At 34.5% G+C, this 72,089-nt stretch overlaps 3 protein-coding genes across 3 annotated transcripts; all 3 read right to left on the bottom strand.

Moving 5' to 3' along the window:
• Positions 1–42,744: 42,744 nt before the first annotated feature.
• On the bottom strand, positions 42,745–47,111 carry LOC129804651 (uncharacterized). Its single transcript, XM_055852179.1, has 4 exons — positions 46,890–47,111; positions 46,601–46,808; positions 46,200–46,527; positions 42,745–44,032 (listed from the first exon to the last, which is right to left on the bottom strand). The coding sequence occupies exons 1-4, from the start codon at positions 47,010–47,012 to the stop codon at positions 43,066–43,068; spliced, it is 1,626 nt and encodes a 541-aa protein (XP_055708154.1). The 5' UTR covers positions 47,013–47,111; the 3' UTR covers positions 42,745–43,065.
• A 3,299-nt stretch (positions 47,112–50,410) lies between these two features.
• Positions 50,411–53,279, bottom strand: LOC129804652 (uncharacterized). The gene is made up of 4 exons (XM_055852181.1): positions 53,082–53,279; positions 52,794–53,001; positions 52,392–52,719; positions 50,411–51,451 (listed from the first exon to the last, which is right to left on the bottom strand). The coding sequence occupies exons 1-4, from the start codon at positions 53,202–53,204 to the stop codon at positions 50,497–50,499; spliced, it is 1,614 nt and encodes a 537-aa protein (XP_055708156.1). The 5' UTR covers positions 53,205–53,279; the 3' UTR covers positions 50,411–50,496.
• Positions 53,280–57,209: 3,930 nt separating this feature from the next.
• LOC129801060 (uncharacterized) lies at positions 57,210–58,686 on the bottom strand. Its single transcript, XM_055845819.1, has 2 exons — positions 58,364–58,686; positions 57,210–58,167 (listed from the first exon to the last, which is right to left on the bottom strand). Exons 1-2 carry the CDS (start codon positions 58,684–58,686, stop codon positions 57,210–57,212), a joined length of 1,281 nt encoding a protein of 426 aa, XP_055701794.1.
• Between the last annotated feature and the right edge of the window lie 13,403 nt (positions 58,687–72,089).

The raw sequence follows: 72,089 nt of genomic DNA, 5'->3' as shown, positions 1-72,089 counted from the left end.
CAAATACAATCTGGTTAGGTTCAAGTACTCTCCCTTTAGCAAAGTAGCCCGACCCAAAAGCTAAAATATTTGCTTTCAAAATGGTACTTATTGATTTTAATTTATTATAAGTAAACTTAAAATAAATTAAATTCAAATAAAATTCCCATTTTGTTGTATTAAAGCTTGGGCGACTTTAATATAGCGATGAAATAGAGTTGCTTGAATCATCCAGATCGTGAGAAATTTTACCCTGGAAAGAAAAAAAAACAAAGATATTTTAAAGTTTGATTATCTTTGACTATAAATAACTTACCTTTAAAATAATTCACATAGTGAAGAAAATTAAAAATCAAACCCAACAATAAAATCAAACCAGCAATGACATCAAACCAGAAATAAAATACTTTTTAGTATTTTTTGTTTTTATATTATTTTATTTATATAAAAATAAATTTATAAAGGTTTCAAAATATTTGTCAGTACTTAATTCTAATGTATTTCTTATAGTTGTTTAACATATATACATGAAGTGGAAATGTGGAAATTTCATCGACATCAATTACTATATTTTCTGTTGTTTTCTCTACTTCATGAGATTGGAACTTATTACAAAAAGTAGTTTTCCACTTGGTGCAAATACAAAAGCATTTTTTATCTATACTGAATATTTCTATTATTTCGAAAATATCTCTACTATTTTGGATACCACAATAAAAACCGATTTCGTAAGTATTTCCCTTGTAGCACACATTCTTATGAGTATTTAAAATTGAAGATAAACTTCCTTTTAGTGCTTCATAATATGGCTTTGCAGTAACATCCGTTGGTATTCCATCTCCAAATTCAATTTTGTGATTAAAGAAGTCCTGGGCAACTAAATGATTTGCAAAGAATAAATTATTTTTAATACATAATGTATGACATATATTAACCCGTGAAGTAATGTTTCTAGCATATGTTTTATACTGCTGATGCACAGCTTCGTATCTGAAGCACCATAAAAACTTTAAAGGACCGCAACGTCTTATAATACGCGGATAGTGACAAAGATTATGATGTTTGGGTTTAAGAGTATCGCAAAAAAGTTTGGTGTATTCTCTATTGTGCTTGGCAATCAGGCCCTCGAGTTCATCAATTTTTTCTTCAGTAAATGATGGCAATAACGCGATATCTAAAATTTTAATCAATGTTACTAAAAACTGATATACTCGATCATTCTCTGGTATAAGATCCCCAATCATAAGTAATATGAAATGCATAAACATTTTCATTTCAGCACTTGTCATTTTAAATTTTCCATTCTGTATGTGATGCCGTTCAATGGGTGGACTTACGTTGGCAATCTCACTCTTTCCACAATTGAACATTTGCTTACGATAATTCAGTGTGTCCAGAGAGAAAAATTTTTTTTCGTATATAAAATAGTTCAATATCTTGGCAAGATCATATCTGCAAACACCAGCATACATATCGTGCATCAGATCACATGCGATATTTTCTACAACATGGAATGATGGAATGTCATTAAAGACTGATTTACAAACTATACCAGTGTCTGTAGTATTTTGAATTTGTAAATGAGAGTTATAGTTTTCTTTCGTCCTGATCCATTCTTTATACTCCATACAATCATGTTGAGTTTGAGATTTATTTCGGATACACATTCGACAAAAATGGTTAGCATTGAATGCCGTCGTGTACCCAAGAATTTGGTTTAAGCCCAGATTATCTCCTAATATCTGGCCGAGTACGAAATGAACATGATACGTAGTGTTATTTGCAGTTATGGTAGTGCCTTCTTGTTCAATTTTCACGAGTATTTCTACTATTTTCTACTATTTCTGCTATATCACTTTTTCGGTTTTACTCTCAGCTCTGTTGTTATTTCCGAATCAGTTTTGCCTCAGTTTCCACAGATAAAGACTCCTTAAAAGACAATGATTGTCTTTTGCTCAGGGAATGGATGCAACGGTTACTACGAAGAAAGAACAATTATATGAATAAAATTAAAAGATTCAACGCTAGCTTTCACAAAGTGCAAAATTCTTATTACATTGTTAAAAAAATCAATTTTCTTACCTTAATACTGTCTCGTTCTCTCCTATATGGAATTTTTGAAGATAAATAGTTTAAGAGACATGTTCAATTGCGATAATTGCCAGTTTCTGCCCCCGTACGCTTCCAGTCGACAGTCACTTCTATCAGGATGATGGATTGGACTTAAAAAATATTAAACAATAACTTATTTTTAGTAATGTATTTAATAACAATAGAGCATATGAATATATTTTATAACAGCGCTTAAAATTTCATTATGGTAAAGTATTCTTTTTTATATATAGCGTACACATCCCTTAATTTTGATATAAAGAAAGATTTAAGTAAATATTTGGTCAATCTTTAGCCTTAAGTGAATCTTCGTTACTAAATTCATTTAATGTAAAAATTAAAGAATTACGATTCTCAGTTGAAAGTTAATATTCTACAATTCCTCGAATACAATTTCTCGAATATTCTACATTTAAAAGTTGAAATTTTTTAACCAACTTTTATCTACCAAATGGTATTAAGAATTATCAGAACTTTAAATCCAAAAAGAATTGTAAAATTGGCAACAAATTTAATGACAAGGTTCAAAGACTTTGATTGCTTATTAATGTTGATCTTTATCAAGCGAATTTGAAATAAAATAAAAATATAAATGAATATAAAAGTTCCTCATAATGCAACAACATGAACAGCGAGATTAATTATAATTGAATATCTTGGCAATTAATTGTAAAAATTCTAGGTAAATATTTGAATAAAATGACTTTACTTTTAATGCAAATGTTTAAATGCTTAAATATTTAAAAATCTTGATTTTTGAATCAAAATCGGCCTGATTGAAAATAAAAATATTTTATTCAAAATAGAAAACTTTGTATTCAAAATTTGTATTTAAAATTTTACTCAAAATCTTTGAAAAGATTTAATAGAACATTTTAGAGCATTTTACAGTCCTACTGTTCTTTTATAAAAAAAAAGTGGGTTTATAGGCAAAATTAAATAATGTATTTAACTATTAAAGAATAAGATAAATACGTTTCTAGCGAACTTTTTTCTTACTTACCAATAAAACGATTTTCTTTTTATAAAATCACTTTGTCAATCACTTGATGTCTTTAACCACTTTATATATTTACTTTCACAATAACTTTAGAATATTAGTCTTTATCACTTAAAAAATGGAAATAATGTATTTGATGACTTGTTAACACAGCGGCGGCTTCTTCAAGAATGACTCGTTTCAAGCTTTAACACGTATCTCAATATTGGTGGATTCAATGGTAGATCTGAATACAAATACCTTTTTTTTAAATACTCATGCCATTGATTTAAAAAAATGTATTAGATTTAATTTTTTTTCATTCTAAATGATTGTAAATTTCCTTTAAATTCAATGTTATAACTAGTGCAAATACAAACTAATAATATTTTTTATGTGAATCATTTGAAGCATACAATTTGTCAAGTGGTAAAGTACTTGTTCTATGATGCAAATATCCCGACTAAACTGGCATACAAGAAGTTTGAAATGTATCCAGCAAACTTCATTAAACTTAATTATTATTAATCATTTCAATTAAATTTGATGATTTCACAGGACTTGCGTTTTATAAATCCATTCCTACATAAGAAAATATAGTAATACACATCTGAAGATCAAAAAAATAAACGCATATTTCACTTAATGGTAAATGCTTTTATGATAAATGATTGATATTTGTATCAAATGTGGATTTATTTGATTTAAATTTACTGGAAATCAAAGTAAGAACAACGTATTTCAATCAATGGTAAATGCTATTGAAATAAATTTATTGCAATTTATATCAAATGTGAATTTATTTGATTTACAAGAGAAAGTATTTCGGTTATCAATTGTGCAGTTATTTTTGTCAAATTAATAAATAGTCCGAGGTAATTGTGCGATTAGTATCTATGGTGATTTTGATCAAGTGAGAAGTTCAAGTGAAAGTGAAAGCGAAAAAGACCCAGCAAGTAAAATTATTTCTCGAGATGTCGGATATTAATTGCTCATTTTTGGAAGAAGATATCGCAGATGCAGATCTCGTATTATCTCAAAATATTGATTTCCTTAAACGTAACAATTCAGTAATGGGCCCAAGCGCCGTAGAATCCCAAGACGTTATTTTATTAAACGTGGGTGCTAGTGCCATGGATCCCCTCAGCAGCCCGTCTTTGGAATCACCACAAAAAAGTGCGCTAAGGGAATTATTTTTAAACTGGCAATTGAGTGATAAGACAATTAAGAGATTACTTGGGATGATGACAATGGACGTTCTAATCCAAATGAACTCCCGTGATGTAGAACGCCTGTTCAGCAAAGACGAGGAATTTGCCGATTCTGTGCACTTTCGTTATCACCATGAGAAGTGGAGACTGTCCCAAGGGGTAAGAAAACGTAATTAAAATATAGTTCAATACTGTTCTTCAATTTTTAGGTGTGATCCTTAGCAAATCACATCTATTGTAATGGGCAATTTTGACGATTTGCTAATATCGCTAATATCGTAATATCGTATATTATATATTGTTAATTCTCTCTCTTTTAGGTTCCATTGAGCGGCTGCAGTCAAATCGACATTGCTAATGAATCTAAGGAAATTAAAATTCCCTCTTTACAACATACAGGGACTTTTTGCAAGAATACTTGTATGAAATTAAATCGGTGGACTCAGTGCCTAAAATTTCCCAACTCATACATGCTCTCAAATAAATTAAGTAAAATTAATGAAATAAGAAATAAACGCTGAAATCGTACATGAATATTGCTTTTTCTTTTTAATCCCTACCCTTTCTAATAAGTAAACACTATCGCGCAAAAATTTTATTTACATTTAAATTAAATGGGTATTTTAAACCCAAAAGTATCGTACAATTTAATTGAATATTTGGTCATTTAATGTTTAGATAGAAAAAAACATCATTTGAAATAAAATTTTGAAACAATTGTTTAAAAAGTCTTCTTCATTTAAAATAAATACAGATAATATTGACATGGTTACAAAAAAGTCAATATTTGATTTTACCCATAAAATTAATGTTTGTTGCATTTGATTATCTAAAGCACTGCTTTTAAACCAAAAGCAAAATTTTATTTTTAACAACACAACGTTGCACTTTCAGTTTAAATGTATAATTATTCATTTACACAAAATAATTTTTATTTGTACTACATAATCCCTTTAATTCAAAAGCATAAGTATTAGGTGAGATTCTTAACAATCTCACCTACTATAATCCTAACAAAATTTCATGTCCTCCGATCGCGCTCAAACTTGGCCAAAATGTGTTTCGCCACTTCCTGATCACGAATATATGGGGGGCTAAGTTACGTTCCCGGCCGGCCGGCCGGCCGGCCGGCCGGCCGGCCGTCCGGCCGCTCTTTGGAGCTTAATAGCTCCTAAACTAAAAAAGATATCGACTTGCGGTTTTCGGCAAAGGTTAAATATCATATGAAAATTGCAACATGGTGCATTGACCCCCCACCCCCCACCCCTCCTTCCGCCATTTTGAAGACCCCCCTTTTTTTGTTTTCTCAATAGCTCCGGCCCTATGGCATCGAGCGGGCTCAAATTTTAGTATGTTATAGCTGGGCCTTAGAGCTTTCCATCAATACCAAACTTAAGGTCCCCCGACCCCCCTGACCCAAGCTATAAGGGTCCAAAAAAAAATTCTTAAAATGGCCATAACTCCGGTTCTAATTGTCAGAATTTAAAAAATGAGGACTTTTCGGAAAGCTCTCGTGAAATGCCACTTCCTCTTCTTACATCGCAAGTTCATAAAACCACCGCTAGGGGCGCTATTATTAAAAAGAAAATTTTTAAATCTTAAAAGTTAAATAACTCAAAAATTCCTTATGCAATCGGGCTGAAATTTTAGTATGTTGTAGCCGTTGATTATACCTATCAAACAAAAAAAACCTTAAGTCGATCCATAACCTCTGACCCGAGCTATAAGGGGTCAAAGTTCGAACATTGACCGGCCTCTATCTCCGGTTCTAATTAACATATCGACATAAATTTTACCTTTTTGGTTTCGTCTCGATGAGCACTTTCAGATGGAAGTTCAAAAAGTCACCACAGGTGGCGCTGTGATAGCGTCAAAATTCATCGAAATTCAAAGACATTTTTCTCAAAAACGGCATTGTGCAAGTTAATGAAATTTTAGTATGTTGTAGTCCGGTCTAGGACGTTTCCAAAATGGTGCGTATGTGCGCTGTGGTTTCAATAGAACCGGAGATATGAGGGGTCAAAGTTCACGAAATTCAAAAAATCATATCTTCGGTTCTATGTGACCGATTTTGATGAATGAGGGCTTAAACGAAAGATCTCACCAAATGCTACAACTTTCTAGAATATTTGAACTTCGTGGGACCAACACCAGGGGCGCCACAGTCGAAAAACCAATTTCAATATCACATAACCTCAATTATCTCGACTGTCGCTAAACCGATTTTGATGATTACTTCGACAAAATTGTAGAGCACATTTGTCTCTACATTTCGTCCATACATCATTTTCCGCTCAGACTACGCTATCACTCCGATTTTGCCGTTTAAGTGTGAAAAAATTGATTTTTCCCATATTAACGCTTTGAAATCACTCAGATGCCAATTTGACTGCCTCTACTCCATCAAGACACCTAAAATAGGGTTTTAAATGGAAAGTCCCACAAAATACAACAATTCTTTGATATAGTTGAAGTTCAACAAATGACTACTTGGGGCACTCTGGATGAAAGAACGAGTTAAGAAACAAAAAACCTCGATTATCTTGGCTTCTGAGTAATCGATGAGATCATGTTCTATGGAAAAATTATAGAGAACATTCTGGTCTACATTTCACCCATATAACACTTTTCTGTCAGTTCATCCAAATCCTTGATATTTTGGTTTAAATACAAAATTTGTATAATTTCACGAATTTGATTCAAGATAACTGAATGGCGACTCACAATTTCAGCTCTAAATCGAATTTGCATGCATTTCGAGTTAGCTCACGTTAAGAATCTCACCTACATAAGCCGGTTAGGATTATCTGTCCCTTTATTTCAAATATCTACACATTCACGTTAAAAATAAAAATATTTATTCTTCGTTTGAATGCAAAAATATTTGAAATTATGGTGATTACTTTTAAAACTAAAATTATTTCGTTTATATTTAAAGGAAAGTCATTTGATTCGAATATTTACCCAGAATTTTTAACAATAAATACCAAATATTTAATTTAAATAAATTCCATTTTTCTCATTGTGATCGGGCTCATTGGGTATAAACACAAGTAGATTTTGATTCTCCAATAGTGTCTTGGATAAAAGGTAAATGGAACTCTATGGGAGCATCTAAACGGGGGGATTTTAATTCGAAACCGCCATTTTGAAACAGAATTCCCCCACTGAGCTTTAGACCGGTGCATTTTTGCCTATCTTCTAGCACTTAAAACCTCCCTCTTCGAAAGCTCCATTTGTTTATGTTCGAATACTTTGACATTTTAAGCGATTTTAAATCACTTTTTTTCAAGAGATATTTCTCTCGTAAACTATTTTTAAAGTTATCAAGAGTCGAAAAGCAGGTGAAATAGGGACGCGTTATGGATCACTCTTCTGAATGCATCGTTTAATCTTTATTAGAATATGGTCGAATTGTTAAATAGACATCCTTAAATAGAATAAAGTTGATTTATAGAAAAATAAAAACTTAGGATATTTTCTTAATTTAGCAACAATATTAGCATAATATCTTGCGGTAGGACTGTTTTGATATAGAGGAAGGGTGCCCCATCTCTTCTTCCTTATAAAGTGTTTGTCACCAGACATAAATATTAACTTTACTACTCTTTAACAAATTCTTTTATTGTAAAACACTGTGTGATTGACGTTTGAAACGTTTCGAAATAAAATAGAAAGTCTTCCAGACTATTTATTAGGTGAGATTCTTAACAATCTCACCTACTATAATCCTAACAAAATTTCATGTCGTCCGATCGACCTCAAACTTGGCCAAAATGTATTTCGCCACTTCCTGATCACGAATATATATGTGGCTATTTTACGTTCCCGGCCGCTCTTTGGAGCTTAATAGCTCCTAAACTAAAAAAGATATCGACTTGCGGTTTTCGGCAAAGGTTATATATCGGGTGAAAATTGCAACTTGGTGCATTGACCCCCCACCCCCCACCCCTCCTTCCGCCATTTTGAAGACCCCCCTTTTTTTGTTTTCTCAATAGCTCCGCCCCTATGGCATCGAGCGGGCTCAAATTTTAGTATGTTATAGCTGGGCCTTAGAGCTTTCCATCAATACCAAACTTAAGGTCCCCCGACCCCCCTGACCCGAGCTATAAGGGTCCAAAAAAAATTTCTTAAAATGGCCATAACTCTGGTTCTAATTGTCAGAATTTAAAAAGTGAGGGCTTTTTGGAAAGCTCTCGTGAAATGCCACTTCCCCTTCTAACATCGCAAGTTCATAAAACCACCGCTAGGGGCGCTATTATTAAAAAGAAAATTTTTAAATCTTATAAGTTAAATAACTCAAAAATTCCATTGTGCATTGGGCTGAAATTTTAGTATGTTGTAGCCGTTGATTATACCTATCAAATAAAAAAAAAACCTTAAGTCGATCTAAAACCCCTGACCCGAGCTATAAGGGGTCAAAGTTTGAACATTGACCGGCCTCTATCTCCGGTTCTAACTAACATAGCGACATAAATTTTACCTTTTTGGTTTCGTCTCGATGAGCACTTTCAGATGGAAGTTCAAAAAGTCACCACAGGTGGCGCTGTGATAGCATCAAAATTCATCGAAATTCAAAGTCACTTTTCTCAAAAACGGCATTGTGCAAGTTAATGAAATTTTAGTATGTTGTAGTCCAGTCTAGGACGTTTCCAAAATGGTGCGTATGCGCGCTGTGGTTTCAATAGAACCGGAGACATGAGGGGTCAAAGTTCACGAAATTCAAAAAATCATATCTCCGGTTCTATGTGACCGATTTTGATGAATGAGGGCTTAAACGAAAGATCTCACCAAATGCTACAACTTTCTAGAATATTTGAACTTCGTGGGACCAACACCAGGGGCGCCACAGTCGAAAAACCAATTTCAATATCACATAACCTCAATTATCTCGACTGTCGCTGAACCGATTTTGATGATTACTTCAACATAATTGTAGAGCACATTTGTCTCTACATTTCGTCCATACATCATTTTCCGCTCAGACTACGCTATCACTCCGATTTTGCCGTTTAAGTCTGAAAAAATTGATTTTTCCCATAATAACGCTTTGAAATCACTCAGATGCCAATTTGACTGCCTCTACTCCACCAAGACACTTAAAATAGGGGTTTAAATGGAAAGTCCCGCAAAATACAACAATTCTTTGATTTAGTTGAAGTTCAACAAATGACTACTTGGAGCACTCTGGATGAAAAAACGAGTTAAGAAACAAAAAACCTCGCTTATCTTGGCTTTTGAGTAATCGATGAGTTCAAGTTCTACGGCAAAATTATAGAGAACATTCTGGTCTACATTTCACTCATATAACACTTTTCTGTCAGTTCATCCAAATCCTTGATATTTTGGTTTAAATACAAAATTTGTATAATTTCACGAATTTGATTCAAGATAACTGAATGGCGTCTCCCAACTTCAGCTCCAAATCGAATTTGCATGCACTCCGAGTTAGCTCACGTTAAGAATCTCACCTACATAAGCCGGTTAGGATTATCTGTCCCTTTTAGTTAGAGCACACTTGGAGAATTTATAACGGAGGGTGGAGAAAATTTATCTTAGGAATAAACCACTAGGGGAGATTTCCCGAGACTCACCGGTGCATAGCACAGTAGGGTGCATTTCGAAATCCCCCCGTATAGAAGACGCCTATTTGTCCAAAAAGTCGTTGATGTTCGAAGAATTCAAATTCAATTTCGAATTTCCATACTAAATTTTCGAACATGGGGAAAATTTATCAAATATCACACTAAAAAGCTGGTAAAAAAGTTACTCAGTGATTATGGTGTGATTAAATAATAGGACTAAAACAGTAAGCGTCGTTATTCTGTTTTTTTCCCTCACAACAATGTGAAAACCGTCACATTTTGACATTTGAGCACTTCGAAATTCGAATAGGATAGGAAGTCTATTTTTTGGCTTTTCAAATAGACTTTCGAATTTTTCAAGATCTATTTGTGGATGGTAAGATTGGGTAACTATTAAAAAACATTTGTCAATTTTCCGAGAAACGCTTCGTGAAATCCGAAAGAATTTAAAAAAATTGCATCGCAAATCCCAATAATTAGAATTTTGAGATATAGATAGTAGCAGTGAATTTAGATTTCATGCATAAAACACATTCTAAAGGAATCGAAATTTCATTCAGATATCAGATTCAATTGTTACAAATAATTAAAAAAAACCAAATTAAAGCGATTGATAGCGGACTGCTAATCAATATGATGGTTGGTTTTGCCTGATGGCATGTGCTTCACAGTTTCGTGGCTAGAGGCATTTCTCGCTATAACAAAAATGATCATAAAAGTCTATTCCGGTTATTAAGAAAAGCAAACTTTATAAAAAATAACTTTAAATATTAATTAATAATATTACTATTTTTCCCTTTATCAATCGCACGACTGTTTTTAACATTAAAGAATTAAAAAATCGTAATTGAGTATTTTACTGACCAATTTTATTAAAATTACTCTTCAACACGTTTTACTTAAAAAAAAAGTTGTTAAGTCTACGAATCCATATCTTAAATTCAACTTGATTTTTTTCTGAGTGAATTTGTAAACAACGGTCTTTCTCAGATTTTCAATTAAATCCTGCCACAAATGTTCACTAAAGCTCATTTGGCACTCCTTGAAACCTGAAGCACCCGTTGCACTCGACTTTCCACCTTCAACACCCTCGAACACATGTTCCCCCCCATATGAGTTTTTAAGCCCATTACCTCCTCCTAACACAGAACATCAAGCCAAGAAGACAAGAACAAAGAAGCAAAATCACTTTCCATGCAATTTCAATGACGGTTGGATCAATAAATTCCGCAAAACATTCGAAGAAGCTGCAGATTCTGATTTTGATTGATGGGCAAAACTGTAAGGAATCCCAGGTGGACACTAATGAATTTCTCTTCTATGTGCGTTCAGATTCCGAAGAAGTGAGAAGATCTTTTTTCCACTTGATCCTGGGCACACTGTGACACGACAAAGAGTGGTAGATCGTACTTAAAGAGACACTCAAGAGCCTCTTCAAGAAGGCCAACTGTCTGATTGACGTACTTAAACGAAGAATGTGAGATTCCCTGTACAAAATTCCGTCAGACTCAAGAGGTCATTGAGAACTTCTTACAATGTGCCAACACTTTTCTTATCGTCAACCCTCAAAGACTTATACCTTCTGTCTAAGGATAGATGTCCAATTGAGACAATAAATTAAGAGGGAATATCGAGTTAATGATATAAAACGCATTGACACATTTATGTCTTGTTTAGAGTGTGAGGAATTTTACGCACAGGAACTTGAACTATTCTCTAATTGACCCTTATTGAAGCTTCAAAGTGATGTATGAAAAGACAGAAGCAGATGAAGTATAAATAATAAGGATAAATTCAATGCATTTTATAAATTCGAATTTTAAATAATAATGATATCTATAGTAGATTCTCATATATTTAAAGGTCTTTGAATAATGAAATTAATTAATCATCTACTCTACATAGTCAAGTGATTATTCTTTAAGAAATCCACTATAAGTTTAGAAACTAAAAAAACTTATCTGAGATTCTTTACAATCTGAGTTCTTGTGATTTGAGGTCAAATCCAACCTCGTTAGATCGGGTTCGAATTATGGATTTACATGTCATAGATCTCGAATATAATAAGCGCTAAAAACGATTTTCGTGGCCGTCCGTTCGTCCGTCGTATAACCATTTCTGGAGATGAAACGGAAAGAGATATCGACAAGTGGTTTTCAGCAAAGGTTAAAAATCGTTGGACGGCTACAAATTGATAATTGCAGATTTACCACTCCCCACCCCCCACCCACGTTCGCCATTTTCGAATACTCCAAAATTTTGTTTTCTCAATAACTCAGCCCATATGGCATCGATCGCTCTTTTATTTTATTATGTTATAGCTGAGCCTAAGACCTTTTGAATAAGAAAATTAAGGCCTTGACCCGAGCTAGAAGAGGTTAAAAATTTAATTTTAATATTAAAACTTTGTTCTAATTGCCAGAATTTGAAAATTTTTATTGTTTTGGAAAGCTCTCGTGAAACACTAAGACTCTCATGACACCCCATTTTAATATGATCTAATCAACGCGATTAGTCAATCATGGGGACCGATAAGTGCGATCAGTTGATCATAAAGACTGATCACCGCTATCAGGTGGTCTTAAAGACTGTGGTACCACTCACAGTATAGGGGAAACTGGGGTAAAAAGTCACAAATCGAAAATTTTCAAAATTCAATATCTTCGAAGAGAGCGGCTTAAAATTTTTACCACGGATAGCTTCCATTCGATGTTGTATGTTTCTTAGAATTCGAACAAAGAATTTAGAAAAAATCAAAATTTTTAGTCCTATTTTTGAAATATTTTCCTTGAAGAATATATCAATTATTACCTACTTATTATTCAAAATTTATGCACTAATAATTATTTCCTAAATGAGTTGGATTCTTTGAATACGAAGCCGCTATCTATTTTAGAATTTTACAAAGACTCTTCTTTCAAGAAATCTTTTTATTAAAAACGACTACTTGGGGTAAAAAGTAACAAAAGATATGAAACAAAAAGTAAGAAAAATCGAAACAATTTATGATGTCTCACGGCAAAAAAACGTCCATGCCATGTGTCGCCGCTTGTTGTTTGCTGCATTGGTCAAACGATTTGCAGTCTTTTGTGTGTTTTTTTCTAAAATAACTTGAAAAGCGTTTCTATCATTCTGTTAGAAGAAATGGTGTTTTACAAAGGTGTAGAGGAATAAATTTCCTATGAAAATATGTTATCTAGGTATTTTTCTAAAATTGCGGAATCCCGTAATAAAGCCAATCAAAATATGATAATATCCTATGCCTGATACTATTTGCCCCAGAATTTTTGAGAATGGTCCCAAAATTACCTTTTAGAAAACGGCTCGATAAACGTATTTCCTTACAATTAGAGAAAAATTACTTTCACAAAGTTGTAAAGAGGTAAATTTCCCAGAATACTGTGCTAATTAAAAATTTCTGAAGCGCCTGAGTAGCTTGTAAAAAAATAAAATATCCGTTTTGTGACTTTTTGCCCCAGTCTCCCCTACTGTGTGACTATATATTTGTTTACCCCTGATTTAAGGTAATAAGCAACGATAAATTGGAGATGGTTGCAAAAGAAGGATAGGTACTCAATTTTGATCAATACATGAAGGTACGATTAATCGAAAAATCGATTTTCAAAAATTCGAATATTATTTAGAAAACTAGACGATGCTTCTCACTTTGGCCATACTGTCCAAACCTTTTCTTCAGACTAGTGATTCCCAGTTCATAATGCGATCTTACATTTTGGGCATTCTAGGGTTAACAAAACCATTATTTATTTACTAGTACAAAGAAATTAGTTGACGCACCAGTTCATCTCTATTCTTCAAGACTTATGACAAAGAACCTCTTCACTTCATAATGCTCATTTCATTGAAAGGCTGGAATTGAATTTTGGACAAGAGAATGGAGACTCTATAAAAGCATCCTCACATGTGTCCTTCATTCTATGCCATGCCTTTCTTTGAAATATGAGAGACTATTTTCATTTTACGATCTTCGACTATTTATAAGAAGCAAAATAGCTAAAAACTCCAGGTAAAAGTGATGCCATTCAATTGCTCAGGGGTTGATACAAGTCGATGGTAAAAAAGAATGTGGTTCCCTTTTTGAATGTTGGGAGGGAATAAATGGTTTAAGGAGGAAATAATGAGAATTTATTTAAAATGCCAAACAGATGGTGAAGCACTTTTGAGTGTTGGAAGTACTTGGAAGGAATGGTCCAGAATTGAGCCATCAATCGACAATTCGTCCCACATGCGATGTTAACAGTTTTTTGATTCACTTTTGATTCGACCCGCATTTTCCTCATTTTTCTCCCCTTCAGACTCTTCGAGGGTGTAAAAAATCTATTTACATACCAAAAAAAAAACTAATACACCGCTTCCCTTGCTCTAAATCCCGCTGAATTAGATGATGCTCAAAAGGACGAAAGAACAGACTAATTTATTGTAATTAAGCCTTGACATCAATCACAATTTAGAGATACGAGTGATATGCTTTCTCTTTGGTGGCGCTTTTCCCCAAGTAACAATAAAAAATTATTAATAATTTCTGAAGGAGAAAAACTGTTCTTGTCTAGAGGAGAAAAGAACGTCTCTTAATTATAATCCGTCTCATTTTTCTGCATGATTTTCTTCCATTATGAACTCAAAAAAGCCATTCGACAGAATCACCCGCGATATTTTTTGTGGACCAAAAGAAGCCGCAAGAAAGAATGAAAATTGTCGGTGGAGAAGGAAAAAAAAAGAATGAAAATGTACCAAAATGACGAAATTTCGGGTGCGTAATAATAGAGAAGGGCAGATGATCATTCAACGCACACGCATTTTACTGCTTGATGATGATGGCGGGAATTTTTATGAGAATACCATAATGAGTAGAGGGTGAGTTTTAATACATGTTATTATAAATTATTGCAAAGAGGCACGAATTCATTTTATTACCGCGCGGTTACTATATTATTTATCTTCCACCCCACAAAAACATTCTTTTTCCTGAGACGAAAACCAAAGACCGCATTTACCGACTGATGATTCTTTTTCCTGGCAATTTTTTCTGAATGAATCACATCTCACAGGCAAGTGTGAAATTTCAAGAGGAAGTTGTGAGTTGAGGAAGATCATTGCTTTTGGGAAGTTTGGGAACCCTTCTAATTGTAAGAAGTCCGCTATCTTCATTTCAAAGAATGACATTACAATATTTCAAAACATACTTGCAGAGGAATTTTTGGATTTTGTATAATTTACCCCAGCGGCTCTTCTTTCCAAAATTTTAATAATCTAAAAGTGCTATTTTTCGATTGTACGACAGTTACTGACATGACAGAATTTTTGCCATTCCGTTATGCCCTAGACAGACTTAGGACTTAAGCCGAGAGACAGCTTAACGTAATTATAATCAGAAGGATACTTTGACTAAATTTCCATCAGTTTCACACTAAGCAGCTTCCCGGCTTAAGACGAAAGCCGGATTACTCAGAAACCGATGGAAATATAATCTGATAATTATTTTGATTATAATTACGTTAAGTCGTCTTTCGGCTTAAGTCGTAAGTGTGTCTAGGGCATTACACAAGCACCCCTATTAACGTTATTTTGACTAAATAAGAGTTTGATCTTTAAACACTGTGTAAAATTAAACCATACTAAGTTCTAATATAACTTTAAATTAAAGTACTTAAACTGTAAAACATTGAACCTACGCAAAGTCGGTTTCGAAATTTTTTTCGGTCATAGGCATTATACAGGGTCAGCTAATTGAACATTGGATTCAACTGTTCGGGATAGCATGCTCATATTTCGCATGAGCTATTTTAATAAAGCAATTTTCACATAAGGGATTAATATAAACGAGGCTAATTCGAAATCATTCTACACTTCAAGTTATAAAGAAGGCTTATTTGGGTCTTGATAACATCACCTAATAGTTCCTTTCCAAGCTAAAATACCCTTTCTTCCCATTCACAGCTGGAGTTTCCAGTAGTGTCTTGGTTAAACGGTAAATGAAATGTTTGCTGCTCAAATTCGAATTTCCAAAATTAATTTTCGAACAAGGTAGGGTAAAGTGATACAAGTTGGACATAGTGTTACAAGTTGGACAATTCGCCGGTACAAGTTGGACAGGGATTTTTTCTTGATAAATGCAGTACTATTTTTTTAAGCACAGGGAACCAAATTATAAAACTAAAACATTAAAAATATACAAATTAAAATGAAGTACTAAATTTATCAAGAAAAAAGCCCTGTCCAACTTGTACCATTGACCAACTTGTAACATGGTTTAACTTGTACCACTTTACCCTATTGGGAAATTTGTGAATTTCGTATGGAGAAGCTATTCAAAGAATAACTAAATGCTTACGAGAGTAATTATAATAGCCGTACTCACTATGGGGTTGTTATCTCGTAATCTCCGTAATCTCTTATCTTGTTATAATTTTTCAGTTATAAAATACATTACGAGAACATAACGAGATAACGAGATAACGATATTACAAGATAACAGCGCCATAGTGAGTACGGCTAATGTTTCAAGAATATTATAAGCATAATTCTTATGTATTATCTCAAAACAAAGTCAAAACTGACATTAGAGACACTTCGAAATTCGAATAAGGAGCATTTCAGCCACAATGCGTACAAAACGAGAAGAAAGTGTCTTTTTTTGGCTTTCGAAAACTATTTTCGAATTTTTAAACTCTAGTTGTAAATGAAGCATGTCTGTCTCATGTAATCCATCTTATAAGACTTATGCCGAAAATAGACCCAGGCTGATCCTAGAGAATACTCAACTCGAAAAATTTGGCGGTAAAGGATCAGCCCAAACTATCATACACTGAGGATTTAGGATTAAGGATTAGCGTCTTCAGCGTAAATTTCTATTAAATGTGCACACTTTGATGAAGACTTCCTAAGTGCAATATCAAGAGTTTTTTCGTACAGAAAAGCGCACTCTGACCTTCCCATTACTTCAATCTTAATGCATTTTTAGATTTTGCAACATTCCTCTCGTTCAGTAATAACCTTCCCGATTTGAGAACTCTCTCCGGTAGAGGTTTTTCCTTTACCGATTCGAAGGTATATCAGAGAGAACTTACCTAAAAACCCGTTGGAAGTTCGAACGTTTAAACCGACGAGTTACACAAAAATGAGCAAGTTCCTAAAAAGGACATCTCTTTGAGTGAAAGTCCAATTAAGACGTTCTGCCATCTTGAAATTCCACAAAAATTCACTTTTTGCAGCAAACTTTGCACACTGTTGTTGACATTGTTGACGATTGAAGTGTCAAGAATATCGAAATTCGAAATGGCAGAACAATCAGTGCTAAAGCGGCGAGTACGTGAACTTGCACTTTAGGCTTCCGGTAGAATTTCGAATAGGTTTGGCTTGGCTTTGGAGTGGCTTTGGAGTGGCTTTGTCTCTTCGAAAGGTTATTACTGATCGAAGCCATTGCGTATCATTACTCTCCATGTTTATTTGACCCAATTTACATTTCGAAAAGTACCCAAAAACACCCAAAGCGAAGCTTTTTATTATCAGCACTGGCGTTGATGTCGCTAAATCCCCGTAATTTCACTAGATCTCATAAATTTAGAAGATCAGCCTTATTCTCCAAATTATGGGCTGATCCGTGAATGTATCGACACCAATCCTTACTTTTCGGACTGATCCCTATGCCGATCCCTGTGTCTATTTTCGGCTTTAGTGTGTCTCGACTAAAAAAGTCATTTAAATGTTTCAATCCTTCTCTTGTTTTCTGTCATTTTAATCCATTTGTTGAATTATCAAAACTAATGAATGGATAACTGAAACTATATTTAAATTCCACACTCCTGGTAAAAATAAAAGGATCAAATTGATCCAAATTTGATCCTTTTGTAAAGATGGATTAAATTTCGAACTTTGAATGCACATTCATCATAATAGAACATGTTAATTTGATCCATCCTTTACAAAAGGATCAATTTTATCCATTTATTTTAACCAATGCATAAGTTAGTCAGAATTGAATTTTACATACAATATTGCAGTGTGAATGTAAAAAATCACATAAGTGGTGCAGTGTATAAGCTAATTCATGGGTCGTTGGTGTGAGTCTGGGCTCACAGTGAGAACAAAAGCGACTATCTCTATAATTTTTTAACTTTTAGTAGGGGGTTAAAAGGAAAAATGTGTTTGAAACAGAACTCATATTTGGTTTCCCGCCTTTTCTTTAAAAATAAACCTCATATTTTCAGCAATACATTCCCTATCTACTGGTAAGATAAGTCTTCTTCTACTAAAACCCTCAACATTCACCCCATTTAGGGGATCTTTTTGTGCCCATCTTTTTATCTAGGAAGGAGCGCATTAAATTTGAGGCAAGTCTCATGCTCATTTGCACAGCATTCACGTGGTACCAAGAGGTGGCATGTAACATAATATTTTTGCTATCTAACACTTTACAGCTCAGTGGGCAACATATTATCGTAGCTACGAATTGCAGAAGCAACCCTCGAGACGGAAGAGGGCACATTTTGCGTGTTTCCCTTCACCTTTTTTGGCACAATAACAGCCAAAGAAAAATATCAACTTTTTTTTTAAGATTTCCTTGTTTGCTTGGTGGTTGGTAAAATAAAATCCACAATCGTTCCCTTAAAATCCTGTCGAAGGGACAAAATATTCATCAGTGTGTTTTTTATCCTGATTTACAGCATTTAACTTTTTTAATCAAGAAAAGAGCTACCAAAGAAATTGGGAAGAGAGGCAAAAATTAATAGAATGTGAAATTAGATGAAATAATTTACTTCTTGAGACCAAGCTGGTGAAATTTTCAGCAATTTACTACGGTTGCTTGAGGCAGATGGTGGCACTTTTTTTTCGTCAATCTTTTGGGTCCTTGAGGAGTCCTCTCGAACCCTTCTTTGTGTCTTATAGGGCTCATTGAGGCTTAAATGTAATCTTGATTAAGGCAGAAAAATATCTCTTGGAATTGTCGGTGTAACGAATTCACAGCAAGGGGTTTTCATCGTGGTTTGAAAAAGGGGTTAGATGATACGCGTTTCGGAGATAATTAACGTTCATGGTATTTTAGAGAGGATTTGAGGCGTTTGGAGAAAATTTATAATTTACACGCGATGGAATTTCCAAAAAAGGATTTTCCACTCTGTCGATTTTAATTTACGGTCTCAAATCATATGGATTTCGAGGCCAAAAGAAATGGATCTGTAGTGATTTTAATTTACACGATATTTAAATTACACGTTCTATTGTCCTGGAGTATATAATAAATAAAATTGTAATATTAATATAACACAGTTTTGAATTTTTAAATTTCGATGATCGGTTTCGAAAGCCAAACGAAACGATTACGAAACGACTTACTAAAATTATCCTACGAAATTGTTCATACCTCTTATATGCTAAAGATCTGCAAAGGACAATGGGCAAAAGTGGTCTATGGTGCGACCACCTAAGAGACCTATATACAGTGGCGGCCAAAATAATAGAATCACCTCCGCAAAGACTATTATTTTACCTTTAGCATTTTTGTTTAATCCAATTCGTTTAAATAATTTTGATATAGAAATGTTCAAATAATTACCTTACGTCAAATAAGTATTGTTTTGGCCGCTAGAGGTCTCTATTTTTAACAGACTAGATCAATAGTGAAATTTTGTTTGAAAAACATGATAGGACCACTTTCATTTAATTGAAAGAATGTCGTCTATAAATCGGATAAGTTTAAATAAAGCTATATTTAGAAACCATAAATGACAGTTTTAAAATTTTTTTGGCCAAACTGAATATCACTATTGACGTATTCTGTAAAATAGATACCTCTATCGGCTAAAACAACCCATATTCCACGATTCTAATGATTTGGAGATTTCTACTTCAGAATTATATCAACAAATTGGGAAAAAATACAAAAGTTAAAAAAAAATTTAAGCTTTGCAAAGTGATTCTATTATTTTGGCCGCTACTGTATATCATTGAATATGTCATGGTATAGGTAACAACTTTTGTTCCGGGACCAAAATTCTAAACCATGGAGGAAAAGTTCTAGAGCATAAAAACTGTTTTAAAATAGTGCGTTTTTTTTAAGGAAATACATAAATTGCAATATAAAATGTATTAAATGACTGCATATGTTCGAAATAGACATAAAATCATATGTCTTTAGAATTTATAACATGCGTAGGAGGACATTGAAACATAAGGGCTCTAAGTCAAAACTTGAAACCTTATATCTCAGAGATTTATGAACGGAATTTAATCAATGAATACTCAATCAAAAGGTCTCGAAAAATCCTACAAAATGGCTGCAGATAAGTTCGCAAGTCAACCGCAAGGGGCGCTACAGGTTATCAAGGTTTCCAAATAATAAGAAAAGTTTTAAGTTTCGAAACTATTCTCAACCGATTTTAATGGTCTTATGTATGTATGATATTTTGATGTGTTATAGAGAGATATGACCTCTTCGTATTCATCGATTTCAGTAGAATCATTATATATTTTGACTTATTTTTGTAATTGTTGTAAGCCCTGATGGGGCTCACTGAAGTAATATAAACTTATTAAGGGAAAATGGGGAACTGAAGGTGCCACCCATCTTTCAACTTCCTCGGAGTGAACCGTCCACGGCGACTGATGCTCACTCACTGAAGTGCAGGGACAGCTGACATGAACAAAAGCCCCAGCAACCTTCAGCACCCGCCTAGGGATGTTGGGTGGGGTGTGTTATAGGAATGAAGGATTGGGATTGGTGGGTTTGGCCGTCGACTGGGTTAACAATTGTCGAATGGGCCATACACTCTACATTGTGATTTATTTATTTATTTTTTTTAAAATCGTTATCAGATTTCATATAACTGAATAGCCTTCCATAACCTTGTTTCCATGCCGAGTTTCAGCTTTCTATCTGTTCTCAAAGAGGAGTTATAGTGGAAAAATCCTCATTTTGTATGGGGACTGCTGGAAGGAGTGGTGGGGGGAAACATTATACGTACACGGGTTAAAGAGTTTTCCATTGCCCTTGATTCTACGCCAAGTTACTGATTCCTTCTTTCCACAGAGGGGTTATAGCCGAAAAAGGCATTATTTTGTATGGGGGCTACAAGAAGGAGTGGAGGAGGGAAGAGCCTATATATATGGTTATAAAGCCTTTCATAAACTTTGACCTTATTCCAAGTTTCAGTTTTCTACTTCTTTTCAGAGAAAAGTTATAATAAGAAAACTCCACATTTTGTATGGGAACTACTGGAAGGAGGGGTGGGGCGAGGGGGTAGTATACATGGGGAAATAGCTTGAGTCATACGTTGACTCCATACCGAATTTTATGATGATCCCTTTAGCTAATGTTGAGTAATTCGACGTTAAAATAGTATTTTTTCGAAAGGATAAAATCGTTTTTACAAGGACTCCCGGCGAATATCGTCCTGGGTTTCGGTAGTTTTTCATCCTACACCATTATCTATAAAATGCGCCTAGTCCCCATCTGTGGTCGCTACATAGACCAATTCCCATACATTTTTGCCCAATGTCCTTTACGTTGAAGGTGAATCTTCTGACCCATCCTCTGCCATTAAGCTCATGAATGAAACTTGGCGCAAGTCAAGCAATGGTTCGTTTAAAATGGTTTAATCTTAAATCCCAAAAAGTCGCAAGCTATTATCATAGGCAAAAAGACAACCAACATCACTCCCTACCCTCTAGTCTAGTCCTTTAGCACGACGAGGTTATTCCTTTTGTGGAGCAGGTGAGAAACATAGGTATTGTCTTTAACAAGACGTTATCTTGGTCTGACCATCATTTGCCGCAAGGTGAATTTTTCTCTCTATACTCTTAGACGCTTCTAGGACATCACGCCTCATAATACTCGCTTACTACTAGCCCGAGCACTGTTACTTCCTTTCTTACTTCCTGTCGGGTAGTGACAAAATTCGCCGGCTTTCAGTTGCCGTCTACAATTGTCTGAGATACATTTGTAAGCTGCGGACCTCGCGACCATATCTCATCCCATGGAAATGTTATTGTAGGATGTGATCTCCTATCGCTACTTTAAATGCGTGCCCTCATCTTTCTTAATCGGCCGATTATGTTGGGATGTCCTGAGTATGTGAGTATCCTGGTCTGGTCTCTCTCTTGACTCCTGATGGGTCGGCTAGCGTCGGTGGACTGATTGTTCCTAAATCACACCATGAGTCCTTCAGGCGAAGTCTATTTTTTCAAAGGGGTTTCTATGTACAACTCTATTTCCCCTCAGAAGCGTAGATCGCCTGACACTATTCGGGATTACTCCCGGAATAGAACTCATTATTTTTTTTCACTTTTTTTTAAATCAAATTCTTAATTTCTTTTTGCTTTATTAACTATGTTTTACTTCATTTTCCTTATTTATTTTTTTTTTGGTAGAAAATTGTAAGAGGGAAGTACCCTATGTTTAGTGAGTTAGACGGGGATGGGGCAAATTGTCCCATACCCCATGGAATCAAGAACGAGTCTTCTGAACATCACAGGATAGATGCAATTCGAACATTGTATCATAAAGTGAGTGTTCTATCACTTAATTCATTGAGTACCAGTAGTGTAAATTAATTAATTTTGAGACAACATGATCCTTATCGTCACGGTATTGTAAAGCATAAACCAAAACATTTGGAACCATTGCAAAATTATTGCAATGGTAGATACCTTTCTATTCATTTTCATGAGAAAAACTGTACTTCTTTAGAATGATTTTCGTGAGCATTATACTCAATAGGATCGGGGGAACACTCCTGTTCGGCAGGAAATACCTATTGGTAATCTTATCAATACATTGATATTTATTTAATCTATCTCATAAAATGCAAGTAATATGATGTTTTTCAAAAAAAAAAGAAGAAGATATCCACGTTTCATATCAGAAATGGTACATAGCAGAGTGCCAATAGGTTATGACACAAGTTCTTGAATTACCAATAGGAGTTCCTTCAATCATATACTACTTTAATAACATGAAGGTTCTAAATCAAGGGGTAGGAAAAAAATGAAAAAAAATACTGTCCCTACCTGAATCTGCCCTACCTCTCCTTACCCTAAACCATACTTGTACGTTGTACCTATAGGAATATTCATTTTTTACATACGGGTAGAAATTTGATTATACGGGTAATATACTTGACCATACCTATAGCAATGGTGAACCCTATTAAGATGAAATATAACACCCCAATTTATGAATTCCTGTCATGCCGCTCCACCTCTTGACCTTTTCCCGAATAACCACTTCTTTTCGATAAATAATAAAATTGATAAATCCTTGGCCGTGATATTTCCATTTCAGAAATAGGAGGATCTCCTTGACAACTGGGATTCGAAGATGCGGACAAAGAAAATAGCCCGAGATGGAGGAAAAAAGTCTTCTGCTCCGATGACTTCTTAATGAGCTATGAATAGTGTATTGACAATGGATTGAATTCCTAGCTAGGATGCACCAACAATACATATTCAATGCTCTACAATGGCTGCAGGACAATGAAATTTGAAGAGGGATTGAAGGGAAAAAAGTTCATGGTTCACCCTAGAAAATAGTAAAAACCGAAAAAAAACGAGAAGATGGACAAAGTCATAACAAGACAATCCGATTTTCTGCCTTTTCACAGAACCCTGTCCTCGAGGATTCCTTTCGTCAATTCACCGACAGAAGGATGAAGAATAGAGGCCACGAGGCAGGAGGGAATCCTCTTCAGAATTCTCCTGCATTTAATCTTCAGTACATTGAGAGCGGCTCTTTGATGAGCTCCCAACCACATCTTATCCACCCACTGCATATGTTCACATTTGTCAAAGCTTAAGTGCAGTGAAACTTCAAACTATGCTCTCTATGTGGCCTCTTTAACAACTTCCACAGGAATTTAATTGCACCTTATTAATACGCAATCTGTAAAAGCTTTCAAGGATTCATACCAAATTGTTTTATCCCGAAACATTTCCCTGAAGCGCGAATCACGGTTTTGAAACTTATAACTAAATCCCAGGCAATTTCTAAATTAATTTCATTATCTAGCTCCCATTTGAAAATTGCGTGTTTCGATTTCGATCACGTTCCCCAAACGCAATAATATCAAGTAATTTCCAAAAGGTATCCAGGGAGTACCTATCAAAGTTTTCCATTGGGAGAAGTATCCCTTGTTTTCTCTTGAAATTTCCCAGGATATTTGTGAGAGCCAAATTGCCGCCATTGAATCCTCGGTGTTTATGTGTAAATTGTCTTTCTGTGATTAAGAACATCTCTCTAACCCAGGCACTTAAACAGCTATTCATTGGCATTATCTCATTTTCACAGCCAAGTACATCCCATTAATTCTAGGGAGAGCCTTTGATGTTCCCTCAGAAAACCCATCTTCCTCACGTATAAACACATTCCGATGCTGAAGATTGGAAGTGCATTTCCCAGTGTTCTTTTTCCTCTATTTTTGTTCACATTCTGGTGTCAGTCGTGTCAGTCACACCTGGATGGACTCATCAGAATCTCAGAGAGACAATTGCTACCTCTGTGTCGAATAGAGAACTTTGAAAGTGATTCAAATACTGTTAAGCACTTGTGGAATCGACGTATAAATTACAGAATCTGCATAAGAATGCAATGGAAAACAATTTGCATGAGAGGATAATCATCTAAATGCAGGTAATCACCTAAATGGATCATCTAAGTGTAATTTAATTTAATTTTAAAGTAACAATTTCATGTAATAAAAATTTTGCCATTAGAACTCAGAATATATGAAAACAATTGTCCAGGTTAATTTTCCCAAGACACACACCAATAATTAAACGACAATAAAATTTTCCTTAAAAAATCTATACAATTAAATTAATTTAAAAACATATTATTTAAACATTCATTGTAGAAAAAATATACTACTCATAAATATTTTATTATAGTAATTCAAAATTAAATTTAACCAAGACACAATCCTATTTTGAGACAACTCAAACGAAATTGCTCTGCCTTGAAACCTACTCAATTTAACAATTATATGAGGTAATCCAAACAAAACGTAATATTTACAATTTTAAAACATATTCAGATTTTTAAAATCTGAACCTTAAGAAAACTTATCCCAAGACACAAACCATTTTGTAATACTCCGTAAAATTTATATTTGTAAAAATCTGTTCAATTTAAATCGAATTAAAAAAAGAAATCATTCAATTAAATTAGAAAGAGAAAAGGCGCTTCTTTACAATTTTTTAATTATTTATTAAAAATGCAGCCTAAAATTATATTAATCCTTAACGCAATAAAATGGTGTGTTTAGATAGATTGTTTAGAATTAAAACCCGTTATTGCGCCAAAACTAACTGATCTATTATCTCTGATCACCCGTTCAATTTAATATTTCTTAGACAGTTTGAAAAAATTGAGGAAAATAACATTGATTTTTCAACATTGAAATATTAATGAACACTAAAGCCACATAAATGTATTCAAAGACACAAACCACTTCGTCACAATCTCTAAAAATCCATATTTATAAAAATCAGTTTAGTTTCAAATAGTTAAAAGATATATTTAATTATATATTAAACTGAAAAACATAAATATTAAAATAGTAGATTAAAGCTAAATTTAGCAAAGACACACACCAAATTTTTAATTATAAAAATCTTTAAGCTGCAAAACACATTTTTAATCTAACACATTTTAGGTCATTTAAAATAAAAATAGAAAAAAATTGTTTATGTGAAACTGTAATGCAAAATTATTAATCTTGTCCCAAGACACAAATCAAATTATCAGGGTGTAAATAAGTATGATCAGCAAGTGTATCGTGAGTGGCAGATCGGCAGATCGCGCGATCAGTCAACGAGATCGCACTGATCGCGCGATCAGTCTCTAAGATCGCACTGATTGCAGCAATCAGTCTCCAAGCTCGCGCTGATCGCACTCAAAGTGTAGGGGAAACTGCCCATGCTTGATACCATTGGAAGCTTCGTAATGACTAAATTTTTCCTATGTTTCTCAATAAACATGACTCCGCAATATATTTTAAAAACTGGCCCCTTTTCCATAGTTTTTAAAATATGTTTGCAATGAGTCACATATATATTGTGGAACATAGAAAATTTAGTCATTACGAAGCTTCCAATGGTGTCAAGCATGGGCACTTTCCTCTACCGTGAGTGGCAGACTTATTCACCCCCTGCAAATTATTTATATGCTTTAAAGTTGTTAGATAAAGTCATTATAAATTATTATTTCTATTGTACAGTTTTCAGTATTTAAATAAAAGATTATATTGTTTTAGAAGATTGTTAGTATTAATGTATTTTATAACATGGTCTGAAGAAAACACTTCCACAAATGCTTTATCCATGAATTGAACCTATTTTGTAACTTTCTAAAAGATTTTGAAAGTAAAACGACTTAATATTTTACGTGACCAGTATAAGAAATTTCTGTAATTGTAATTTTTTCAAGGTTTTTGTAAGTTTTTAATAGAATAATGACAACTAAAAATAGTGAAGTATTTCCGTTATTTAATTCCGTTATTCACCGTAGGGCTGCTCTTATTTAGAACATTTAAACCATTTGCAAAGCTAATATCTGTTTTTCTCTTATTTAAGTTTTCTTTTATTTTAATAGTAAAAGAAAGATTTTTTTTACAAAATATAACCAGTAAAATAATGATTGGCATTAAAATGCAAAGAAAGTTTATCCAAGACACAAACTAATTTTGTAACACTTTCCATATTTAGGCATCTTTAGTGAAATATTGGTTTTAAATAAGTTTTGAATACATTAGAAGATGACTTTTTAAGTAACAAACCCATTTTAAAGCCCTGTATTAAGCTGCTTTAAACCAAAACCTCAATAATTTCATTTAATTGATAAGGAATTTCTGTAAATATTCCTTTTTCTGAAAACCAAAATAGAGTAATCTTCTGCATGGATCCAGTTTAAAAACTAATCACAATTTTGAAAAATACTTTGTATTATTCTCTGTATTACTCAAACCCAATTTTTGGAGTTCATTAAACTTTTGACATGACATTTAAATCACGGAATATTAAAAATGACAGTTGACTTTGACATCTTGCCATTTTAATTTCAATTTCTTATCAGACACCCCTACATATCTCTCAAGACTTTGCTGGAGACCGGGAAATTAATTGTGAAAAAGATGATTTTAATTTACCTTGGTCAAATCCTCATGGTGCTTCACTGTTGTAGATTTTAATTTCTTGTACGAGAGTAATCTCCTCATTTTTAGCATAAAGCACAATTTCACTGGCATTTGATTGGATTCCCAAGTTGGTAAGCAGTGTGAGTAAAAACCAATTAAATTTTCAATGTTTGCTAAAACTGATATAAATCTAATTTAATGGATTCTTTTACATCTCAATTAGCTTCTGTCGGCTTTGGAGAGATATCCCACCAGTAACTTCATTAAACTCCCATTATGGCACTTTTTTTTACTTCACTGGAGAACCACTCTTGTTCACCGCTGGCACTTCTTTAATTAAATTCACGATTGAAACTACGTGATTTTCTTGCACTAATTGTATGCACACAGGAGATTGGATTCAGAACGACAAGAAGAAATGGGATTGAAACTGAGGGATAACCGAAGTGTTCACCGTTTGAAATCCTATTTCGAACTGAAGGGCCGTTTGCCTCATCTCTTCCTCCTTGGGCCAAAATCCTCCCTACTATATGTATTTTTGTGGCGGTATGAGATAATAATTTCTCATGTGTGTTTGCCTCTTGTGTGTTTGATGCACTTCACGGGGTTTGTGTGTTGGAATTGAGTGCAGTGGGTGAAAGTACACTGAGAAAAATTTATATAGCATTTTACACAATACATATTCTGGATTTTTATTTATAAAAATCTGTCAAAAAGGTACAAAGAATTGATAATTCTTTCAAATAATCGCTATTCAAAGCTGTAAGGCGTCTAAAGAATTCATATATACCTATTTACGATACAGATAATAAAATTAACCATAATATTAGTAAAACAGAAAAGAAAGTAGTAGTTTTTTTTGATATATCGGACTTTAATTGATATTTATTCATTATTTTGCAATGGGCAGGGCTAGAATTCACAGCTGTTACAGTCAACTTAAGGATCACACAGTTCGAGAGCCGAACGCTCTTACCAATTCCGCCACCGACGTTATCTTTATAAAATTCCGTGACCATCTTTATTGCACGAGCTCGCCTCCTTAAATATCGAGAGAGCGGCTATTGTCGTCGCCGACTTCTAGATTAGGCTTGGAATTGTCATGGTCTTTGCTCCTTACTTTGGTGAACAAGTTCAGCAAATCATTACCAGAAAGAGTATCGAGGTGTTTGCCCCTCTTGATGACCTAGAATGGGAGTCAAGACCGTTCTCCCTCCTGGTCACCGTCTACTGCTAAGCTCGCTTCTTCCAATACCGTGATTACATCTGTGATTAGATTACAGATTACAGTGGGGGCGGTTCCTCGCGGAACCGCTGCACCCAGGCCTCCTTTTGGACCCATTATGCATCTCACATCTGTGATACTTTTACTTTCTCGGAGTTGGAATCTTTTTTTCGTGGATACCAATACTTAGTCAACTGAGACCATTTCCGAGTTTATCGTCCAGATCAGTCAACAGATCCACTTGGTCGTAGCCGCTGCGCATCTATCAAGAGAGTGTCAAGGCCTTTGCCCCCTCCCCTGAATGACAAGTCTGGCTAATTCTCTTCAGCAAGAGAGACGGGACTTCTGCCTCCTCTGCCTGGTGGTAGGGCTAACATCTTAATTCTTGGAAAATGTTGAGGCCATTGTTGCCTTCTCTGGTTGTTAGGGTAACACAATTTTCGCGTGACCATAAGATGTCTTAGTCGGGCTATAAGACTAATTTCGCACTATACACGCGTTCTTCTACAACGGGAAACCAAGTCCGACGAATGATGAACCTTACTGTCCTGACTCCTACAGCGAAGACAAGATGCCTCAAGATAAAGGGTGCCCTCGAAAAGCAGCTCTACCCTATAAGGAAAATTACCAAGTGCCAGGATTGTCCCTTGAGCCAAAATTCGAAGATAATAAATCGTAAACTTTTAACCCTCTAACAGTGTTTAATAAAGTCGAAAAAACCATCCATTCTTCATTATCTCTTTTAGTTTAGTTAAAAATATAAAAAAAATTTGAAACTCTTTTTACTTCTAAAATTCACATTTTTAGTTTTTTCAATTTTTTTAAATAAAATATACAAAGTAGAATGACATATCTTTTATTAAAAAATAAATTTATTTTAGTCAGATAACTTTAAGTCGGTATTTTTATGGAAATTGGAAATGAGCTTTTTTGCACAAATATATTTTGTTGCTTTTTCTCTGACCTGTCACACAAAACTGGGAAGAGCAACTAAACGAAGAATCAAAATGAGTTCAAACTTTCAAGAGATGTTTATAAGACTATTACCGAGGACACTATAGCACTTTTAAATAAATAAAACCTTTATTGTCGCTGTAAATGTGATTTTTGTGAAGACCGCCTGGAGGCGGTCTTACCTGTTAGAGGGTTAAGTTAACCCTAAGTCTTCACATTGTTGCTGGTCTAAGACCTAGTCTCTTCCTCCTACTCTAAAGGTCTTTAAAGTCTCATCCACAACAATATATTAAATTTTAATATCCATACTGTAAAATTGTCACTTTGTGCAGCACTGAGAGAAATCCGAAAAAGTTAAAGTAACATTCCAGAAATGTTAATTTTACCCTGCAGTATTGATCCGAAATCGGTGTAAATATTATGCTTTCTCGGTGTATTATTGGTTAAAGTTATTCTCCTTCATGTTATTTTTACCCTTAAAAAGGTGTAAAATTAACATTAAAAAATGTTGATATATTTTTACACCTAAACAGTGTTAAAGTTACGAGGAAAAAAAGTCAATCGCAGCCCCGTTTTTTTCTCAGTGAAGTTACTAATTTCGAAACAAATTTTAAAACAACTAACCAGATATTAAATTCTAATATACGGATTCATTAAATTGTAGGTCTGTTGTGGAAGGTAAATTGCAACACTGAGAAAAAACGGGTGTGCGATTAACTTTTTTTCCTTAAAACCATAACACTTTTTAAGTGTAAAAATATATCAACATTTTCTAATGTTAATTTTATACCTTTTTAAAGGTAAAATTAACATGAAAAAGGGGAACTTTGACCCCTCATACACCAAAAAAGCACAATATTTACACCGATTTCGGATCAATACTGCAGGGTAAAATAAACATTTCCGGAGTGTTATTTTAACTTTTTCGGATTTCTCTCAGTGAATATAGAATAGTAAAATTTACTAAGTACATATTAAATTCTAATACTCACATAGTAAAATCGTCACTCAGTTATGTTAAGTAAATTATAAATGAAGTTAGAATGATTTTAAATTAATTAGATTGTTATAACGATTGTAAGTCGTTGCATTCAATATTTACAAAAATATTTACATAATTTGTAAACTAAACACAGTTCCAAAAAATTATTATAATTGTGCAATTTTATCAGTTATATTTTTCTGAGTGTTTTAAGGTCCCTTCCTGGATAGTGATGTTCCTACAACATGCTAACACCCTTGGCCTCAGGCAAGTTGCAGGCAAAAGAAGGGAGAAAGAACTCACAGGGAATTCCTAAATATATATATCACCCCAAGAGTGCAAATTACACTTCTGCAGGGGAATTCATCCTCTATCTCACACTTAAAGTTCGAACCAACATACAGAGACCCTCTACATTCCCTCTAAGATGCATCCTCGAGATTGTTGGCCAATTTTTGCCACTTATCCTCTATACCTGAACCATATCTCACGCTGCAAACTACCCCACAAGACACTCCAATGAGTCCTTCGCTCAGCAGATTTCATCCAGAAAAGAAATCGTACTAAAACCCATGAATTTACAATAAAAACCAGGAGAATGGTTTCAAAAGCAATAATAAAAATTCCATTTGGTAAGTCAATATTGACTGGAATGGTTTGAAGCAGAAATTGATTTTTTTGCCCACCTCTCATGCGAACATTGTAAAAGAGAGGGATTCAAATGGCTAGTGACAACAATAAATGGTGCATTAAAAAATATTTACTCAGCTTTCAGATTGACTGTTGTAGTCCGTAGCTGAGAAACAGGGGGTGAACATCAGCCACAGAAGTATAAGTAATATTTGCACACTGCATATTCTTCTATTTTCATCCCTCTTCAAACAGATTTGCTATTGACATTTTAAGTTGGGTTCATCCTTTTTCCTGAATTGCCGAGACATTTAGAAACAGCGCTTACCTGGGGCTTATGCAAAAATCTCCTACAGAAACAACCTTAACCTTACAAAAAACATATCACAAGGATTTTATTGTAGTTTCTCCTTATTCCGTTGTTCTTAAAAGCCTATGATTACCATCAATGTTACTCGCATGAATTATAGCTTTGAATGCAAATGTGATGTTAGTCTTGTGATGTTAGGACCAAATAGATTCAGATTGATCCTTGAGAATATTTTTATTGAGAATATTTGTAAAATTTGGCAGGAAAGGAAATTTATGCAAAGGACCTCTGATTGATGATCCAAAGCCCTTATATGGGCTTCAGACCTAAGACTTAGCCATCTGGCTTAACTTCGCTAATTCCTTATCAGGCACGATTTTTTAGGAAATTGTTGTTTATTGGATAATAAGGGCAAATGATTCAATAGATTTTGAAAAAATCAATAAAATTGCTTGTTATTAGGTGAGATTCTTAACAATCTCACCTACTATAATCCTAACAAAATTTCATGTCGTCCGATCGACCTCAAATTTGGCCAAAATGTGTTTCAGCACTTCCTGATCACGAATATATATGTGGCTAATTTACGTTCCCGGCCGGCCGGCCGGCCGCTCTTTGGAGCTTAATAGCTCCTAAACTAAAAAAGATATCGACTTGCGGTTTTCGGCAAAGGTTATATATCGGGTGAAAATTGCAACTTGGTGCATAGACCCCCCACCCCCCACCCCTCCTTCCGCCATTTTGAAGACCCCCCTATTTTTGTTTTCTCAATAGCTCCGCCCCTATGGCATCGAGCGGGCTCAAATTTTAGTATGTTATAGCTGGGCCTTAGGGCTTTCCATCAATACCAAACTTAAGGTCAAAATAGCGTCAAAATTCATCGAAATTCAAAGTCACTTTTCTCAAAAACGGCATTGTGCAAGTTAATGAAATTTTAGTATGTTGTAGTCCAGTCTAGGACGTTTCCAAAATGGTGCGTATGCGCGCTGTGGTTTCAATAGAACCGGAGATATGAGGGGTCAAAGTTCATAAAATTCAAAAAATCATATCTCCGGTTCTATGTGACCGATTTTGATGAATGAGGGCTTAAACGAAAGATCTCACCAAATGCTACAACTTTCTAGAACATTTGAACTTTGTGGGACCAACACCAGGGGCGCCACAGTCGAAAAACCAATTTCAATATCACATAACCTCAATTATCTCGACTGTCGCTGAACCGATTTTGATAATTACTTCGACATAATTGTAGAGCACATTTGTCTCTACATTTCGTCCATACATCATTTTCCACTCAGACTACGCTATCACTCAGATTTTGCCGTTTAAGTGTGAAAAAATTGATTTTTCCCATAATAACGCTTTGAAATCACTCAGATGCCAATTTGACTGCCTCTACTCCACCAAGACACTTAAAATAGGGTTTTAAATGGAAAGTCCCACAAAATACAACAATTCTTTGAAATAGTTGAAGTTCAACAAATGACTACTTGGGGAACTCTGGATGAAAAAGCGAGTTAAGAAACAAAAAACCTCGCTTATCTTGGCTTCTGAGTAATCGATGAGATCATGTTCTATGGGAAAATTATAGAGTACATTCTGGTCTACATTTCACCCATATATCACTTTTCTATCAGTTCATCCAAATCCTTGATATTTTGGTTTAAATACAAAATTTGTATAATTTCACGAATTTGATTCAAGATAACTGAATGGCGTCTCCCAACTTCAGCTCTAAATCGAATTTGCATGCACTCCGAGTTAGCTCACGTTAAGAATCTCACCTACATAAGCCGGTTAGGATTATCTGTCCCTTTAGATTATTGAGATCTTCGGGAATTGGGCTAAACCTTCTGCGCCCATTTCATTGCGCTAAAGACTCTGAAGCCGGCATTAGGGTATGATAGTTGAGATAAATCTTAACTATCACATATAAAAGGCTAAATATTTTAAAGAATCAGCCCGAGTATATTTGGATCTTTATGTTTTGGCCAAACCTACGCCTTAATGCCAAACGCACAACAACTTTTGTTTGTAAACATGTTTTCAAAATTTCCCATGGGAATGAGCGAGATGACTAGATCTATGTTTCATTCATGAAAAGCGCACAATAACTTTTGTTTGTAAACATGTTTTCAAAATTTCCTATGAGAGTGAGCGAGATGACTAGATCTAGATCTCACTCACTCTCATTGAAATGTCAAAAACATGTTTACTAAACAAAAGTTATTGTGCGTTGGGCATAAGCCGAGAGGCAATTTAACGTAACTAGGGTAAATGTTCTAATTCAAAACCATTTCCAGACACTTTAACTTTGACAGAATATTCCACACTTTAAGTTCAATTTTTTCTGAAGAGAATTACATAAATTTGCTCCTTGACTCTTCTAGAATGTTACTGTTTAGTAAAAATTCTTTAAATATAATTTGAAAACTTCTTAAATACAAGAAAAACACACAAGTGCAATTACTTCTATTGGAAACAAATTAATCCAAATGGGGACAAGGGAAAGTTTCTAATTGGAGACAAACAGTGTAACTGAAACCGCGACGAAAGACTTCCAAAACCTTGTTGATTTGCTCCTTCCTGAGTGCAGGATTTGTTCTTATTCCTGGTCATTTCTCCTTTCCCGTCTAAAGCAATAAGAAAATCTCTCCAAAAAATCATATTTCCAGGGTTTCCTATTGAAGCATTTGCAGACACTTGAGAAAAACCCTTTTTGTTCACGAAATGAGTATTTATTTCATTTGAAAACTTCATGTACCGTTAGAAATAAAAATTAGCACTTAATTTAATTAAAATTAGCCAGAAATATGACATAAATATCAAACAAAACGAATAAACAACAGTCACCACATTGTGTTTTTCATTGGAAAACCTGGTCGATCGATAAAAAATTCAATGGTGAAAAGGTACACATTTAATTTTTCTGAGAAATTAACAAACTAAAATTTGTGAATATGAATGGATTTTCGCTTTATTTGGAGCAAAATTAACTGAATAGTGAAACTGTGATATAGAAAATATATAAATATAGTAATTTAGTACTGTATTTATCATGAAAATAATAACGTTTCCATTTGGAATAGAGAAAAATTTCCATTTGGAGCAAGTTTTCAATTAGCTTAACTTACCCTATAATCAAAATAATGTTAGACTACATTCCTATCAGTTTCCCACTAACTAAGATGTTTCTTCAAGTTTCTCATCTTAAGCCGAGAGAAAGTAATGGAAATGCAATCTGATTATGATTTTGAATAGAATTTCATTAAGCCGTCTCTCGGTTTAAGCCGTAACTGTGTTATCACACTTGCACATTAAAATTTTAATATGATTCACATTAATTGTCGCTGTTGAGAGTCCAAATGTGTAATTTGTGTGTTTGAACCATTTTATATTCAAAATTTAATCCATTTGTTGATAAAAAGGTAGACTTGATCCGCAAAATTTGATATAAATTGATTTATAGCATTAATGCGATTTTCTCTTTAATTTTTTAATGTGAAAAATATTTATGCTTTAGGTAAATTTAAACTTTTCTTTGCAGGCCAAGTCCACTTCTTTATCAATAAATAGAAAAATGCCAAATATTAAGTGACTCAAAGACACAAATTACTTATTTCGACGCTCACAAGCGACAATTAATATGAATCACATTAAAATTTTAATGTGCAAGTGTGATAACGCCGCAAGTCTATCAGACGCAGTAAAATACGCTTATTAAATTAGTAAGTATGGAAAAATATTAATTTGGTTGCAATAGAAACACAAATAAACATAAATATTATTTATTTTAACAGGAATACTTTATTTTCATATTTAGCCGAAGCCTTAAAAAACTGTGAACTGTATAAAAAATAATTATTCTGCTATTTTTTTTTATCGTATTTGCGGAGGGTTTTTGTTCTCCAAAAGAGGAACTTGTGGAACTTTTTTTCTCATGAAACTTGCCAAAAGTCGTTGATCTTCTACTTCTTCACTTTTAGTACAAATACTGACTAAATAGCTAATACAAATGTTCAGGAATAGTCCAATAAATGTGTAATATTGAAAGTTGATCCTGAATATCCAAGGTAAATCCTGTTGCTGATTCCCTACAGATGTATTCGATACTTTATGTGATTGATACAAATTTTCCGAGATTTCGTCCTTCAGGCAACCATCAGTTCTCAATGGAAGAAAAGGATCGCTCATTCTGAAGCCACCGATCATTAGGGTCATCACAACAGCAACAGATATAGGTACACCGTATTTTACGCCCTGAAAACGATTAATGTGTATAACAATTTCGTTTATTTTTGTTATAAAGAGTGGTATGTTATAGAATATATACCTTACTGTTTACACGTGGAAAGAGCACTCCCAAAACAAAAAGTCCAAATAATGTGCTGGCTATAATGCTGAGACTACTATAGGTCACGGTAAAAATTGTTCCCATTTTTTCAATTATAAAAATCGAGAATATGCTTATTATACCTAGCATAACTACAGTTAATTTCAAAATACGGTAAGCTCTTTCTTCGGTCACACGTTTAAGTGTTGGAGCTATAAAATCGCTATAAATGGTTCCACCAGTTGTATTTAGAAGCGTAGAAGTTGATGATAGTCCTGCAGCGAAGATCCCGGCAATGAAAATACCATTGAATCCGGGAAAAAATGATATTGTTTTTTGTACGAAGTACGGTAAAATTTGGTCCACTTTCTTAATCCGTCCAGTTCTATAGGGATCACAATCTTCGTATGCTGTGTATATAATTCCACCAATTGCGAATTGCATTGACATAATCAGAAGGTAAATAACCAATTGAACCCATAAACTTGTTTAGCTTTTCGCAAAGTCGGAAGTGATGCGAACCGCTGAATGCTACTCTGATTCATTCCACTAATGTAGATAGAGATGAACATGATACTCGACAAATATGCCCATATTGTTCCTCTAGCTTCAAGATCAAAGTCAAACCTGTAAATTTTTTTTGAAATTAACTAAATTTAAATAGATTTTGCTTGTAAGGTAAGATGGACTAATTTGGAATCATGTCTAATTCGAAACTGAGTTTTTCTAACAGTTTTCGATGGCAAAAGGAAAAAATTTACGAAGAAGTACTCTCGAAAGTTAAGTCTTGTACTTCTTCGTTGTTTTCTTATTCTCTTTGGTAATCTAAAACAACGAGAAAATTTCAAAATAGATATTATTCCAAATTACCTCATCTTACCCTATATTAGGTGAGATTCTTAACAATCTCACCTACTATAATCCTAACAAAATTTCATGTCGTCCGATCGACCTCAAATTTGGCCAAAATGTGTTTCAGCACTTCCTGATCACGAATATATATGTGGCTAATTTACGTTCCCGGCCGGCCGGCCGGCCGGCCGGCCGCTCTTTGGAGCTTAATAGCTCCTAAACTAAAAAAGATATCGACTTGCGGTTTTCGGCAAAGGTTATATATCGGGTGAAAATTGCAACTTGGTGCATTGACCCCCCACCCCCCACCCCTCCTTCCGCCATTTTGAAGACCCCCCTCTTTTTGTTTTCTCAATAGCTCAGCCCCTATGGCATCGAGCGGGCTCAAATTTTAGTATGTTATAGCTGGGCCTTAGGGCTTTCCATCAATACCAAACTTAAGGTCCCCCGACCCCCCTGACCCGAGCTATAAGGGTCCAAAAAAAATTTCTTAAAATGGCCATAACTCCGGTTCTAATTGTCAGAATTTAAAAAGTGAGGGCTTTTTGGAAAGCTCTCGTGAAATGCCACTTCCCCTTCTAACATCGCAAGTTCATAAAACCACCGCTAGGGGCGCTATTATTAAAAAGAAAATTTTTAAATCTTAAAAGTTAAATAGCTCAAAAATTCCATTGTGCATCGGGCTGAAATTTTAGTATGTTGTAGCCGTTGATTATACCTATCAAACAAAAAAAACCTTAAGTCGATCCATAACCCCTGACCCGAGCTATAAGGGGTCAAAGTTCGAACATTGACCGGCCTCTATCTCCGGTTCTAATTAACATATCGACCTAAATTTTATCGTTTTGGTTTCGTCTCGATGAGCACTTTCAGATGGAAGTTCAAAAAGTCACCATAGGTGGCGCTGTGATAGCGTCAAAATTCATCGAAATTCAAAGTCACTTTTCTCAAAAACGGCATTGTGCAAGTTAATGAAATTTTAGTATGTTGTAGTCCAGTCTAGGACGTTTCCAAAATGGTGCGTATGCGCGCTGTGGTTTCAATAGAACCGGAGATATGAGGGGTCAAAGTTCACAAAATTCAAAAAATCATATCTCCGGTTCTATGTGACCGATTTTGATGAATGAGGGCTTAAACGAAAGATCTCACCAAATGCTACAACTTTCTAGAACATTTGAACTTTGTGGGACCAACACCAGGGGCGCCACAGTCGAAAAACCAATTTCAATATCACATAACCTCAATTATCTCGACTGTCGCTGAACCGATTTTGATGATTACTTCGACATAATTGTAGAGGACATTTGTCTCTACATTTCGTCCATACATCATTTTCCGCTCAGACTACGCTATCATTCCGATTTTGCCGTTTAAGTGTGAAAAAATTGATTTTTCCCATAATAACGCTTTGAAATCACTCAGATGCCAATTTGCCTGCCTCTACTCCACCAAGACACTTAAAATAGGGTTTTAAATGGAAAGTCCCACAAAATACAACAATTCCTTGATATAGTTGAAGTTCAACAAATGACTACTTGGGGCACTCTGGATGAAAAAACGAGTTAAGAAACAAAAAACCTCGCTTATCTTGGCTTCTGAGTAATCGATGAGATCATGTTCTATAGGAAAATTATAGAGTACATTCTGGTCTACATTTCACCCATATATCACTTTTCTGTCACTCCATCCGAATCTTTGATATTTTGGTTTAAATACAAAATTTGTATAATTTCACGAATTTGATTCAAGATAACTGAATGGCGTCTCCCAACTTCAGCTTCAAATCGAATTTGCATGCACTCCGAGTTAGCTCACGTTAAGAATCTCACCTACATAAGCCGGTTAGGATTATCTGTCCCTTTTCTTTACTTGAAAAATATTAGTCTTCCGCCTCGATCCAATGCCTGCCACACATTTTCTGCTCCCCCAACATGGTACAAACCAACCCCCAGTATCACCAATGTTGATGCCAACATAAGTACTAATTGAAAAGTATCAGTCCAAACTACAGCCTTAATGCCTCCAATTGCTGTATAACAAATGCACAAGATCATGAGTATTGTAGCTGTCGTGTAAATACTAAATCCAGTCATTTCTTGGAAAGTCAATGCAGGCACGTAGACGGTTAAAGGTATATAAAGAAATCCCGAAAAGATGTACACTGCACTCGCAAATAACTTCACAGTACGATTAAATCGTTTTTCTAAGTAAGCAAAACTCGACATTAGTTGCAGTTCGTAGAAAACAGGTAGAAAGATGAATTGCATCATTATCGTTTTGACGAGACCAAAAAACAAAAAGATCCAGTTATGAAGACCATAAATGTAGACCTCAGTGCTCTGACCCATCATGGTTGATCCAGAAAGTGCGGAAGCCACAACAGAGAAACTTATTGGGATCAGTTTCATATTCCGTCCACCCAGAAGATAGTCCTCAACACTAGTCCCCTTCCGTTTAGCCGCAATTGCATAGTACACACCAATTGCAAGGGATACAATAAACACAATTGCAAAGAAAAAGTAATCCATAAAAGAAAATTGAACCTCATGGCTTGGAAACATCTTAAAGTGATATAATGCTGAACTAGAGAATGATCAATAATGACTGAATTGATAAACAATCCAGTAGGTCGATATAACGAGGCGCCTTCCGTTTTCTCATAATCATTTAAATAAATTTTATCATTTTTGAGTGTGCGTATGAAAATTGTGAATTTTTTGTGAAGACCTGGGGCGTCAATTTTAATAAATTGCCCTTGGTTCGACTGTCATGTCGAAGCGATATTCAGTGAAAATCTAAACTAAACCATTCGAAACCTTTAAAAACCAAAAGAAAATCTTTTTAGCCTAACAGGCTAAGGATATTTGACTTGCATATCTGGATAGATGCAATATTAGTGAACTTATATTCTCTTCTGTGATGTTAAACCAGTGTTATTAGTATTAAAATGTAACACAAAATCGAAAAAAATTATCAGGATATAAATTTTTCCACCTTAGCATGTGGAAACAGATTTGAATCCCGATCAAAATTCCGAAAGCTAAAATCTCGAACGTCACAATCCCTAAAAGGTCAAGGTCTTGAATGGGTCAAAATCCCGAATTGCCAAAATTTTGTACGGGTTGAACCAGAAAAACCAAAATCCCATGTTCAAGATGATCATGCACCTTCAACTATTACTAAATTAGTGAAATTTGTAACTCCCACTTTTTAGGTAGATTACACAAAAAAATCAAATTTTATACGATTTTGGGCAATTTTAAGAAGTTAAATTACTAGTATAGATATGTAAGAATCCTTTATTCCTTACAAGGACACTAAAATTTTCACTTTAAATTTTGTCATATTTCGACCTATTCGAAAATGATAAAATCTAATAACACACAAAAGATTACCTATGCTTTTTAAGGATATGAAATATCATAAAAGGATTTAAGGACTCTTACCAACCTTTTAGAAATACAAACTAATAGTCGAGTACGATTTTACATCTTAAACCATTATAGTTTAGCTAAAAACTAGGGGTTAGTTTGAGCCAATTTTATACCAAATATTCATAAAATAGACAATTTTTATGGGCTAATTTTTAAGACTTTCCTTAATATTTTATACATTTAAACTATATAACAACTAATTCTTGAGCCCTTTAATTACAATATTCCAAGAAAAAGATCAATTTAAATATTAAAATTATAGTAAATATTAAAGTTTTACTTTAGTCTTACGAGTCATTTCATCATTAAAACATCAAAATAAGCCAAACTTTACGGGGATATTGTAGAGAAATGGGAACATAAACTAGAAAAATAGGATAAACACACCATTCTAGAGATATTAAGGAATCCCATAAGCTAGATCTAACATCATTTGGTCCACTAGTTTAAGAGAAATTAGCATCTAAAGATAATGAAAAATCAGGTCAATAAGACAGCTGTTCGGGTAAAGTCAATGACTCTAGTGCATTCACACTCTGTGTCAGCATCGGTCAGCATATTTTTTCTGTTACAATTAAGAATTGCACTTTCGGTAATGACGCAAATAGAATTTTGTCAAGTGAAAGTGGGAGAAAGTGATTTTTGTATAAAAGGGTTAAAAAATTTTAATAATAAATCAGATTGCAATATAACAGCTATCGGAGTTTCACTACAGTTCAGCAGCACGAAAATAAGTAGTGCTTATTTACAGATTGCATCTCCCATTGACCAGATTCATCGGGAATACTATTTGCCTAAAATCTATCAGCGGCCAATAGGCTCCAACTGCCATAAGGACAGCGGCTTCTCCTCAAGAAGCCTTACGATCGAGGTCAGATTTTCAAAGGATATTTCTTGAGTAATTTCCTGTTGAGGAATTTATTCTCCAGAGGCATTTATTTGCCGGACTGTGAGATTAGGAAATTAATTTCCTGATCTCGAATTAAAACTCTCTCGAGACACCCCCGGGGGTAGTCTACACAAGGGGGCATGACTGCCTTAAGCCCGATGGCTCGAAAGAGCCGTTACTAGAGAACAAATTCCCCGGAATTCCCAAGAATATTCTTATCAGAACAAGGGAATAGTCTGATTCGGACTATTCTCTTCCTCTTGCTTCGGCTCTTTAGCTGAATGGAGCCGAACCACCCAAAAGCCAAAATTCCGAAAATCAAAATTCTAAAAGTCAAAATTTCGAATTCTTAATCGTATCATACCAAGGGTACCATACCCATACCAAGAGTAGAAAGCTTTGGAGCCAAAATTTGAGATAAAGAAGCTGCTTCTTATGAACACTGGAAGATCTAATCTTCACTATGTCCCGGTCAAAATCCCGAATTCTTAAAAGTGTCATAGCTATTTTCTGTGTCTCGGGAAATAATTCTACACATTTCCTCCAAATAATTTCATCCCTTTCAGGATTTTGAAAATTCGGGATTTTGGCTTCCACAAAGGGCTGATGTTTAACTCATATTAATTTTTTTAATAGGTATTCGAATGTTCCAAATCTGCTTAAGATTAAGTCAATGACTTTTATATTGACTAATTAAGTGCTAAATACGTATTGAATGTATTATTCAGTCTGGGATTAACATAATCTCATCATATTACTTCTCAAATTCTACCGAGAATATAAAAAAATTTTTGGAGTTTTTGATATCCCAAAACTATCACCTCTCACTAACTCAAGACCGCTTTTTTTTACAAAGTCCCCCAAATTTGAAGTATTGAGAAATAGTGTCATGCTATTCATCCGACCGTCCGTCTGGCTGTGCAAAATATTTAAATTCTCTGAACTATCAAAATGTCCCACGACGTATGTCCAACACACTTAATTTGAAACCAACTAACTTGTTGTACCCGTTTATGGTTGACCTTTGCTTTTTGAAGGTTTTGATACTACATTTGATTTTGCCAATAGGCTCTACTCGTATACTCTACGTTAATCTCAAAACTCTTCAGATTGAACATTTTAGTCAGTGTGAAAAGATTGTACTTTTCCATCTCCAAAGATTATCGCTTATATAAAATATTCAATACAATCACTGGAAAACGAGGTTCAAAGCAAATGAGATAAAAATTACTACAGTAGACTCTCACTCAATCGGCTCTTTTTCAATCAGGCGAAAAATTTTGTTGACAATTTTCAAGTTTAATTATGAAGCTAATTCGCTCAAATTCGCTGTAGTTCTTCCTATTTTATCGTGATTCTTTATAATTGAGCGCTCTTTGTGGAATTTACAAAGGCTTTGACGCCCAAATCTATCGATAAACCGGATGACATTTTGCCCCAAATGCCCAATTGAGAGAGAGTCTGCTGTACACCAAAATAGTCACATCAGGGTAATCATTTTATTCACTAATTTATAATTTATCAGATCGTCGACTTAACTGATTTTAAAATTAACTTTTGCTAAGGATTGAATATTTTGGAATTACTTTTGGTCAGAGAGACCTCCTGAAGGCATGAACGTCCATCCTGTTGTTGACCAAAACCTCAAACTTAAGAGAGTCAAAAGCCTTTGTTAGGTCCTCGAAAAGGGGCATTAACAAACAAAAATAGCCCAAAAATTTAAATAATTTTTCTGACAATACCAATGAATAATATTTTTCGCTTTAATGAAAAATATTACGTATGAGTATTGTAGTTTATATTGCTAAAAGGGTTTTGCTTAAAAAAAAATGGAAGTATAAAAAATAAATAAAATAAATTATGAATTTGAGAATTCAAAAATTCGTCATTTTTGAGCTTAAATATTTACTACATAGCACATAGCTAGAGACTTGCAAAAAATATTCTAGATTCCTTCAACCTTCTACTTTACAATTATGTACAGACATAAGAAAAATAACTTCAGGTATAGTCAGAAAAAATTATTTTTTTTATGGGACACAGGTGTTCCAATCGTCCATAAAGGGTTAAAGAGCTCAAGTATACTACTAAACCTTCAAATTTTAAATAGATAAATAAACACTATTCAATTCAATTGCGTTTTTTTAATCCAAATCACTAAGAACCATTGCACCCATTGTACCATTTCCTTTATTGACTTGGTTCATCCTATAATTCAGATGTAAAATTTATTCATTTTATTACATCAACCAATGTGATAAATCCAGATTAGCTTATCGCAGCTGACAATATTTACTGGCAACCTCAAAATACTAATAATCCAGAATATTTGCGAATTAAATTATGATTTAACTCTTGGGAATAAAAGACAAATACGATCTATCACAAAAGTATGAGCTACCATAATCTTATCTAGGCTTTTTTTTTCAATTCAATAATTCCATTATATCTTGGATTGTAGTTCAATTAATTTTTTAAGCTCTCTCCTTAAAATTTTACCCATTGCGTTTTTAGGTATACTGTTTACGAATCTTACTCCACCCCGCAATCTTTTGATATCGATTACAAGATTGGCAATGTAGTCCTTTATCTCCTGTTCAGTAATTTCCTCACTTGGCTTCTTCACCACAAAAGCTATTGGATGCTCACCATCAGCCTCATTCGGAATCCCTGTAACACCTGCATCAGCGATCTTGGGGTGACTCAGAAGGAGAGCTTCTAGTTCAGCTGGTGGCACTTGCAATGCTCTATATTTGATCACTTCTTTTATCCTATCCACAATAAAGAAGAATTCGTCCTCATCGTAATATCCAAGATCTCCTGTACGAAGCCATCCTTCAGGATCGAATACTTCCTTCGTAGCAGCATCATTCCCAATATAACCTTTCATGATCTGTGGACTCTTGAAGTACAATTCTCCTATTTCATTGGGTCCAAGGCTCTTACCAGTTGCTGGGTCAACAACTTTGCAATAGCTTCCTTTTACAACAGTTCCAACACTTCCTGGTTTAGTCTTTATGCCAACGTTGCCTATAGCCAAAAATGTTTCAGAAAGACCGTATCCCTGGCGAATCCATATGATATTAGGTAGTCTTAATTTGACATGCTCTGCCAATTCTTTACTCAGGGGAGCTCCTCCGCAAAACAATATTTGAAGACTGGATAGATCATACTCCTCTACCAGGGGACTTTTAGCCAAGAAAAGTACCGTATGAGGATTAATCATAGGATGAGTAACTTTATACTTTTCAATACAGCTCAAGAATAGACGTTCTTCAAATCTCGGGATGAAAATGACAGTAAAGTCTTCAACTACGCATCGAATTTGCGTAATAAAACCGAGAGCCTGTGACCATGGAGTGGAACTCATGATGATCGCATCACTAAGTGCAATCAGTTTAGTCAAGTCTCTATAACAAAGATGAAAAATAAATAATGATAAAATTTGTGACAAAAACATGGAATAGGGCAGTTTGGATGAATTGTGATTCAATCCCAATTTTTATTTTTTTGCAATAACAAATGGGAATAGTAAAAATCGTCCTTAACAGCTCTAATTTTAAACTTTTATTAATTATTTTTTATGGCACAATTTTATTATTTTTGTTAATTGAGCTTCAGATAAAGCGAAAATTCGTTCGTGTTGGTAATTTTTTAAAATTAAAATGTCTCATCATAATTGATACTTTATCTCTTAAATTTTTAGTGAAAAGAAGCTTAACATTTCTTATTGTCTGCACGTTAAGAATGAATGACTGATTGTCGTCTCTTAATTTGGTCTATAACTTATGAAAGCATATGTAGTACACTTGGAGAAAGAAAAGAGGCCAGATAAAAAGACGTAGAGTGGAAATTCCTAGCTGATTAGATATGCGTCACTTGTTCTATTAATTTAAATAAAACATGCGAAGGTTTTAGGGTTTCGCACACACTATGGTTTCGAACACTTCATTTTTTTCTCATATTCCTTAAACGAATCTGGCCTAATTTTCTTAGGAAATGTGTGACTTAAGATCCCCGACATAGTACCCCATAAATCACTAATAGGGGAAACTGGGGCACCACCAAACACTGCGATTTTTTAATCGGATATTCCATTTCAGAGGATAAGACCTATAGGAATTTATAGGCACTATAGGGATGCTTGTCCACTAAAGGAATGGCCGAGATAGTTCAAGTAGTTAGAAATAAAAATTAGTGTTTGGCGGTACCCCGCGTTTTGTGGTGCCCTAGTTTCCTCTATCCCTATAAAAAGTCTTTAAGAACTGCAGTGAAGAGCTAATTGATCGCAATCAGTAGAGTTATCTGTTGAGAGCTTTCAGATGATTACGAACCACCACATAATGATCTATTTATTTAAATTCTCGATCGATAAGCACTCCCAGATACCGGTATTTGGCCAGCAAGCAGATCCGCCAACAGACACGCCCGCACACTGTAAAACTCTCCTCCCTCCAGCAGTGACCAAGTTACTTTTATCATCCTCAAGCACTCTACTAAATCTATAGCAACAATTTTAATACTCATCAGAATTTTGCGATAACTTAAACAGCCATTTATCAAATGTATATCATGCGTCTCGTAAACTGTCGCCCAACTCTCTCACACATAGAACAGCGCAAGATTATCCACGTGTGCAGTGATCGAACCGCCAAGCCCGACCTCCAACAAGCCATTGTCGTAGATTTAAAGAATCGTTTAAGCCTTTCCCTGATATAAAACATACGAGACACCGGGGCACCACCGAAAACGGGGTAGAACTGAACACCGCGATTTTTTGATTAGACTTCAGAAAACGAGACCTGTATTAATTCATAGATACTATAGACATGCTTATCCACTGAAGAAATGGTCGTTATAGTCTAAATAGTTTGAAAATAAAAATCAGAGCTACCCAAGTTCGGTAGTGCCCCAGTTTCCCTTACACAGAAAAAAATATTTTGTAAAAATGTTCGTAAATGTTTGTGAATTCCTGTGGGGGAGTTACAAAATGCTCGTGAATCGTATAACCCACAAACAAGTTCGTAAAAGTTTGTTCTATCTTCACAAATATTGTTCGTAACATTATCATTTGACGAACATTTTTTCGTAAATGTTCGTAAACACACAAAAAATGTTCGTAAAAATTTATCATTTGTTCGTAAATGTTCGTAAAATGTTCGACAGGAAAACAAACATTTACGAACAAATGACAAAATTTTACGAACATTTTTTGTGTGTTTACGAACATTTAGGAACAAATGTTTGTAAAAGTATAAAAATGCTCGTCAAGTGATCATGTTATGAAAAATGTTTATGAAAAAAGTACAAACTTTTACGAACTTGTATGTGGGTTATACGATTCACGAACATTTTGTAACTCACCCACAGGAATTCACAAACATTTACGAACATTTCTACAAAATATTTTTTTCTGCGTATGAACTCCACCATCGTCATAATGCTTACAGTAGTTATAAATACTGAGTGATACTGATTATATTCATCAGAATCATTTATTAATATTAAATCCTCTAAAAGTTATACCGAATCCACCCGATCAGAAATTCACCGATTTTTTTAAAATATAGTACTTACTTTAAAATTGATAATGTGGCCATAAGATTCGATTCAGTGATCTGCACTCCTTTTGAGAGTCCTGTTGTTCCTGAAGACAGCGCAATTATAGCATTCCTATTGAGATCTTTCTTTGGATACACATAGTCTTCCTCGCGTATGGTATATCTCTTGTCCTTTAGAATATCCTCAAAAGCACGAATTCCATCAATTAACACAGTATCACCGTATTGAATAACTTTTTCAATGAAGGAGAATTTTTTAGACGTGTTGAAGACCTTCTCAATGGCGAATTCTGAGCCAAATATTATTTTAGGTTGAGTCAGTTGAATTATATGGTTCATCTCCACTGTATAAAAAATGTAATAAATTGCTGTACAAGTGATAATCGTGTTGAAAGTATTTATTAAGTTCAAACTTACGATCTTTGAAGAGATAATTAATGGCAACAATTGTTGCTCCAACAAAATATGCACCGTACATAGTAATTGTGAATTCAATGCGATTTTCACAACAAATCCCAATAACATCTCCTTCTTTAATCCCGACTTGGCGGAAAAACTCTGCTAAATGAAGGGCTTTGTCCTTAATTGCACCGAAAGAGAATTTTCTCCCAGTGACCCCATCAATCTTTCCAGAAATTAAATAAGTGAATTAATAAAAAAGTCTTATTGTATGCAATTGTACTTAGGGGAAGAATTTTGAACTTACCAATCTACTTTTATCTCGATTTTTATTTAAGTAATAATAACAAAGTTCACCCAAAGAACTGAATGATTTTGAAAGATCTGTAGTTAGATCTCCGCCAAAAATCACTTTCTCCTCATCACCCATTATTAATAAATTTTACAGAAACCGTCACTAATCACGACGAAATTGCTGCTGTTCTCTGGTTTGTACAGTCTAAATGACACGATTGGCACTCAGATGTCTGGAGCGTTGCAAATGAAAGAGGGTTTTCAAAAGGTTTACACGCTCAGTGATAAGCCAAGATAAGCACAAATTAGAAACGACAATCTTCCAGACAATCTCGAATTTAAATGGCCATAACTATGCCTCTAATCGCACCAATTGATTATATTGAGTGTTTTGGAAAGATCTCGTAAAATGCCACTAGCCATAATTAAAAAGGGGCGCAATTATTAAATAAAGATAATTTCCCAATTTTCTTACATAATTGGCTCAAGTCCTATGGCATGGATCGGGCTGATATTACACTTAACAGAAAAACAAATTAAGTTCTTTAAGCCCCTAACACGAGCTTTAATAAGCCAACATTAAAAAAACCGACAGGTCTGTATCACCGATTCTAATTAACATATTGACCTAAAACTTTTCATAAAGGGGTGGCAGTGTCCCAGGCTTTGCGAAATGCTCGAACTTGTGACTTAGATGCTATATACCTCAAAAGTACTTTCGCATCATTTACCATTTACCGGTTTTCAACTGATTTGAACCGATTCATAAATCACTCAAAAGATTCTCCAAAAGTTTGTTTAAAAAGCAATAGAAATGATTTTCGGATAACAATTATTCATTGGCTATAAACTGGTTCATTACGGGTTCAGAATCGATTGGAACCGCTTCAGTTTTAAAAGGAAATTCCAAGACCTTTCCAACGAGCCCAAACATAGTACCATTCGCTTGGTAAATGCGCTCTTTAGTGTCTTTTTAACCTTTGATCTTGAAAAACTTGAAGGAAAGATTAAACGGTATTTTCGTATATAGACGACATATTTGCCACAAAAAATTACACAGGAAGCATAGGAAATCGCCAACTTCAAATAGCTCTCCTGAAATGCTGTCATTTCAGGAGCGCTTTCGCGTTTTACGCGTTTTCGAGCAATTCTAAAAAAACATAGTTTTGGAGGGGAAGGGGAGAGTGGGGAGAAAATGAGGGGCACGTTAACGATCCTTGGGTCGACTTATGGGGGGTCCCCCGAAGGTCCCAAGTCTCTATCTCTAACCGTTTGGCCTCTAGAGCTGGCGACAGCCTGGCGGACAGACGGACAAACAGAGTGACGACATTTCTCAGAAATCGTCTGAAAGGTGAAGATTTGTTGACAAAAGTGGTCTCCGGGGGGTGGAAGGTGGAAATTTTGGGGAGGGGATGAAAAAATCGAGGGATTAAATATACTGCTCTCTCCGTGGAGTTCTAGCAGTAAAAAGGGTGGTAATGAGTCCCATACTTTGCGAAATGATTGAACTCCTAACTTTGATGCTATATCTGAAAAGTGATTTCGCATCACTTACGATTTACCAATTCCCAACAGATTTAAACCATTTCATAAATCACGCCAAAGATTGCTCAAAATTGCTTTAAGAGTAATAGAATTAATTTACGAAAATTGCTTAACGATTCATAACTGGTTCATAGTTGATTGGAACAGGTTTAAACTTTTCGAAAATTCCAATACCGTTCCAACTGGTTTAAACATGATACTATTCGGTTAAGAATTACGTCTTCTAGAAAGTTTTTACCTCTGACCTTGAAAATTGTTATTAGGAATGTTCGATTTAGCATTAGGTTAGTCAACGGGATTTTATGTATAAGGAATAAATGTCAACCTAGGCAACCTCTAAAAGATATACAAAACTGAGAAAAATCGTACAAGTTTTCGAACAATCCCAAAAACTTATTTTTGGAAGGGGTGGGCTGAAGGGAAAATGAGGGGCATGATAATGACCATTGGGTCGACTTATGGAGGGAAGTAAAGAATCTATATCTCTAACAGTTTGGCCTGTAGAGGTGGTAACGGCCGGATGAACAGACGGACAGACAAACAAACAGCGTGACATCCACAAACTCGATACTTAATATTTTCAAAATTCTACCAAAATATGACCCTTTTATAAGACTTTACAAAAAAAATATATATTCGAAAAAGATACATCAATTATGAGTACCGATTGAATATAGATTAAGTCTGATACAGGTAGGTTATGAATTTGAGGGCTCTTCAAAAAGAAATCCAAATTTAAGTAAGTCAGTTGAGAAATAGGCTTGTGAGATCCGGAGGTCCACATGGGAACAAAGCATCTGAAGATTATATTCCCTTATGGGGGGGCACTGAAGACCGGTAGGCGGTACCTCTTGTCGTTTGTACTACAAACCGGCAACAAACTGAAAAAAAAGCGGATTATATAACTGCTCTCTGAGTTAAGACAGTAAAATTGAAAATATGCTAATTTATTGAACCCGTTCGTGGTTGACCTCTGTTGTTCATTTAAAAGCTTTGATACCGCCAAGGTATTGAATATTTTAGTCAGAGTGAAAAGGCTGCAGTTTTCTTCCTCGAAACATTATTGCTTACATTAGAAGGCAAGGTTCAAAGCAAATGGGATAAAAATTATTAGGGGAAAGTACTCTTCCTTCGAAAGTTCATGCCTTCGAATAATGTGAATTTTATTTTATTTTTCATAAGAGATTTACACATTTTTATTAAATATTAGTTAGTTTATCATCAATTATTTATAATTATGTGATAATTGTGTATAAGTATCTAGGAAAAATAAAAGAAAATTCACATTATTCGAAAGCATGAATGTTCGAAGGGAGAGTACTTTCCCCTACTAATTTTATTCGCTAATTAATAATTATCGGATAGTCGATTTAACTGATTATGAAATAAACCTTTTCCTACAAAATTCTTTTTAATTGGAGATACTTCCTGAAACCAAAGAAAACTCTGTCCTGTTGAGCGAAACTCAAAGCCTTACAGTATCAAAAGCCTTTGTTAGGTCCACGAAAAAGAGTACTAACCGTACCCTCAGGCCACTGCACTGGTCTGGTCTAACAACTCATTAAGTTCTCTACTAAACCTGCAAATTTCAAATAGATAAACACTCTTCAATTCAATTGAGTTTTTTTATCTAAATCACAAAGAACCACTGTACCATTTCCTTTATTGACTTGGTTCACCCTATAACCCAGATGTAAAATTTATTTCCAATTTTAATACAACAGTTAATGTGATAAATCCAGATAAGCTTACCGCATCAGCTGACAATATTTACTGGCAACCTCAAAACACTAATAATAGAGAATATTTGCAAATTAAATTGTGATTTAACTCTTAGGTCCTTGACACACTTAGGACTTAAGCCGAGAGACGGCTTAGAGGAAAATGATAGAAATGTGGTTTAACTATTATTTCGAGTATGATTACGTTAAGTCGTTTCTCGGCTAATCTTCAGGTCTGTCAAGGCCCTTAGGAATAAAAGACAAATAAAATCGATCTATGCATCAAAAATGCATTAGCTATTATGAGGTTTATTTAGGCTTTTTTTCATTGCAACAATTCCATTATATTTTGGATTACATTTCAATTAATTTTTTAAGCTCTCTCCTGAGAATTTTACCCATTGCGTTTTTGGGTATACTGTTCACAAATCTTACTCCACCCCGCAATCTTTTGATATCGATTACAAGATTGGCAATGTAGTCCTTTATCTCCTGTTCAGTAATTTCCTCATTTGGCTTCTTCACCACAAAAGCTATTGGATGCTCACCATCAGCCTCATTCGGAATCCCGGTAACACCTGCATCAGCGATCTTGGGATGGCCTAGCAGGAGCGCTTCTAATTCAACTGGTGGCACTTGCAATGCTCTATATTTGATCACTTCTTTTATCCTATCCACAATAAAGAAGAATTCGTCTTCATCGTAATATCCAAGATCTCCTGTACGAAGCCATCCTTCAGGATCGAATGCTTCCTCTGTAGCGGCATCATTCCCAATATAACCCTTCATGGTTTGTAGACTTTTGAGGTACAATTCTCCTATTTCATTGGGTCCAAGGCTCTTACCAGTTGCTGGGTCAACAACTTTGCAATAGGTTCCTTTTAATACAGTTCCAACACTTCCTGGTTTAGTTTTTGTACCAACGTTGGCTATAACCAAAAATGTTTCAGAAAGACCATATCCCTGACGAATACCTATGAGATTAGGTAGTCTTAATTTGATGTTCTCTGCCAATTCCTTACTCAGAGGAGCTCCTCCGCAAAACAATATTTGAAGACTGGATAGGTCGTATTCCATTACAAGGGGACTTTTAGCCAAAAACAATATCGTGTGAGGGTTAATCAAAGGATGAGTAACTTTATACTTTTCAATGCAGTTCAAGAATAGACGTTCTTCAAATCTCGGGATGAAAATCACAGTAAAGTCTTCAACTACGCATCTAATTTGCGTAATAAAACCGAGAGCCTGTGACCATGGAGTGGAGCTCAAGCTGATGGAATCATTAGCTACACCGATATTTGTCGATCCTCTGCAGCAAACATGGAAAAAATAGTAGTAAAATATATGAGAAAACGTAGAATCTGAAAACATAAAAATGTTTTTTTTTTGGTTATTTGATATTGTTAAAATTTTTCGGTTTTCTCCTCAAATTTTAGTGAAAAGTAGTGTAATAAGCGGACCGTAGGGTTTATAAATTTTGTGAACCAAAAGCGCATTTATCAAGTATGAGCTAAGGCACTAATTCAAAACTTGGGGGAAGACAAATAGAGGAAAGTGTCCATGTTTCGTACGATTCCAAGATATCCGTACGACAAGATTCGTAATGTCTAAATTTTTCCTATGTGTCTTAATAAATGTGACTCCGCAGCTTAATGAACAATTCTCTGGACGAAAAATGAAGAGCTCCTTGTCCTAGACACACTTGCGACTTAAGCCGAGAGACGACTTAGTGGAAAATTATAGAAATGTAGCTTAATCATTATTTCGAATAAATTTACGCTAAGCCATCTCTCGGCTAATCCTCTGGTCTGTCGAGGCCCTTAGGGACTCTTTACTTGACTAACATACAATAAATTAGGTTAAGTCATTCCTAAAAGAGCTGGAAGAAGGGTCATTTTGGGGAATTTTGAGTTGATGTTTTTTTTTTTGAAAAACTTTCTTTATTAACAGCTGAAGTTTAATAAATTCGAAGATCGGTTTCGTAAACTTTATAAAAAGACATTTTTACTTCTAGTTTCGTTCGCATAGAGGCCGAAGCACTTTCTGTTCGAATTTGGAAGTGTCTCTAGTACCAAAATTCATCCGTTTCTACATTGGTGTTGGCAGAATCTAAGCGACAAAAAATGCTTTCATTAAAATTATTCTCCCCGTAATCATGACACTTAATGACCACTTACTGCCCGTTATCATTTAGCCCAACTCGTCCCGAAAAATATCATAGTTCAATTTTTCCCAAATTTAGTACTTACTTTAAAATTGATAATGTGGCCATAAGATTCGATTCAGTGATCTGCACTCCTTTTGAGAGTCCCGTTGTTCCTGAAGACAGCGCAATTATAGCATTCCTATTGAGATCTTTCTTTGGATACACATAGTCTTCCTCGCGTATGGTATATCTCTTGTCCTTTAGAATATCCTCAAAAGCACGAATTCCATCAATTAACACAGTATCACCGTATTGAATAACTTTTTCAACGAAGGAGAATTTTTTAGACGTGTTGAAGACCTTCTCAATGGCGAATTCTGAGCCAAATATTATTTTAGGTTGAGTCAGTTGAATTATATGGATCATTTCCACTGTATAAAATAATAGTAATAAATTGCTGTACAAGTGATAATTATTTTAAAAAATTTCTTAAGTTTAAACTTACGATCTTTGAAGAGATAATTGATAGGAACTATTGTTGCTCCAACAAAATAAGCACCATGCATAGTAATTGTGAATTCAATTCGATTTTCACAACAAATCCCAATAACATCTCCTTCTTTAATCCCGACTTGGCGGAAAAACTCTGCCAAATGAAGGGCTTTGTCCTTAATTGCACCGAAAGAGAATTTTCTCCCAGTGACCCCATCAATCTTTCCAGAAATTAAATAAGTGAATTAATAAAAAGGCTTATTGTATGCAATTGTACTTAGAGGAAGAATTTTGAACTTACCAATCTACTTTTATCCCGATTTTTATTTAAATAATAATAACACATTTCACCCAAAGAACTGAATGATTTTGAAAGATCTGTGGCTAGTTCTCCGCCAAAAATTATTTTCCCCTCATCACCCATTATTAACAAATTTTACAGACACCGTCACTAGTCACGACTGAATTGCTGCTTTTCTCTGGCTTATAAAGTTTAACTGATCCGCAGAAGTCTCCAACGTTAGAATTGAAGTAGAGGTTTATCAATAGCTTTACGCAATCAATGATAAACCTAAATAAGCCTATATTAACAACGACAATCTTTCAGACAATCTCGAATTTTAAATGGCCATATCTCCATGTGTAATTGTACCAATTAGGTGAGATTCTTAACAATCTCACCTACTTATAATCACTCAGGTCACAAAACGAGTTCAGAAACAAACAAACTCGATTATCTCGGCTTCTGATTAATCGATGAGATCTAGTTCTACGCAAAATTATAAAGAATATTCTGGTCTACATTTTATCCTTATATCACTTTTCTGTCACTCCATCCAAAACCTTGATATTTTGGTTTAAATACAAAATTTGTATAATTTCACGAATATGATTCAAGATAACTGAATGGCGTCCCCAAACTTCAGCTCTAAATCGAATTTGCATGCTTTCCGAGTTAGTTCACGTCAAGAATCTCACCTACATAAGTCGGTTAGGATTATCTGTCTCTTTTATTATATTAAAAAACGTCACAAGGCGTTTCATGCTTTGATAAATGCTAGAACTAGTGCTTTAGATACTATAGCTTAAAAATACTTTCCCATCATTTACCAATTTGAACAGATTTATAACTCACACAAAATATCGCCCAAAATAGCTCAAAAGTAAATACGATTGATTTGCAACAAAAACTGCTCATCGGTCAAGTCATCGGTTAATAACCGATGTAGTGCCGATTTATAATCGATTGAAAATTGGTTTAAATCTGTCAGAAATTTTCAACTTTCCATCATCCCTTTCCATCTTTTCCAACAATCCCAAATATAAAGGGGCCTAGGGGAAACTGAGACACCACCAAACATGGGGTAGCACCAAACACTAATTTTTATTTCTAAACTACTTGGATTATCTCGACCATTTCTTCAATGGACAAGCATCCCTGTAGTGCCTATAAATTTCTATAGGCCTTATCCTCAGAAATTGAATATCTGATTAAAAAATCGCAGTGTTTGGTGCTACCGCGTGTTTGGTGGTGCCCCAGTTTCCCCTATATAATTTGTGAGCTTGAAAAAAGGAATCATTCAACTGTATTCTGAGCATTAATATAAACATCGGAGCTTTTTTTCTGCTTTCAAAAAACATTTTTTCTGAGTTGGTTTCTTGACATTCTAAGTGACAGGCAAATTTTCCTGAAATAAGGATGACAAGAGATCAACTTGCTTGAGTTAATCCCTTCTAATTTCCAAGGAGCGATATGCAATGCCCGTTCTCTAATCCGGATTGGCGTAATCCGGATGAGTTATCGACAGTTACATTTAAAATAATTTTGAGGTCATGCACGCGTGTGTGTTCAGCAATGAAATTCTAGTTTTCTTCAGTAGAATTCTGGAATTATGTCTTCTTAATCTTCTTTAAAACGTTTTTTTTTTACTAATTCTACAAAAAAAAATTGTATCATATTTTCGAGACGTTGAACAAATTCAAAAAATCCATCCGGATAACGAAGCGGACATCTGTCATATTGTCTCCCAATCATCCGGATAACGAAGCGGGCACTGTATAATGATCTCTCTGTGGAGTTCGAACAATAAAATAATGATGATATTTATTCATGATTCAGGCATCCATCAGTTCTCAGTAGAAGGAGAGGATCGTTCATTCTGAACCCACTAATCAATAGAGTCTTCGCAGCTGCAACAGAACGATTAAAAACGATTAAACGTATGTAATAATTTTCTTTATTTTTGTTCTAAAGTTGGATATGTTATGTGGGATACACCTTTATTATATATTTTATTACCCTCGAAAATTCGATAACTAAATATTTTTCGGTCCTATAGGTGTCTATGTCTATGACAAGTTTGAGGTCGATCGGACGACATGAAATTTTATTAGGATTACAGTAGGTGAGATTGTTAAGAATCTCACCTAATATCGTAGGGAAAGGCTTAGATGTTTCGCACACAAAAATGATGTTCAAGTTGAGTGATTTTTGCTTACTACCAAGCAAACCATATCGATTCTTCAGCTATGCCAAAAATATCTCTTACTTACAAGATTCATAATCCCATCTCACAAAATCCCAGGAAATCCTTAGATTTTCTTCTAGAGGAAAATGAAAATTTAGTGGCGTTTTGTGCGATGAATCAATCAAGTTTCCATCTTCGCACACGATTCACGCTATCATTAACAATGTTTGTAAAAAAAAGTACAACATTTTACGAACTTGTTTGTGGGTTATACGATTCACGAGCATTTCGTAAGTCTGCCATAGGATTTTACAAACATTTACGAACAATTTTACAAAATAATTTTTTCTGTGTATAACTATTCAATTTAATTGCGTTTTTGTTTCAATCCAAATCACTAAGAGCCATTCTACTATTTTCCTGATTGACTTGGTTCACCCTATAACCCAAATATAAAATTTATTTATTTTAATAAAAACAACCATAGTGTGACAAACCCAGATAAGATTATCGCAGCTGACTATCTTTACTAGGAACTTTGCAAAGCTGGTAACTAGGAGTTTTTGCAAGTTCTAGGGTGAATGGTGGAAAGGGAGACACTTAAGAAAAAGTTCAATTTCAAATGCATTTTTAAGCCGAATAAATATATATATTTTTTTTTCATTTTCTTTGCATCATGAGATTGCTTGTGAAATATTCTAACAGAATCTCAACAGTTTTTAATAGATATTTCCACCAATTAATTAGAATATTCAATCAAATTAGAAAACAACACATTTTGAAAAGATAGACAAAATTTTGGAAAGTTGGACAAAAACTTTTGGAAAGTTGGACATAGTGATATTAATGACAAAATATCATACGAAATATGTAGAAAATCAAATGTTGAGGATTTTCTGCGTATACTTGCACATTGGATGGTTATGCTAATCCCTCCTTTATGCCCGGGTAACAGTTGAGGAACGATAATTACCAGGAACTTCCTGGACGTCCAACCAAAAAGAGGTTCTGTAAATTTCACTGACGCCTTGCGCTGTCCAGCAGTTATAGCTTTAAAGCGGATGCAACTTCTTAGCAGATTTGGACACCTTATCCGGCCAGGTCCTTTTCCACTTGCTTTGGGAGTTCTGTAGAGGCTCCTCTTTGTCTTTCTTTAGATGTTTTTGCGATATTTATTTATTTATTTATTTATGTCAGAAAAAGTGGTCTTCGGAATCTGGAAATCCTTGCAGCCTTTTCGAGGAGATTTTCTCCTTATCAGCTGCTAACTGCTATTGCAACTATTTCTCTGGGTACTTAAGGATCTTTGTCGTCCTTGTTAACATGATTTCATTGCACAAAACCACCAAATTCATTCACAAAATCAACTTGTCCAAGATTTCATAAAACTTGTTTTGAAAGCAACGCGAAATTAAATCACTTTTCTATCCTTTTTAAATGTAATATTTCACAAATATTTTATATTCACTTTTTAAATGGATGTATGTCCTCCGATTTTCACTATGGACTTAATAATACTTCACAAATTATGCTGAAAAATCAAACAAAACACTTTGATATTTTCCTAGCAACTACCATAAGAAACAGAGAAAATGACAACTACCGTGCCAAGGTTATGAATATCACGCATGCAATACATTTTTTAAATTCTTCTTCCAAGTCACTCTTTGATTGTTTAATAACGACTTTTGCATTTTTAACTTCTTAAATAATCACAAAATTAGGTTTAATAATCTTTTTATCGAATATTGAAATATTTAATTGATTTATTATCAAGTTTTTAAGAAGGTGTCTCACATTTAACACTGTTTTGTCCAACTTTCCAAACTGTCTCGCTTTAGACCAATTACCCTAGTTATGATATAACTATTAGGAATAAAGACAAATACGATCTATCAAAAAAGCATCAGCTACCACAATGCTTATCTAGACTTTTTTCGATTCAATAATTCCATCTTGGATTATATATTATCAATTAATTTTTTAAGCTCTCTCCTGAGAATTTTACCCATTGCGTTTTTAGGTATACTGTTTACGAATCTTACTCCACCCCGCAATCTTTTGATGTCGATTACAAGATTGGCAATGTAGTCCTTTATCTCCTGTTCAGTAATTTCCTCATTTGGCTTCTTCACCACAAAAGCTATTGGATGCTCACCATCAGCCTCATTCGGAATCCCGGTAACACCTGCATCAGCGATCTTGGGGTGACTCAGAAGGAGAGCTTCTAGTTCAGCTGGCGGCACTTGCAATGCTCTATATTTAATCACTTCTTTTATCCGATCCACAATGAAGAAGAATTCGTCTTCATCGTAATATCCAAGATCTCCTGTACGAAGCCATCCTTCAGGATCGAATGCTTCCTTCGTAGCAGCATCATTCCCAATATAACCCTTCATGGTTTGTAGACTTTTGAGGTACAATTCTCCTGTTTCATTGGGTCCAAGGCTCTTACCAGTTGCTAAGTCAACAACTTTGCAATAGGTTCCTTTTACAACAGTTCCAACACTTCCTGGTTTAGTCTTTATACCAATGCAGCTTATAGCCACAAATGTTTCAGAAAGACCGTATCCCTGGCGAATGCCTATGAGATTAGGTATTCTTACTTTGACATTTTTTTCCAATTCTTCATTCAAAGTAGCTCCTCCGCAAATCAATATTTGGAGACTAGATAGGTCGTAATCCATTATAAGGGGACTTTTAGCCAAAAACAATATCGTGTGAGGATTAATCATAAGATGGGTAACTTTGTCCTTTTCAATGCAGTTCAAGAATAGACGTTCTTCAAATCTCGGGATGAAAATGACAGTAAAGTCTTCAACTACGCATCTAATTTGCGTAATAAAACCGAGAACCTGTGACCATGGAGTGGAACTTAGGATGACGGGATTATTCGCTCTACGAAGATTAGTCAATTCTCTACAACAAAGATGAAAAAGAACAGATTGGGTGAATTGAGAATATGTCCTAAATTTGTTTTCGTTTTACATAATACCAAATGGAAAATTGAATAATTATATTCATCTGAATCTTTTATTAATATTAAACCCTCTAAAAGTTATACCGAATCCACCCGATCAGAAATTCACTGATTTTTTTAAAATATAGTTCTTACTTTAAAATTGATAATGTGGCCATAAGATTCGATTCAGTGATCTGCACTCCTTTTGAGAGTCCTGTTGTTCCTGAAGACAGCGCAATCATAGCATTCCTATTGAGATCTTTCTTTGGATACACATAGTCTTCCTCGCGTATGGTATATCTCTTGTCCTTTAGAATATCCTCAAAAGCACGAATTCCATCAATTAACACAGTATCTCCGTATTGAATAACTTTTTCAACGAAGGAGAATTTTTTAGACGTGTCGAAGACCTTCTCAATGGCGAATTCTGAGCCAAATATTATTTTAGGTTGAGTCAGTTGAATTATATGGATCATTTCCACTGTATAAAATAATAGTAATAAATTGCTGTACAAGTGATAATTATTTTAAAAAATTTCTTAAGTTTAAACTTACGATCTTTGAAGAGATAATTGATAGGAACTATTGTTGCTCCAACAAAATATGCACCGTACATAGTAATTGTAAATTCAATGCGATTTTCACAACAAATCCCAATAACATCTCCTTCTTTAATCCCGACTTGGCGGAAAAACTCTGCTAAATGAAGGGCTTTGTCCTTAATTGCACCGAAAGAGAATTTTCTCCCAGTGACCCCATCAATCTTTCCAGAAATTAAATAAGTAAATTAATAAAAATAAACTCCTTTCAAATTGGGGTTTTTCTCCCATTTTTAAATGTAATTGTGTCATATCATGATGTAATTTAGCTTGTCCATCTGGCTCTCTGGCTTCTCTTCAAATGTCAAATAAATCTTTCGCTTGTCCATCTGATTGTGGAGCTAAATTATATCATGATGAGATCCAGCTTCATTTCCAAATAGGAGAAAAATCCTAATTTCAAATCCGCCCACATTCAAAGGTGCCCCATTTCTCCCTATAAAGCTTAATGAATACAGTCGTACTTAGAGGGAGAATTTTGAACTTACCAATCTATGTTTCTCCTGATTTTTCTTTAAATAAAAATAAAATAGTTCAGCCAATGAGCTGAATGATTTTGAAAAATCTGTAGTTAATTCTCCACCAAAAATTATTTTCTCCTTATCGGTCATTTTAAATGAATCTTGCCAAAACCGTCACGAGCAAGTTTTGTTATTCACTGCTTAACAAAGTTTAATTAACACTCTGAAGTCCCTTAATTTAGATGTCTTAAAAATATACTTTTTGTCAAACATCATACGAAATCAGTGATAAGCCTTGATAATCTTGTGGTAGCAAAGATTCTTTTCATGAAATTTAGAATTCCTTGCAACTCAAAATGTGTCCGAATCTGATATTGCTTCTCAAATTTGGGTTCCATCCATTTTACAGAGATTACATTATTTCAAATTGATCCATAGAGAGTTCGAGTTTTGTGGTGTTTGTATGTTGTATTCGTGGTCTATGAGTGTCAAAACATATTGGCACTGAGTTTGGACTCAATGCGGCGCTATCGGAAAGTACAGTAAAGTGTCAATAGTTTGTTGCCTAATGCATGTTTCAGAAAACAAGTGAAAAATATGATAGAAAAAATACTTTTTCAAATTTTTCTTTTTGCAGTTGAGTTCCCTATAATCCGTAGATATTATTTATATTTTTCAAAAAAAAAATTATTTTATTTCATATCAAAAATATTTGTTTTCTAAAAGTCAGTCATTTTTGAAAAATCAAAAGTTTGTTGCCTCATTTAAAAAACTAATTTAAAATGGTCAAAACATGCAACCAACTTAATGTAAACCGGTTACATTTTGAGTTTATATCATTTGAGAGGCAAATGGTGGATTTGTACATTTTTAAGATTGTCAATGGTAAATATATATGTGTAAGAGTGATGATAAATAATAAGAAATATTCTGTTTTTTTTTTGATAATTCATAATTTAGGTTAAAATATCAAATTACAAAAAGTTAAAAGGTGGGAAATTGACCAAAGATACTATTAGAATGTATCTACGTCGTCAATCGTCAAATTTTATGGAAAATCGTGTCAATTTATACATAAAATATTCAAAATTTAATGTAAATAGGTACGAGTACATTCGGAAAAAGCTATCCTGATAGACCCAATGATTCGACTCAGAGAGTTGATAACCACATTATAAGTATCTCTGATAGAGACCATACATGCATTAGGCAACAAACTATTGACACTCACTGTATTTCATCCAATATTACAGTGCACGAGTTGTAATGAGGCCAATGTAATAAGGGACAAAAAAAGGTCTTAATTGCGGATAGAAATGTGACCAACAAAGCACTAATAAGGGATAGTTTTTCATTGTTGTTTATTTTCAATTACGGGAAAGTTGGGTACGCTTAAAGTGGTTTTTTTAATTTTATTTTCAAATCAGTTACGAGTATAATTTAACTTTGGAAACCGATTGTGGCTAAATTACAATATGATAAAGCTCAGTTCGACATAAAAATTGGGAAAAGTCCTATTTTAAAGGTTCCCCAATTCAGAGGTGCCCCACTTTACCCTATATTGCGCAGAAAATTTGTTTATCTGGCATTTTAAAGAAAATCATGTTTTTTAAGTTTTTCTATTGACCGCGAAGCTTTAACATTTTATCATTAATGATCGTCATAAACTTCCTTAAACATCTAAAGTTTAAAGAGACTCGAGCAAAATATATCGAAAATAGAAAGATATTAATATGGTGAATACTATTTTTAAAATATTCTTTTATAGCAGATATAAATTTTTAAAAATATGTTTTCAAACATTTCAGCATTAACCAATGTTTTCTGAATAATTTGAATTTGACTAACACACCGTTGTCGGCCTATAATTTCCGAATTATTCGGGATAAAATTGACTGGCATAGGGGAACTGGGGCAGTTTTAAACGTGAGGTAGTCGTAAACACTGCATTTTCTTGAATCAAATATTTAACTTCAGGGGACTAGTACTATATAACATAGACACTATAGAGATGTTTGTCCACTGAAGAAATGGTGGACATAAGTACAAGTAGTGCAGATTTAAAAATTAGTGTGTACAACTGTACCCCATGTTTACTACTGCTCCTGTTTCCCTACTCAGTCCACCTGTCTCCAGTTCTCCTTTTCCGTCTTTTGCAATCCTGTTACGTTAACCATATTAAATGAAATAAAAGATTTTAAATTTCATAAAACCTCAATTGTCACAGCCATTTAATATGTACATCAAATATTAAAATGAGGCTTCAGCGAAGTACCCAAAGTGTCACGAAGAAAATTGAAAAGAGCCGTAAGGAAAGAAGCAAAGAAGTAAATCCGGAAATGGCAGTCTTTAACCCCTCGTTGAATGAAATAGATATATTTTTGAAGGAGATATGCGTAATGCAGAGGGAAAATGAATATTATATGAGGCATCTGTCACGTCCTCATCATGATTTTATATATATTTTTATAGCACCACTTTCCCCCTTTGTATCCCACACAATTTTTCCGCGCTTTTCGCATTCACCATCGTTAAAATTGTTTTTCATCCTAGCAAGTGAATTGTTATGTGTTGTGATAGAAGATGGAATATGCATTTTGGAGAAAACGAACCGAAAATCATGACTCTGAAACGCTATTCTCCAGGCTTCTCAATGTTCCATCTGCAAACAGCGTCCCATCATCAAGAAAAACTTCTCATGCTTTTGGCAAAGGTCCCCCCTTTAGGGTTTCTCAGGGACGAAAAAACTTTTGGAGTAAAAAAACGGAAAACTCAGCTGCTCAACTTTCATCCTCACGTTTGAAGCGCGTTTTCGCGCTAAATAAATTATTCATGACTTGTAATTGTTTTAGCGTGTCGTCTCCTTTTGCGACACGACCAAATCTTCCCGTTTTTTTTTCGATTTCATCCCATTTCCTCATCTCCAAGATGGTATAAAGAGTCCTGTACAGATACTCTTGCTGTATTTAGGATTATACTCTCGCTATTGACTAAGATGAGTACCAGAGACAATTGACTGCCAAAAAAAAATTTATGTACATTCAAATCATGCGAAAATCCTTTTTTAGGGGTGGATAGGGTTCTTTCCATAATTGAATCTGTTTTTACATTTTGTTAAATCCATTCTGTCGTCTACAGGGTCTGATGTTTTTATAGAATTAAAGAATTTCGAAAGAACTTGTGTATTTACTGCTCAAAATTGAAAAGCTTTAAAGAAGATAGGGCAAATAGTATAAGGGTAAATCAAGGTTTAAAGTTGGATTTTCAAGAATTAAGCTTGAAAATCAAACCCAGCAAAATTAAGGTTTGAAGTTGAATCCCTTAAAATTAAGCTTCAAAATTGGACCTATCCAAATCAAACTCATAAATGAGATCTCTGAGATCTTCAAAATCGAGCTATAATTTAATGACAGGGCTTAAATCAGGGTTAAATGTTAGGCCTTCAAAAATCAAGTTTTAGACCATAAAAATAAAACTTTTAAGATAAACCCCAAAAAATTAAGCTTAGAAGTAAGATCTCTTCAAATCAACCTCTGAAGTTGGACCATCAACATAAAGTTTCCAAATTCAGTTTCAAAGTTCTGAAGTTGGATATTTACAAATCGGGCTTCGAAAAGGGACCATCAAAATCGAGCTTTCAAGTTGAACCTCTAAAAATGATTCCCTGTAGTTAGACTACCAAAATCGAATTTTGAAGTTGAACTCCTCAACATTAAGGTTTGACGTTGGACCTCTCCAAATCAAGCTCATAAGTGGGACCATCAAAATCAAGCTTTAGGGGATCTTTAATAAAGTTTTGAAGTTGGACCTTTAGTTATCAAGCTCTGAAGTTAGACTATCAAGATCGAGTGTTGAAGTTGAACTCTTCAAAATTAAGCTTTTAAGTTGGCCCTCTTCAAATCAAGCTTAGGAGATGGACCATCAAAATCAAGCTTTAATATTAGACCTTTAAAACCAAGTTTAGGAGTAGGAGACATTCAATATCACGCTTTGAAAGTGAATTCTACAAAGTAAAGCTTTGAAGTTCAATTACAAATTCAAACTCAGAAGTCGAATCTTCAAAATCATACTTAATATTTAAAATTAAATTTTTCATGAATATATAGGAAGACTTTCAGGTTTCATACACACCCTGGCTTCGAACACTTCATATTTTTCCCATATTTCTTTAATGAATTTGACCTATCTATGACAATATAGAAAAAATGAGACATTTTTAAAGGCAGAGCTTATGCAAAGCCCGAAAGCCTTCGCCGACATTTAATTTTCTTCAGAAAACAATTGAATTATGCAGGTTTGGCATCGAATTTTGGGAAATGTAGGCAGGCTTCGCACGTGTGAGCTTTCGAACGATGCGAATTTTCTCTTTATTTCTAAAGAGTTGGTTCCGCATTTTTTAGCCATAAGTTAAGTATTTATGAACTTTATCTTCATTGTAAAAATAGGCAGCCAAGCCATTCCTTCCTAGGTGCTAGGACCACAAATGGAAAATTGGCCCGAAATGGGTAATTTTGATGGCGCACATTTCATTTAATTTCTCATAGTTAAATTCATTTCTAAAAAGAATCACTTACACAGTGGATGAAGAGTATACCTGAGATGATATTTACGTCATAATTTTTTGCATCGGAGGGAAATTATTTTCACGGTGGCGGAAAATTCGCAAGTACTACACTGTGTGTGGTTTCAAACACTGAATGTGTGAGCGTTCGCACATCTATCAGACAACTTCAGCTTGAAAATCATAACCTCACTAAAGCCTCATAAGCCACAGTGAGACATTTGTGGTCATTTCCTCTTCGACAGGCGTATAGTCTCCTTCCTATTTCCATGAGACGACGGTTATTGACAGTGTGAACCGTATGAACATGTTCATAGTCGATTTTTCAATATTCATTTGAAAGAAAAAACAGTGCTCCAGAAAATGTGAAAAAAGGTGTTTTAAAGATCTTCTTTTAGTGTAGTGTTAGTTTCCGCGGGTTCATGGGGGGCGGGGGTACAGTGTAACAATCGGAAAATAATTTTTAATTGTAGATAAAATTTATTTCGAGAAAAAAAGCAATGACGAACCCAAACCCCCATCGTGTGAACGCTGCCCCCGGGGGCAAGAATCGCACAGATCGTCATTTTTTTTTTCATTTTCCTGTCCAGAAAAAACCAACAATTCTGTGATAGTGAACTAGACATGCATAGAAACCTAAAAGATCAGAGAACTTTTTGGTGTAGTGCAATTCACTGCCAATTTTACAGTTTAGTCAGAAAAAAGTCCTGAATATGAACCACGGAAAAATGTGCGAAGGCTGCCTACATTCCCCTAACTTGTACTAATTACCTTAAAATTGATATTTTTCTAACTCACCACCTAGACTTTCATGCTCTTTTAAAAGCTTCAAGACATTTTCTAAGCTGGCATTAATAGTTATTTCCTTGATTTACACTAAACATGTTTTAGTACACACACAGTGCATACTAAATTTTGAATACTTTTTTCAATATTTTCTGTGTAATAATTTTATAACCTGTAATGTGTTATCACCATTGCTATTTAAATTAATCCTTGTCATTCCCATAACTATTTGTCGAAAATTCTTGATCCTTCAAATAAAATAGGAGTTATTAGTACAAGGTTTTTGTATTAATTGTACTAAAACAAATTTCTTAAATTCCGCATTACTAGAAGTTTCACTCTACTAAAACTATTGAAATTACTTCTGAAACCTTTATTTCAGACTTTTATTTCAGGGAATTATTTTGCTCTAGGGCTCCAAGTGTAATTTTTTAGAACATTTTACTCTTATTTTTCTGCTAAAAATTATCATTGCAAATAAACGCATAATAAGCTGGTTATAAGAAATTTCGTAGACAATTTCTTGCTTGGACAGAGAAGTGTCTCAGAGCAAATAAAAGTTTAATGCAATTTTCTAAAAAACAACTGTCTCATACTACCCCACAGTGTTTTTTATTTCTTCAACGGAAAATTCCCAATTCAAAATTACGACATAGGATTTCTTATTTTCACCTTTTCTCAGCAGGAAGTTTGAGGAAAAGTTTTCCACTAAGACGATGTAAAAAAAAAGAATGTGACAAAGTTTCACTTTAGAATGTGCAAAAGTTTTCATTGTCGGCATATTTTGCACACCAGACCCATTGTGACTTTTTCACTTCTTCATCATCATCCATCTGGGTGAAACAGGACTTTTGTGCCTGAGTTTGGGATTTAGACCAGAAAGTCCTTGAAATATGCGGAACTCCATAACTTAGCCACTGTCTGACGGGATATAGAGTGGAAAACTATTATTTAATCATTCCATGTTGCACTTTTGGAAACAAACTTTTGACTCTCAAGCGAAAGTCTAGAAGATTTTCAGGAAAATTCTGGAGGTTTGAGAGAAGAATTTCTTGTGGAATTAAAGACATTGTATTTATATGCAGTATTTTCCCTTCAGGTGCATTTCCCGCCTTTTTCATGTGCCATTGTGCTTGACTCTTCCTCCCCTTCTAAAATCCATCTTGTCTCTCTGGTGCACACTTTCGTGATTTATTCTGCTTGATCCACTTCTGCCACTGACATAAATTCCTCCCATTTGCCTTCCTGGGGAAGTGCAAAATGAATGAAATCGAGTCAATCCAGCGGGAATGTGGTAATTTCTGTGCCACCCACATTTAAGTTTTGGAACAATTTCCAGCAGAGATCATTAACTGGGTGAAATTCCCAAGAATGGCGTGAACATGTCGAAGCACAATCCGATTGAACAAACACCAAAGACAACAATAGCTATTAAACAATGAAAGTAATTAGACGCCTCTGTAGACAATAAATACAATAATTACTTATTCAACATACTCTTTCTCCCCAATACGAGACTTTGATGTTGGCGTAAAAGACTGTTCGACATGTCAAAAGTAGGGGCACACCCAAATGGATTGTACTCAGCAGAAAGGCGTAAAGGTCACCAAATGACGACAAATAAGACCATAAACATCTCCCAGATCCAAGTCCCCAATCTATAAATTTCAAGTTGAGAAAGTTGCCGGAGTTTTCGGGGGATACATGCCCCAGTGACTCATTTGAGGAGTGAATTTATACGCATTATATCCTTCCTTCGGAGATTTAAACTTTTCCCAACCCAATCAATTACGATTCGAAGTTGATTTTGAAGCACAATACAGTCAAAAAGCACCTTCCTGTAAATCACTCTAAAATCCAGATTTTAAATATTCCTTTAGCAAATTGCTCAACTTGAAAACAAATTGTAAATATAAAAGCTTCGCTACCTAAAATACAAAGATAGGGTAACACTGAAAGAAAAAGAAGAGTGCAAAAAAGTAGTTTAAAGGCTATACCATTGCCTACAAAAAAGGCGATCGCAGCGCATTAAAGGATACAATACAGAAAACTGAGTCTTTATTGGACTATTTAGATCCAAAGACAATGATTATACCAAATCTTAGAAAAGAAAAAGACACAAGGGGGAGATATTTGGATGAAAATGTGTACACCACTTCCAGGCACTTCCACGATTTGCATGGAAGAGGTCTTCGCACTTCCAAAACTTCGCAACACTTTCGAAAATGTTGCAATACTTCCAGCACTTCCTGGTTCCTGCACTTCATGCACATCTGATACTTAGAAATCAATAATTTATTTAATTTGATGAACAATATAATCAGGACAACTATTAAAAAATCCCAAAAAATATTTTTACACTTATTTTTAACATTTTGCTAAATAAACCCACCAAAATGATTTTTTTTTGAAAGTCCATCAAATAGACCCTTCCAAAATTAGTCTAACCAAGGGTCCATCAAGCCTAATAAAAAGTGAAGCTATTTTTTCAGTTTTCCTTGTAAAAATTTTGCAGATATTGCATCACGACTTAAACAAATTTGCTCGTAGTTCATGCATTATTTCGGCGAAAATTATGAAATTATGTATGTATTTTTAGATAGCTTTTATTACACGATTTCGAAATATATCAGAATGATAAGTCAATTCTCTGTAGGAAAAAACTTGCCATTAGTCTTCAGTGCCTCTAATGGAGCTGAGCTCTTTTTCTTTGCAGATAGTGATACGATTAACTGGTTATAAGTAGCTTCTAACAACTGCGTAAGGTATATCTGCTCGCTTGGTCCCCGTGATCACATTACTCCTCATAGGGACGTGTTTGTTGGTTGCGATTTACCGTTCTTCCTTCAAATACGTGCCCTTCTGTAACTGGATCACCTGGGTGACAACTAGATCACTTGATTACCTGGCTTCCCTCTTTACGAAGGAAGGTTCGGCTTGGGTTCAGGGATACTTAGAGTGCCTAGAGCAGAGCAAGATTTTTTTACTGCACTCTTTTTGTAAAAGGAGTCGCCTTTTGTATAAGTGAAGCACGTTGCTCTCCATGGAGATGGAGAATTTCAAGATTTCCAATCTGGGCTTAGCTAATTAGATTTTACTTTTTGTCTCCTATTGATCAAGCATTTTCTTGTTTATCTATATTTTTTTCTTTTCTCTTTAAATTATTTTATCTTGCCACGCGATTGTGAGAGGTTTATACCCTATTTGTTGTAGATTTTTGAAATATATTAAATTAAAATTAAACAATAATTACTATTATTACTTTATTTAATCACAAAAAATAGGGTCATCCTTCTTTATTGTGATCAAAAAAATTTCAAGAAAAAAGAGAAACATAAAAATAGTGAATGAGAAGAATTCAAAATCAAGAATGGATCAAAAAACAAATAAATTGGAAATTTTCAGATATTCAACTGAATATTTCCTCGGAAAAATTACAAAACAAGTTAACCCTCTAACGGTGTTTTCTTTAATATGCGAAGAAAAGTTCTAAAACAATGTTTTCTAGGATATATGAACCAATTAAGTCGAAAAAACCATCCATTCTTCATTACCTCTTTTAGTTTAGGCGCTAGGTGAGAAAATATAATTTTTTTTTAAACTCTTTTTGCTTCTAAAATTCACATTTCAAGTTTTTTCAAATTTTTTAAATAAAATATACAAAGTAGAATGACATATCTTTCAGTAAAAAATAAATTTATTTTAGTCAAATAACTTTAAATCGGCATTTTTATAGAAATTGGAAATGAGTTTTTTTGCACTAAATTTTTTTTTTTGCTTTTTCTCTAACCTGTCACACAAAACTGGGAATAGCAACTAAATGGAGAGTCGAAATGAGTTCAAACTTTCATGAGATGTTTGTAAGACTATTACCGCGGACACTATAGCACTTTTAATTAAATAAAACCTTTATTGTCGCTGTAAATGTGATTTTTGTGAAGACCGCCTGGAGGCGGTCTTACCCGTTAGAAGGTTAAGCTTAATAAATTCGAACGTATTTGCTCATTTTCATTGTCATAAAAAAAAACTTAAAAATATCAACAAACATTTTCAAATAATAGGGGAAAGTGGCCTGCCTTTAAATGCGGCAGCCCTTGAATATTTCAATTTTTCCTTTATTTTTCAAAGCAAAAACCTTATTCTCTGAACTATAGTCAATACAACTAACTATTTTCTATTAACTTCTATTAACAAAATAGAATTTTTGCTTTGGGAAATAGGAGAAAAAATGTTCAAAGACTGTCGCATTCAAAGGCAGACCACTGTCCCCTACTGCCGTTCCAATTAAAAATCTCAACTAAAAGGTACGTAGTCTGATAAATACGAAATCAGACGGAAAAGACTTTATATTAGAGTACTTCCACTTCCAAAGACTTCCAAGCACTTCATTTCTACTGTACACCACTTCCGACAATAATATCTCCCCCTTTAAAAAACATAAATTTGGATTTCACGAAATTTTCCTTCCTAAGGAAGAGTTTCGAATAAAAATTAATAGACGATTCATAATCAATTTGCACTTTCTGATAACAACTTGTCGAAAGCTGAAATTTCAGAAACATTACAACATCACTTCAAAGAAATCGTTCTGAGGAATACTACACGTTTTGGGATCAGTGACAGTGAATATTTGTATCGACTACTCTATCCACTAACTTACTTGAGGCTCCATAATATTTGCAAAGAATTCTATGAAAATCTCAGTAATTGACATGAAGCACAATTTCGAATTAATTTCCCAATATTAGTACATAAAAAATTAAATTTAACATGATATTGCCATAGAATTCCTCTCCAGGAAGTATTTTAAATTTAAATTAAAACAGTGTAAGAAATTATGAACTGACCCACACAACTTAGGGTAGGCACTATAAACTCTTCCTATTGATTTTAGTCCCTTTCATATACCATTCTTCAAAGATTTTTCCCAGCCGACAGCCGACAGGGCGGAAAATTCGAAATCTCAGTGAAAATGAACCCCCTGCTGTAAGTTTAATAATAAACCCCCAAAAATTCCCTTCACCTCGTCGGCTTCTTTCTTTATTGCGATAATCCGTCCCATATGGATTTTCCAGCCGGTGAGGAAGAGAGAAAAATAGATGAAAAAAAAGGAGGAAATTGGAACTAGAGTACGAGGTGCAGGGAAGGACCAAAATGGGAAAAAGTCCTGAAAGGGGCGCGTGCAAAAATTGCGCCCGTGGCGTCATTGAATTACGGATTTATTGAATATGCAACCATAATCCGAAATGATTAATGTGAATATCGTACAGAGTCTACCACAGAAGCTTAACTATGTGGATTATTTCGTATGATTCAGCAGAGTCCCCAGGTTTTGTGTAATTGTGGTGGGTGGGATTGTGGCTTTCTGACCACCCACATTCGGTGAAAGAATCCCCCTCTATCCTTTTGGCCCCGTGGGACACCCATTTATCCCATTCGGTGGATTAACAAGGCGTCGATTTATGGGTCAAATTACGGGCCAGGCACTGAGCGTCTCCTAGCCACAAAATCATCCCTTCTGTGGGGGGACTTTGTAGGGGTTAATAGTGTGATTTGTGCAAAAGAAGGACATTCACCTCTACCGTCACGATTTTGCAAAATTACCTCATCGCGCCAATTTTCACACAAACTGCCTCAATCTGGCTTTTTAATGGACTCTATCAGTGCTTTTTTCCAGGGGCATCTTTTTAAGCAAGAAGTCGACGTGATTTGCAAATATAGCGGAAAGATGGTTAGAAGATGAAGAAAAGATTCAACGAACCTTCAATTTTATTGACCAGAGATAAGAAAGTCAGATAATGAGACAGAAGGTTATGTTAAAAAGTAGGGTTAAGTTTAGACATAACCTATATTTATTTTAATTGAATATACTTATTGAGTTAGTTCAATCATTATGGTCAAATGGGAAACTTATTTTTCTAAAAGATCTTCTTCATTTCCGTTTTCAACAGTTATTACCGGCCTTCTATTACTGTACTAAAATTGTTCTAAAATACATAACCTTAAAAGCCAAGTTTGTCAAGCAGGTTACTTCAGAATAAAAGGTTATGGTGGACTTGGTCTAATATTTCAAAGGAGAGTAACCAATGGTAACCAAATTATAAAAGACACAAATAGATCTTCTAGGGAAAAACTACTTTAAAAAAAATTACTTTTTGATATTCTAACCTTTAAAATTAATTAAGTAATCTAGTGTCTAGTTCCTTTTGAAACACTACAGAAAAACACGAACACAATTTCAAATATTTTTTGATATTGCCTTATTTACTCACGAAATAAGGCAATATCAAAAAATATTATTCTTTTAGTACTTCTATTTATTAGGTTATATCAACATAACCTCAAATTAATAATATAGCTTTTAACAAAAACAATACTAACTTTTAGGGTAAGCTATTATTAGCTTGATATTTTGCATTTAAGGAATTCTCAAATTATCAGTAGCGACAGATACCGGCGAAAATTATAAATTGAAGTAAAACGTAAGACAATTATATCTGATTACCATTGAAGAGAAGGAGATGAATCAGTATTTCATTCCAAGCAACATGTTAATATCAACCTCCAAGCAGATGTCAATATTAACCTTAAAGTGCTTAATTAAGGGCTTTACAAAGGACTTAATTAAGTACTTAAAACTTTAACTGAGCCATGTTTCCCTACCCATCACGAAGACATCTGTCCTCTACCTAAATGCAAGCTTTGGCATCTTAAACAGATTCCCTAATATCTTTCAATCCTTTTTGCCAACTCTTAACAATATGTGATTTGCAATAAAAGAGCTGAAAGGTAAGCTAAACAATTTATATGCAATGCACAGAATCTTTAATGAAAAGGCACGAATCTCTTCTGCGAATGCAGAGATTATTCTGAATACTTTTCCTCCCCTTTTGTCGAAGCATCCCTCCTTGACTTCTTCAATAGACTCAAATTCCATTCCTCACAACTGGCAGGGTGAGATTTAATCAAGCACCCGAGACTCAATGTATGTTACGGATTTATCGTTGAGGAGAAGCAACTAAATGTCGAACAAGAAAAGTTCAATCCAGTCATTACCTCAAAATTCAACCCTCTTATTTTCCCATGAGGATCAAATGTGAAAAGGTGTCTCTTGAATGAGTTGAGTATCTTGTGTGTTGAGTAGGTGAAAATTGTTCAGGGATTCTCACATTTTCTGCTGAATCAATTTAAAGCACTCGCAGCTTTGTGCTTTGAGCACAGAGGCGAAAACTTTCATGGAAATTTGAGTAAGAACATCCTCTCGAAATCTGACAAAGTGGAGATTTGCATATTTTGTCCTATCAAATAAACAAGGAAAAATGTTCAAACCAATTTTCTCAACTAGAAAACATGAAAGAAAATATGATGCAAGAGTACTCAGAATTTTCAACTTTTTATTTTTGTTTAAAATTCAAAAATTATATTAATGTCTAATTAAAGCAAAGGTAAGTATAATTGGCGTAAAAGTTAAC

This window comes from Phlebotomus papatasi, chromosome 2 (genome assembly GCF_024763615.1).
Source record: "Phlebotomus papatasi isolate M1 chromosome 2, Ppap_2.1, whole genome shotgun sequence".
Taxonomy (NCBI): Eukaryota; Metazoa; Arthropoda; class Insecta; order Diptera; family Psychodidae; genus Phlebotomus; species Phlebotomus papatasi.
The sequence above is the reverse complement of the archived record's forward strand: the minus strand, read 5'-3'. Positions and strand labels throughout refer to the sequence as shown.

Coding starts and splice junctions, on each gene's coding strand:
- LOC129804651 (XM_055852179.1), bottom strand. CDS start 47,012: ATGGGTGATGAGGAGAAAGTGATTTTTGGCGGAGATCTAACTACAGAT. Junction 46,809..46,889: donor ATCGAGATAAAAGTAGATTG/GTAAGTTCAAAA, acceptor ATTTCTGGAAAG/ATTGATGGGGTCACTGGGAG. Junction 46,528..46,600: donor TAATTATCTCTTCAAAGATC/GTAAGTTTGAAC, acceptor TTTTTTATACAG/TGGAGATGAACCATATAATT.
- LOC129804652 (XM_055852181.1), bottom strand. CDS start 53,204: ATGGGTGATGAGGGGAAAATAATTTTTGGCGGAGAACTAGCCACAGAT. Junction 53,002..53,081: donor ATCGGGATAAAAGTAGATTG/GTAAGTTCAAAA, acceptor ATTTCTGGAAAG/ATTGATGGGGTCACTGGGAG. Junction 51,452..52,391: donor GCCACATTATCAATTTTAAA/GTAAGTACTAAA, acceptor TGTTTGCTGCAG/AGGATCGACAAATATCGGTG.
- LOC129801060 (XM_055845819.1), bottom strand. CDS start 58,686: ATGATCCATATAATTCAACTGACTCAACCTAAAATAATATTTGGCTCA. Junction 58,168..58,363: donor GCCACATTATCAATTTTAAA/GTAAGAACTATA, acceptor TCTTTGTTGTAG/AGAATTGACTAATCTTCGTA.